The following is a 72,089-nucleotide window of genomic DNA, read 5'->3' on the forward strand; positions in this document are numbered from 1 at the left end:
AGTGGCAATTGGCATTCTTCTTTCTACTTTTTAAATTTCCTATTTGTTAATATAGCAAATAGTTATAAAAGCAATGTAAGCATACTTAAGCTTTATTCTCGTTAGTTTAAAACTGTCTTTTTATTATTTTATTATTTTATCTATAAGGTAGGATAGACTTGAAAACCATTCTAGAAACTCCTGAACCGAGATTTCTGGCCAAAAGGGGCAAAGTTTCTGAAATGGCTTCTCATTTTTTTGAAGTTGTGGCCCCATGCAGAAGTCCCTCATTGAGTTCTGAAATGTTCTCAGCACAGGAGAGAAACATTTAGAAACACATTATCATCAGCATAAGCACTTTCCAGCAAACATTTTAAGTATTTAGCCATCTTACTTTTTGAAGAAAAAAAAAAGACTTACATATTAATAAAATCTGCATGTTTGTATCTCCTCAAAATCATACTGAAATACTAACCCCCAAGGTGATTATATTAATACATAAGGCCCTTTGAGGCATGATTAGATCATGAGAGCATAACCCTTATAAATGGGAGTAGTGCAACTGTAAAAGAAGGCCTGCAGAGACTTGTTTGCTCTTACCACCATAGAAGGGAATAGCACAAAGATGCTGTCTACAAATGAGGAAACACACTTTACCTAACACTGAATCTGCCAGTGCTGTGATCTTGGACTTCCCAACCTCTAGAACTGTGAGAAATCAATTTCTTTTGTTCATAATCCAACCCACTTTATAGTATTTTGTTATAGCATCCTGAACAGATTAAGGCACAAACTACATCATATCTTCCTCCTCATCCCACCTCCACTCAAATTGTCTCTACTCACTGACTAGCAACACTACCCCAAATATGAAACTCAAGCATTGAGAGCCAGCTTTTGCCTTTGTCAATTTAGGTTATGCATTTCCCTAAGATTTGACATGGACATGTGGATCTACAGCTCTGTAAAAGAGACACTTTTATCTTTATATTATGTTGGTTTGAGGAAGAGAAGAAGATGAAAAGGGGTGTTAAATAAAGTTTGGATAGTCAAATATTTAAAGTTTTTTTTAAAGCACTCGTTCAAACCATATTTAAGCTTCCTAAAACTAAAGTACTCTGAATGCAATTCATCTTCAAATCTCATTTAACAGTATACAACCTGACCCCACTCTATCCCACCCCCTAGAAAATGAATGTGAGAAGGAACAACAGGTATATATACTGGTGTATAAACAGACATAGAAACTTCAAATAAGATTTGGTAGAATGAAACCTCTGCAGATTAGAAATGCATCTTTTTATTAATTGAGGAGAACTTTCTAATCATCCCTCTTATCTCTTCCACAAGGGAGCTGTTTCTATCTAAACTAGGACAAATTTGCATAAATTAAAATTTTGCTTTAAGTATCAAGTTTTAGAGGGAAGAAAAGGAGTATTTACTGATTATTAGATATCTAATATTAGATAATTAGCTGTCTACTGTGAGCTAGGACACTGTGGTGTTTGGTTTAAGCACAGATTTCACTTCGTTTTTGTCAAATGTTGAGTTGGGAGCAGTGAGGTGCAAAGGCCAAATGACTTGCTCAAAATCACTCAGGTTAAGAGATAGGCTCAAAGTCAAGACTTACTTGAGTCCAAAGCCACCATTTCCTTTCCCTTATCCCCTCCTTAAGGATGTTTTTACCCACTGGTTTCAATAGCTCACGTAAATTCTAAATTATGTGCATTTAGCCTTGTGGAAAAAGGAAGGTAGGAAATACAACAAAAGTAAGACCAGTGAGCATAATAAATGCATCTTTAGATTAGCCTAGTCCGATGACTAAATACAACCAATATAAGGTTTTGTTTTCAAATGCCACAAGTAATCTATTCTTATTATTAAATATTTTAGAGCATTCTAAGTTAATTTTCTTGGGACCATCAAACCTTATGAAAGGACCTTTTGGTATTGTTTAGAACAGGGACTTTCCCCTTAAGAGTTGTAAGCACTTGTATATAAACCAAATTCATTCATATGCCCCTAAATTATTCCCCTTGCTTCCCATTTTGACTCATTTAAAAGAGTCTAAAGTCAAGTTTTCAAAACGGCTTTTTGAAGTTTTTCATCTTTTGAGATTTAAATTTTAAATTTATGTCTTTGCTACTCCATGCCTCCTTCTTTCCTAATATATTTTTCACTTACTTCAAGCCATCAACATTTCCCTGCCATGCGGTTTGATTTAGATTGCCTAGGAATGTAATCCAATCATGAATATTCCTTGAGAATGCCAGCATGGCATGACAGAGACCTCACTCTCATGACGCTTTCTAGAGTAGAAAACAAAAGGCAAAAAAATTGATGAGACTTTAAAAATTCTATCAAGAAAACCCGATAAGCCTATAGCAATAAAAGAAACTTGGCTCTTCCCTGAATCAATAATTACAAGGAACAATGCTTCAGTCTACCACTCTTTGCTCTTCTTGACTTTTCACACACAGGAACTGGAATTGAGCAGCTGACGTCCTAAAGAAGATCCCAAATAACCACAACCCTTTTCCCATCTCCATCCAAGGTCTTATGTGGATCTCCAGTAAACCCAGGCATTTCCATTTTACCTAACTAGCAAAAATCTGGTCCTCTGTCCTATGTCCCACAGCTACGTGAGCATGGATACTCCTCAGCCAAAGGGTGTTGGTGTTGATCTTTCTGTTGCCAGTTACAGAAACGCATGCTAATGATTCAAATAAAGGGATATTTACTGTGAATACTGAGGTGTATGCCACAGTGAAGGTACAACGAAGCCTTAGCTAGGGCAGGAAACAAGGAGACCGCAGGGACACCAGTTGTAAGATTTTATAGACATTCTAATTATTGCTCTGTACTTAAGTCAGATTAAAAATCTCTCACATTTGGTGTCTCTTTGTTCCACTGTTAGATTCACAGGACAAAATATCTAATTACTGCAGCTGGTTCCACCATCTTGCTGAGGGTCCTCAGTACACATCTAGCCACTCAGTGTCAAACCTTGGGTCCTGGGAATTAGAACCTGAAAAGAGAAAGTTGCTGTACCTCAAGGGGTTTTCCTAAGAGGTGTCTAATACAGGGGTCTTCAACCCCTGGACCATGGACCAGTACCTCTCCTACTCCTCCACCCCCATCCATGGAAAAATTGTCTTCCATGGAACAGGTCCCTGGTGCCAAAAGGGCTAGGGGCTGCTGGTCTAATAGATACAGGCTCTACGCCAATGCGCAGTTCTCTTGAGGCTCTCTTAAAGTGTGGGCAGTCCAGGAGAGACCCTAAGTCTAATTTGCAAAGACTAAGTTAGCAGGTACAAATTGGGCTGTGTAAATGTTGATTTCATTAATAACAGTTGATACAAGTCCTATTTTTACATAGTTTAATTCAGCAAACTTCAATAAAGTGTTTACAATGTACAAAAACACTGTTATATAGCGCAGATCTGTCTATTAAAAATGAAATGACATTTGTCACAAAGCAACCTTTTTCTGAATTTGACAAGGAAGTTTTAATTAATGGTCCCTTTTAAATAAATACATAGATTTTTAATTTTGACTGTTGCTTTAGATACAGGTGGTACATGTTCAGGTTTGTTTTATGGGAATATTGCATAATGCTGAGGTTTGGGGTATGAATCCCATTAACCAGCTCATGAGCGTAATATCCAATAGGTAGTTTTTTAACCCAACTCACTTACCCTCTAGTGGTCTGCAGTGCCTGTTGTTCCATATTTATGCCCTTGTATGCTCAGTGCTTAGCTTCCACTTATAAGTAAGAACATGCAGTATTTGGTTTTCTTTACCCATGTTAATTTGCCTAAGATTATGGCTTCCAACTCTATCATGTTGCTGCAAAGGACATAATTTTATTCTTTTTTATGGCTGCATAGTATTTTATGGTGTGTATGTACTAATGTCTTTGCTATTGTGAATAGTGCTGTGAACATACAAGTGCATGTGTCTTTTGATAGAATGACTTATTTTCCTCTGGGTATATAGCCAGTAATGAGATGGCTGGGTTGAATGACAGTTCTGTTTTAAGTTCCTTGAAAAACCTTCAGACAGCTTTCCACAATGGCTGAACTAAGTTACATTCCCATCAACAGTGTATAAGTATTCCCTTTTCTCCACAGCCTTTGTCAACATCTTTTTTTTCCCCCCTTTTTATAATAGTCATTCTGACTGGTGTGAGATGATGTCTCATTGTGGTTCTGCTTTGTATTTCTCTAATGATTAGTGATGCTGAACATGTTTTCATGTTTGTTGGCTGCTTGTATGTCTGTCTTCTTTTGAGAAGTGCTGGTTCATATGCTTTGCCCATTTTTTAATAGGATTATTGGTTTTTGGCTTGTTGTTGTTTTAAGTTCTCTATAGATCCTAGATACCAGGCCTTTGTCTGATGCACACTTTGCAAATATTTTCTCACATTCTGTAGGTCATCTGTTTGCTTTGTTAATCATTTCTTTGGCTATTCAGAAGCTCTTTAGTTTAGTTAGATTCCACTTGTCAATTTTTGTTTTTGTCGCAATTGCTATTGAGAACTCAGAAAAAATTATTTGCCAAGGGTGGTGTTGAGAAGAGTATTTCCAAGGTTATCTTCCAGGATTTGCATAGCTTGAGGTTTTACATTTAAATATTTGACCCAAGATTAGAGAAAAATGGGTCAAATATTTAAGTGTAAAACCTCAAGCTATGCAAATCCTGGAAGATAACCTTGGAAATACTCTTCTCAACACCACCCTTGGCAAATAATTTTTGTCTATTATGCAGCAATCAAAAATGATGAGTTCATGTCCTTTGTAGGGACATGGATGAATCTGGACAACATTATTCTCAGCAAACTGACACAAGAACAGAAAATGAAATACCGCATATTCTCACTGATATGTGGGTGATGAAAAATGAGAACACATGGAAGCAGGGAAGGGAGTACTACACACTGGGTTCTATTGGGGGGAATAGGGGAAGGACATCAGCAGGGGGGAGCTGGGGAGGGATAGCCTAGGGAGAAATGCCAAATGGGGGTGAAGGGGAAGAAGGCAGCAAAACACACTGCCATGTGTGTACCTATGCAACTATCTTGCATGTTCTGTACATGTACCCCAAAACCTAAAATGCAATAAAAATAAAATAATAATGAATTTTTTAAAAATCCCATCACCAGCAATGCTGACATTGAAAAAAATGGACAGATCCTTCCTAAAATGGGTATTTGTCAATTCAAAAGTATTTCTCCTCTTTTAAGTTTCCTTGGCAATTAAAAAGAATAAAAGCACTAACCCATATTAAAATGATTAAGTACTAGGATGGTAGCTATTACAGAGACAATGCCTCACAACTGAATAAATGTAAAAGTGAGACTTTTACATGTTGTGAAAATGTATCATGATGTTTTCATTTTGAAATATATTCTGCAAATAAACTTCTCAAAATATAAAAAAAAAATTTTGACCCATTTTGAGTTAATTTTTTTATATGGTGAAAGGTAGGGTTCCAGCTTCAATTTTCTGTATATGGCTAGCCAGTTATCACAGCACCATTTACTGAATGTCTTTTCCCCATGTCTTGTTTTTGTTGGTCCTGTTGAAGATCAGATGGTTATAGGAATGCAGCTTTATTTCTGAGTCTTTTATTCTGTTCCATTGGTCTGTGTGTCACTTTTTTGTAAAAATACCAACCCGCTTTGGTTACTATGGCTTCATAGTACAGTTTGAAAACAGGTAGTGTGATGCCTCTAACTTCATTCTTTTTGCTTGGAATTGTTTAGGCTTTTTGGGCTTTTGTGTTTGTTTCTATATTAATTTGAGAAGAGTTTTTTTGTTTAGTTTTTTGGCTTTTGTTTTTCAGTTATATGGAGAATGGCATTGCTAGTTTGATAGGAACCGTGGTTGAATCTGTAAATTGCTTTGGGCAGTATGACCATTTTTACTATAATGATTCTTCCAATCCATGAGCATGGAATGCTTTTCCATTTATTAGTGTAGTCTCTGATTTCTTTCAGCAGTGCTTTGTAGTACTCTTGGCAGAGCTCTTTCACCTTCTTAGTTAGTTGTATTCCTAGATATTTCATTTTGTTTGTGGCTGTTGTAAGTGGGATTGTGTTCTTTATTTCAGTCTCAACCTGTATGTTGTTGGTGTATAGAAACACCATTTGTCCATTGATTTTGTATCCTGAAGCTTTACTGTCTAAAGTCATTTATTGGCTCTAGGCAGAGTTTTTAGGATTTTCTTTTCCTCTTTCTTTCTTTCTTTCTTTCTTTCTTTCTTTCTTTCTTTCTTTCTTTCTTTCTTTCTTTCTTTTTTTTCTTTTGAGATGGAGTCTTACTCTGTTGCCCAGGCTGGAGTCCAGTGGCACAATATCTGCAACATCCACCTCCTGGGTTCAAGCAATTCTTCTGCCTCAGCCTCCCAAGTAGCTGGAATTACAGGCATGTGCCACCATGCCTGGCTAATTTTTGTAGTTTTAGTAGAAATAAGGTTTTACCACATTGGTCAAGATGGTCTTGAACTTCCAACCTCAAGCGATCTGCCTGCCTCAGACTCTCAAAGTGCTGGGATTACAGGCATGAGCCACCAGGATTTTCTACATATAGAATTATATCATCAGTGAAGAAAGATAGTTTGATTTTTTTTTTTCTTATTTAAATGCCTTTTACTTCTTTCTCTTGCCTGATTGCTCTGGCTAGGACTTCCATCACTATGTTGAATAAGAGTGTTGAGAGTGGGGATCCTTGTCTTGCTCCCGTTCTGGCGGGGAATAGTTTAAGCTTTTATGTGCTCATTATGATGTTGGATTTGTGTTTGTTATTAATGGCTCTTATTATTTTTAGGTACATTCCTTGATGCTTAGTCTCTTGGAGTTTTTATCATGAGAGGATGTTGAATTTTATCAGAAGCTTTTTCTGCATCTATTGAGATGATTTTATGGTTGTGCTTTTAATTCTGTTTATGTGGTGAATCATATTTATTGATTTGCATATGTCGAACCAGCCTTGCAGCCCAGGAATAAGCCTAACACTGTATTAACTTTTTGTTGTGCTGTTGGATTTGTCTTGCTAATATTTTAATGAGGATTTTTGTATCTATGTTTATAAGGGATATTGACCTGAAGATTTTTGTTGTTTTTGTTGTTTCTCTGCCTGGGTCTGGTATCAGGCTGATGCTAGCCACATAGAATGAGTTAGGAAGGGGCCCCTCCTCCTAAATTTTTTAGAATAGTTTCAGTAGGCTGAGTATCAGTTCTTCTTTGTACATATGGTAGAATTCAGCCATGAATTCATCTGGTCCAGGGTTTTTTGTTTTTTTTTTTGGTTTTGTTTTGTTTTGGTTTTTGTTGGTAGATTCCTTGTTATGATTTAATTTCAGAAGTGGATATTGGTTTACTTAGGATTTCAATCTCTTCCTGATGCAATTTTGAGAGATTGTATACTTTCAGGAATTTGTCCATTTTCCCTAAATTTTCTAATTTGTGCACATAGAATTATTTATAGTAGTCTCTGAGGATCTTTTGTATTTCTGTGGGATCAGCTGCCATACCACCTTTGTTCATTCTGATAAAATCTATTTGGATTTTATCACTAGGTGAGAGGCACTTTTCTGAACCTCTCTGTTCTTCAGTTTTCTCATTTTTAAACTGAGAATGATACTACATGCATTAGGCCATTCTTGCATTGCTACAATGAAATACCTGAGACTGTGTAATTTATAAGAGTTGACTCATGTTCTGAGGCTTTACTAGCAGTATGGTGCCATACTCTGTTCAGCTTCTAGAGAGGCCTCAGAAAGGTTACAATTATAGAAGAAACAAATGGGGGAGCAGACAAATGACATGGTGAAAGTAGGAACATGCAAGAGAGTAGGTTGGAGGTGCCACACATTTTTAAACAAACAGATCTCACAAGATATCACTCACTATTGCAAAGACAGCACCAAGTCATAATGAATCTGCTGCCATAACACAAGCATCACCCACCAGGCCCCACCTCCAACCAGCATTGGGCTTACAACTCAACATGAGTTTCAGGCAGAGACAAATATTCAAACTATATTAGCACCTGTCTAATAGTGTTGCCATATAAGGGTATATATCACATACTAAGAGCTGCTGTCATTACTGTCGTCATCATCATCATTAGTGATTCTTCAATCTGATTTTTATCTCCTCTTACTCTAAGATCCATACCTACAGTGATTCCTCGCTTTATCCAACTCCACAACTCCATCAAGAAAGTCTCTTGAACCAGACTAATGAAGCTGAACCTGAGAGTTTTATTTACTTACCTATTGAGTGTACAAGAAAGGATGTTGGATGCTGACTTCGCCAGAAGCAGATGCTGAATTGGAGTTTGTGGTACAACATGTTCATCAGCAGAAGGAGGCCAGATTGGGCAGAAGGAGGCATGAACTGCAACTCAGGCACAGCAATTTCTCAGCCAACATACAGGGCTTTCTAAAAATAGCGTCGTCCACTAAAATGCCCTATTTAGGGCCAAAATGGCTTCGTCTTTGTACTTCCTACTGCTATCATTTCCTAGGAATCTAGAGGATCTAGTCAGGGTGTCTCTTGTGTCTACCAGAGACTGAATAATGTCTGCATAAGAAAATAAGCATAAGCTTAAGTCATATAAAGTTTACTGTTTAGTTAATGAGAGGAATCTGCATAAATAATGTTAACAGACAGAATATGTTTGAGCAAACTTACTAAGTGCTTTGAGAGTTCATTTAATAGAAAGATTACTTTTGGCTCAGATAAGAACATAAAATAATATCCATTGAGTGCTTTGAGTGTGTAAGGGACCATGTTGGATGTTGAGTTCACCAGACACTTAACTCCTAAAGCTAAGAAAATATTAAAAGATAGACTGAAATAGAAATTAATAAAGTCTTACATGATTGGTATATTCGTAGTTCTCATTTAATGGAATTTTATGTCTTCAATTAAACTGGCATGATTATATCTGTGAGTCTGTATCAACGCAAGTCAAAGTACATTCCACAGACTATGACAATCTGCGAACTGTTACCAGCCTGTAAGACAAGTACAGACAGTAAAAGTAAGCATTTAGAAAAGTTCTTCTAGCAATTTGACAAAGCAGTTTTCTGTCTATTAACTCAAAGAATAACAATGGGAGTTTGTATTTTGTACATCTGTATTTTTTCTACTATTTTGGTAATAAATTTTTATTGTGTTTTACAAAAGTGGTTGTCTGTAATGGATTATTTATTTTTCTCAGAAAAACGTGCATGTTCCCTCACTGTAGACTGTTGAAAAAGCAGTGGTCGATATTAAATGTGACTTAAATATCTCTTTAAACTTTAATCTCTTTCATGCTTATGATTATAAAGTTGGATATAAGAAAGTATTTCATTTAAAGAATAAATAAACTACAAATTGTCTATGTAAAGAATTATTTGACTCGAATCCCATTTTTTACTAACTTTCATTTAGTTACAGGAGATGTTGACACACATGTAAAATTAACAAAATGAAATAAAACCAAAAAAGAATGATAAAGGTCCTTAAATAGTGTTAGTAGAGAAATAATTTTCTGATAAAATAAGAATAATCCTCAAAAGTTATCAAGCGTGAACACAAAAATATAACTTTTGAAAAATTTTAACAGAATCCTCAAGCTATAAAAGAAAAGCATTGGGGATTAGCAGGCCAACATGCACTGAGCTGAAAAGAAGCTCTTTCCGCAAAAATATCTTCTCACGATATTTTACAATAGACTGCTCTGCCACTGAGACCTGTTTCTCTTGCTCTTATGGAAACTCCCAGCCATCATAAATTATTTTTATTGGTCTGATGTGGGCTAAGCAAAGGAAAGAACTCGAACGTTTAATACCTCAGCACACAGACAACATTAAATGAAGCAGTGGGAGCACAAAAGTAGAAAAAGGTCCTGAAATATTTTGAAAGAAAATATTTACATTGGTAATATAACAATTCAAATCCCTGATTTATAATTTCTAAAACAAGGCGTTTTAAAAACAATGATGATAAAAGCAAAGTTCTTTTTAAAGGAATAAAGATGGCCTTGGACATTTTAAAGAAACCCTAATGCAATCAAATCAGATTTTACTGAATCGATATATTATTTGTGCTACGAATGATTTCTACCTGTCTAAAAGGAACCATCAAGGTTATGTGGTTTTTGTTGGCTTTTTGTTTTGTTTTTATGAAAACAGTGGCTTCAAAGTAAGGGGTTTATTTTAATCACGTTAAAGCCCACCTGGAGATGGACAGTGGGTACAGACACTGGACGAAGTCAAGGATGTGAGCTTTTGCCATCTTTATGTTCAACCAGCCTCAAAGGACAGCTCTCATCTTCATAGTCTCAAAATCTAGGTATTTTGTCTGAGTCCAGTTCTGAAGATGGAAACTGAGAAGAGATCAAAGGCTCATTTCAGCTGAATCAGTTCCTTTTTATCAGAAAAATGCCATATTTCCTGGAAACTCCATCAACTAGACGTGTGTTTATATCTAATTGTCCAGAACTCTCCTATAACCATATCCACTATGGACCCTAGAAAATTGAGAATATTTTTTTTTATTAAAAGCTGGGTGCATTTTTCCACCAAACAAAATTGGGATACTATTAGCAAAGAAAAATGAAGAGATATTGCTTAGGAGATTAGCAGTGCCTGCACATGCAGACATTATTATCTCTATTTTCATACCAGGAGAATGAGACTTCAGGAGGTTAAATAATTTGTCAGTGTCACATAGCTAGTAGGTGGATCTCAGAGAATGAAGCCAGTCCTGCCTGGGGTCTCAAACCTTGTATGTGTTCCCTTCAGGAGACAGCCTCTGTGGGTGAAGAACAGAGGCAACCAGGAAACGTCATTTAAACGTAGCTGTCTTATAAAAGACCCACGGAATGTAGACAGGGAATGTCTGTAGATTCCTCTCATGAAAGGAAAGGAGAGCAAAGGTCTAAAGCGCTTGTTTATGCAATGTATGCAGCCAACAAAATAAGCTGTAAGGTGGCAAATAAGCATCATTTGTCTTTGCTTCTTAGAATAAACATTTGGATTGCAAGGAGAACAGGTACTTCTAAAAGTCTTCTCGTTCCTCTGTCATTTTTATTAAGATGCCTTTCTCTAACCCCTTTATGTCATTTCCCTTTCTCTCCTCTCCTGTTTTCCTCATCTCCCTCTCCAAATATACCCACACCCCAACTCCACCACTGATTTTCCCACTGCCACCCAAAATACACGTTTTTCAATACATCTTCTGTTCTGGGAATTTTCCAGACAAATTTCTCCTCACAGAGTCCAAGAGAAAATGAAGAGAAGATGCAAAAGTGACCCTGCGTCCTAGCTGCAGGAAAGCTTTGTGTTGCTAGGGAACCAACGGTAGGTGCTAACCATCCCTCACTAAATGAGGGCAGCTCCCAGCAGAACAATCCTTTGTGTGGAAGAACCTAGACCATAATTTCACTTCCTACCTCCAACTGGCTCTGTCCACATGTATGCTTTTATTCTCCAATAACAAGCAGTAGAAATGATTAAAAATAATGTTAGGGATGTGCAATTGTACCTACAAGGAAGGTCAGAGAAGTGGTGTAGCATAACATAGAGCTACAAGCTTGAATGATTTCTTATCCTTCAAATGTTTAGACCGTTGTTGAGAGAAGGAGAAGAGAAAAGAGGGAAGAAGGAATGGATTTCGTTCTGCATGGGAACAAACTAGAAAAATACTTAAATTAGATTTGGATTAAATATACGAATGAAAGACTCCCGCTGGAAGTTTTTACATTTCAACAGAGATAGACAGATAGCAGGAGTTAAATATGATGTCTTCCGTATATAACATATTGCTTCATCATTCACAAGACATGTCTGCTGAATTGATTTTTTCTTATTTTTCTTATGGTGTTTTTGTCACAGACATAAGTCGCGGGTTGTTTATTCACATCTTGCCTGAAGGTAGCTAAACTTAGAGGTCTAGGATTGTATCATTTGAGGGTAAAGGAAGAGATAATAAAAAAATCATACAATACAGAGGAGTGATTTATTCACTGAACAAACATTTATATGCCACTTATATACCAGGCTCATTTTAGATATTGTAACAAAAAAAACTGACCTCATGGAGCTTATATTCTGGTGGAAGAGATGCTTAATAAACAATATAAGTAAGAAAAATGTATATGTTGGATAATACCATGCTAATGAAGGGGGTCATAATACCATTAAGGATGAGAAATACAAAATGCAGGGCCAGATACTGGACACACCTGAGGCATTCCGATGTTTGCATGAAGAACCAGGTACAGTGAAAAGCAGGTGAGAGGCTCTGTAGCAGGAGTGCTCCTGATGTGGGCAAAGAGGTCAGTGAGCTAGAATATTGGGAATGAAGAGGAGTCTGGTGGGAACGTAGTCAGAAGGCTCACAGGGCAGAGGGGGCAGATACGAGAAGAGGGAAAAATCCTGGAAAACCTTGTAGTTCATAAAAGGGACGTTTGTTTTCCTCTGTGAGAAGCAGTTGGAATCATCATGTACTCTTCCACTTACCCCAGTCTCCTTTGCAGCTGGGTTCATGCCATATACCTAGCTGTCAGCAATGAATCATGAGCAAAAGTACTATGTATCACTTCTGGGCCAAGGCAGCAAAGAGACCTTGTGCTTCCTCCATATCTTTCTTCCCTACTGCCCATAACCTTCAAATTCAACTGTCCCACATAGAAATGGATGCAAACCATCTGGTCTACATCAGATTTTACTTGACTGAAAAATATAAGTTTTGCTGCCTTAAGCTGCTGAGATTGTTTGCGTACATTTGGCTCTGCAGCAGAACCTGACCTGCCTGGTGAATATGGAGGTAGAGCCATCAGGAGAGTTTTGAATAGCTGAGTGGTGTTATTTGCCTTACAGTTTATTTATCTATTTTTATTTATTTATTTATTTTTGAGATGGAGTCTCACTCCGTTGCCTAGGCTGGAGTGCAGTGGCACAATCTCGGCTCACTGCAACCTCCACCTCCCTGGTTCAAGCCATTCTCCTGTCTCAGCCCTCCGAGTAGCTGGGACCACAGGCATGTGCCACCATGCCCGGCTAATTTCTCTATTTTTAGTAGAGACAGAGTTTTACTATGTTGGCCAGGCTGCTCTCAAACTCCTGATTCAGGTGATCCACCTGCCTCAGCCTCCCACAGTGCTGGGATATAAGGCATGAGACACTGCTCCTGGCCTATCTGCCTTACATTTAAACAAGAGGACTCCAGCTCCCGTGGGATAGTCTATAGGAGGGAGTGGCAAATGGAGAAGGAAAGATGCTTAGTAGGAGTCTATTGCACTGGGTCAGGTGAAAAATAGTGGTGGCTGGGCAAAGGTTATGGTAATAACAGTGATAAGAAATGGTCCAATTCCAGACACATTGCAGAGAGTGAAAGTAAGGTGAGAGAGAGAGGAAAGAGACAGGTGTTGTTGTTGTTGTTGTTGTTGTTGTTGTTGTTGTTTGAGACAGAGTTTTGCTCTTGTTACCCAGGCTGGAGTGCAATGGCTCAATCTCAGCTCACCGCAACCTCCACCTCCTGGGTTCAGGCAATTCTCCTGTCTCAGCCTCCCGAATAGCTGGGACTACAGGCTGCACCACCATACCCAGCTAATTTTTGTATTCTTAGTAGAGACGGGGTTTCACCATGTTGACCAGGATGGTCTCGATCTCTTAACCTCATGATCCACCCACCTGGGCCTCCCAAAGTGCTGTGATTATAGGCGTGAGCCACCGCACCCAACCTGAGACACAGGTTTTTGACCTGAGGAAGTAAACTAGAAAGATGGAGTTGCCATTGAATGTCTGGGAGAGAGGAATGATCAGAATCCCGGTTTTATCAGAGGTGCCTATTATACATTCAAAGGTTATTAGGCAGGCAAGTGAATGTACGCATCTGGAGTTCAGGAGAAAGGACTGAGCTTCTCATGTGTAGTTAAGAGTCATCACCACATAGATTATTTTAGTTACAAGACTGAGATAAGAGTCCCAAGGAAATAAGTACATATGGAGAAAAAAGAAAACTGTAAGTATGGTACTTGGTGAAAAAAGAACACCAATTCTAGAAACTACTTCTAGGTCAATTTATCCTGACAAAGTTCATCTAAGAAAAAGTAGACAAATGCTGTGCAGAAGAATATTTTGGCAAATCATTTTTAATATTCAGGAACCTAAAAGGGGGCTGTATGTGACAGTGAACTCAGAGTCACGAATTTTCACTTGTGAATTAGGACTCGTCTAAAAAGAAGTTATGCAAAGATGTTTATACAGGAGCAAAATGTGTAGAGAGGATTGAAAGCAGTTTCTATACATAAAGAGCATCCATTACTGATTGGAAGAGAAAGCACTTATTAAATTACAATCAGGCATTTTGGCACCTGAATAAGTGCTTCCAGCTGCCTTGCCTACATGCTGGTCACACAGCAAGGTGGTGAGAAAGACCAACAGACTTTTTCCTAGTGCTTTCCCCTACCTCTGGAGGGGAACAGGTGATGTCTCACTCTGACTTGGTTCTATTTGCACATGTACATACCACACTTTTTGTTTTCTGGTAAAGGATCCAAGTGGTCATTAGATTAAATAACATGAGTATGTGTATATATGTTTGCAAGTATGTATTTTCAGGTTAAGCTAGCTGCCGCAACAACCTTATTACTCTTGTGACTGAACACAATAAAGGGTTTATTTCTTAATCCTGCTAAAATCCAACTGGATATTTGGTGAGTGGTCTTCCATGTAGTGGTTCTGATATCTAATCCCACTATTTTCTAGGTACTCACAGTTTTCCATTAAGCCCTCTGCATCCAGGCAGGGAATAAGAGAAGAGAGTGAGTATGAAACATTTCATAGGAGTTTTTAAGGTATTAGACCTGGAAGTTACATTCACTTCCATTCATATTTCTTGGGTCTAAACTCAGTCTACAGTTTCACCTAACTTCAAGGTCAGCTGAGAGAAGCTGGCCAGCTGTGTGCAGGGAGAAGAATAATGGGTTGGGTCACCACCTGACCATTCTCTGCCACTGCGTGAAGTCTGCCATATTATCCGCAGTCTTACCCAAATCTTGGGTAGATTCACATATCTAAACTTACAAATTCAACCTAGATTTGTGACAAAACATCCTCAGACAGATGGCTAATTGAATTCGAAGTTATTCATTTCCATTTCCACCAGCCATAAGACTATTGTAATTTCTTTTTAGAACATATCTTGGAACTGGCTCAGAACCTTTATTAACTAATTATTATTACATAATTAAGCTTGTTGGGATGATGACCCCATGCAGTTCCAAGAATTGAATATCTAAAAATGGGAGTATCACACACTGGGGGGAACGAGGGGAGGGACAGTGGGGACTGGGAAGTTGGGGAGAGATAACACGGGAGAAATGCCAGATATAGGTGATGGGGAGGAAGGCAGCAAACCACATTGCCATGTATGTACCACCTATGCAACAATCTCGCATGTTCTTCACATGTACACCCAAACCTAAAACACAATAAAATATATATTTTTTAAAAAAAGTTTTTTCTTCAATGGGCTATTGTTGAGTAGGAGTAATAAGCACACAGAACAGTATCACAGGCATCAGAAGTTATAAAAATTAATTCTAATTGGCATGGCAGAGTTTGGGGTACCATCCTAGAAAATATCAAAGAGGAGATGGTGCATAAAATGAAAGAAGATGAGAGAGAATTTTTCAGGTAGAGAAGAAAAAGAAGAGAATTACAGAAGAGGAAGTTATACAGACCATCAGAGCTGAGCTTGGAAGGAAAATGGACATTGTTCCACGAGTCAAGAGGAGCCATAAAGAAATGAGCGAGGGACAAGATTCAATTTATATCACAGAAAGATCACTTAAGCAAAGAGAGGCTATAGATTGGATTTGGGAGGAACAGCAGACAGGCAAGCAATTAGGAAGCTCTTGAAATCACATATAAAGGATGGAGAGAAGATAGGCTTAATAAGCTTTCTACTTGGAAACATAAAATCAATAGGCCTTGATAACTTTGAAGGGAGGGAGGCAGGGGAGAAAAAAAGAAATGTAAAAAAGAAAGCATTTACCTTTTTATCCCTAATCCTTGGCATGGTGCCTGGAATGTAGCAAGTGTTGCTTTGTTGCTTCTGCCCAAGGGAAGTGGTTTAAGAAGACTGAGAAGTTTTTAGCTATAAAACAAATTTCTTTCTCAAAAGCTCTCTAATCTTGGACATTTGGTTAATAAGGATTAAAACCCTTTCATTATAATACTTTGTTGTTGAGGCTATGGGGAAACGGGCACTCTCGTACATCACCTGTGGGATAGTGAATGGGTACAAGTTCGATCGAAGGTGATTTGACAATATCTGTTGAGATTATATATGCACATACCTTGAGTGCAGTGAGACTATTTCTGGGAAAATTTCCTACAGATATATTTACACATGTTCAAAATGACTTCTGAAAGTGCTCTTTACTGTATACTTTTTTAACAGCAAAGATTAAAATAACTCCAATGTTCCTAAGCAGAAAACTAAGTATATAATTTATATATATATCTGTAAAATGGAATTCTGTGTAGATGTAAAAATATGAAAAGAATAAATACGTTTCTGTGTATTGATAAAGATCTGGACACAGAGGGGGGAGTGCTGAACACTGGGGTCTGTTGGGGGGAGGGGGGGGCCAGTGGGAGGGGGAGGTGGGGAGGGATAGCCTGGGGAGAGGTGCCAGGTGTGGGTGAAGGGGAGAGGAGGGGCGGAGCACACTGCCATGTGTGTGCCTGCGCAGCTGTCTTGCATGCTCTGCTCATGTGCCCCAAAGCCTATAGTCCAGTGGAAAATTAAAAAAATAAAATAAAATAAAAAATAAAATAAAAAAAAAAAAAAAAAAGATCTTCAAGACATTTAAAGAAAGTAAAATGGGAACAGTTCATCTGATATGCTACTTTTTGAGAAAAGAGGATATAATAATTTATGTTTATTTTTTCTTTTACATGCATAAAAATTCTTGAATAATACAAAACAAACAAGAAATTAAACCATATGGATGTATTACCTATTCAAAAAATCAAATTCAAAATACTGTCTCTTTCCACAGTTGTTTAAAATGTATGGCACTCCCGTCACTCCTAACTTTGTTTCTTGTGCCCTAGTTCCAGGTAACACACTAACAAATTTGCCTCCAGAGACTCATAACATCAGCTCCTTGTATAAGAGCAATCTTTGAGAGGAGGAAGTGTAGGCAGAGGGAGCAGAGAAGGCAAGTCTTGAGAATTCTGAATGCCTAAGAGGCAAGAGGAGGGGGGTCACATCTGAAAGAAAGCTGCGTACGGCACCAACGAAGAATCTTGCCAGCTTCGTGATAGTGCAACATATTCAGAATACATGTGTAATTTCTTTGGCTGTGTGTCCAAAAGAAAATGCTATTTTATTAGGGCCTTTTCGCTGGCCACATGGCCATTAGTTAATCAGAAGTAAAGGCAGAGTTTTCTGGAATTGAAATATTAATAAACCTGAGGTTTATGGTTCCTTGAAATTTTCCTTTAGGTACTTCATAAAAATTGTATCGCTCTTAAATGTCGAGGTAAATTTGCCTGGATGCTCTGGTAATTTGCCAACCTACGAGATCTTCATTTCAAGAATTTTGGTAAATTTGACTATTTGAAGGTTGGTGTTTGGTCAACATCTATGGACCCAAAATAATTAACCATCACTACCTGATCAGCACTTATTCCTACAGAAAAGCATGATCCCGTCAGAGCAATCAACTCTTCTATTATCCAGTTTACACCACCGACATTCTTGAAGATTCCTTCATGATCATAGAAGATATTCTAAAATAACTTCTCAAACTCAGATAGGCTCTATATCAGCACCTCAAAAAATGTTTATTCTCAATAAAAGCTAAATTGCTCCCTTAGTTCACCAACAAAACTTTGTAACTGAGTGGCTGAGAATTAAGAAGGGAATTACAACCGTAAGTAAAGGGAGAGTCTCCATTTGCCTCCTTACTATACTCAGAGATCTTTGGAGAGTCACATGGAAGATATTTGTCAATAATCTGGAATCAAATTCAACATCACAGTCAAGCTCCTAGTTTCAATCACACCACCCAACTTCTTCATCATCACCAGCATTCACTCTGAAATTACGAAGACAGCTTCTGCCATTTTAATCCAGCCTAAATTCTTCCTTTCCTATTGTTCAACAGGACCTCTTGCTGTATTCATTTTTCCTCCATCACACACCTCCCTGACATTTTTAAGTGAAATTCTGGAAGAAACACTGTCATCTCACAGAAGGGTAGAAGCTGGTATTATCTGTCCCCAACACACGCCCTCAGACCATGGGGAAGGAGGTATAGTGAATGTCATTTCCACAGATGGCCTGGAAAAACCCACGGGCCTCAAGAAATGACTATGCTCATAAAGTTATGGCAGATTTTGAAGCCACCAGTTTCTCATTTGCTGTTTCTACATAAAAGCCTCCTACCACCCATCTGTCCACGCTTTAGCCATTACTACTAATCAGGGGGATCTGCTGACCTTTGGAGCAGAATTTTATTTTCTTGGTATTATTATTTTATTTTTCTTTTTTCTTTTTTTTTGAGATGAAGTCTCCCTCTGTGGCCCAGGCTGGAGCGTAGTGGCATGATATTGGCTCACTGCAACCTCCATCTCCCAGGTTCAGGCAATTCCTCTGCCTCAACCTCCTGAGTAGCTGGGATTACAGGCGTGTGCCACCATGTCCAGCTAATTTTTATATTTTTAGTAGAGACGAGGTTTCACCATGTTGGCCAGGCTGGTCTCGAACTCCTGACCTCGTGATCCACCTGCCTCTGCCTCCCAACGTGCTGGGATTATAGGAGTGAGCCACTGTGCCCGGCTGATATTATTGTTTTCTTTACTAAGAGAAATTAGACTCCAGGCTTGATAAAGGGCAGGGATAGAAGGAGAAACAGAGCTTCCAAGTTGTTGGGTTTTCTCTTTCCTATGTCTTAGACAACTGTTCCCACCCAAGCCAACATCTCTAGGCAATATTCCAAAACAGGTTAAGTGTGCCTTCTTCTGTTAGTAACCATTGTATAGCTTCAGAAATCTCTTTCTTTAAACTCTCAAGTAGAATAGAATCTCTCTTTTTCAATGCTCCTTCATTGTAGTATTTTTTTTTCACTCTGCCTTGTAATTTTAGCCAGTCAGATCTACTGGATGATATTTTTTTTCAAAGAAATGGACCATGCCTTACTCATCTGCAGCCATCGTAGCCCTCAACACTGCCCAGGCATTTGGGAAGCAGTGGGTTCACATAAAATATTTGCTTATATTTTCACACATGCACATCAGGAATCATTCCTCTGGTATCAGTATTTAGAGATACATAAGAACTTAGAGATGATCAAGCCTTATAAAATCCCTCTAGTTTTGATTCAGGTTTGATTTCTAGTTCTATTATAAATATCTACCTCCCACATTAATATTTTTATGGCTTTAAATGTGATTACATTTTTGTTTGCCACATTATGCTGTGGTTGTTAGTATGAGGGACACTTGATACTTTTGTTAAAAATGAAAATCTCTGGGTTGACAGACCATCCTTAACTATTAGTCTTCTTAGTGGAGAAAGAAAAGCTAAAATTTCTTGACTAAACTTGAAGCTGTCACAGCTGCTCCTGTGGTTCTGGATCTTATCAATGAATCAGTCATTCAAATGGTAAAGTTGGTTTTGAAAAACTGTTGAGGGCAGGAAATGAATGATGAAAATGATCAGCCAAAGCACAAGCAGAGAGTGAACTTTGCACTTAGGAGACCTTTCATTCACCCGACAAGTGATTACTGGGCACTTCCTGATATGGTTTGGATTTGTGTCCCTGCTCAAATCTCATGAGAATTGGAGGAGGGGCCTGATGGGAAGTGATTGGATCATGGAGGCGGTTTCCCCCTTGCTGTTCTCATGACAGTGAGTGAGTTCTCACAAAATCTGATGATTTAAAAGTGTGTGGCACTTCCCTTTTCTCTCTATCTCTCTTCCCTGACACCATGGGAAGAGGTGCTTCCTTCCCTTTTGCCTTCTGCCATGATCTTAAGTTTCCTGAGTCCTCCAAGTAATGCTTCCTGTACAGCCTGTGGAACTGTGAGTCAATTAAACCTCTTTTCTTCATAAATTACCCAGTCTCAGGTAGTTCTTTACAGCAGTGTCAGAACAGACTAATACATCTTCTATACATAGGAGCTGTTCTTGCCTCCATGGAACTCTTTCTATCTGGCAGGGGAGACTCATGTTAATCAAATATTAAACACATTTAGACACAGAAGAACTTCTTTGAACCGCTGCTTAACACTTTGAGAGATTAAACAACACTCTGCCTGCGTTCTGTAAACTTTCTGAGCCACTGAACACTCTGCCAAGACCCCCACTCCTGTGCCTCTTCCCCGCTTTCCAAGACTCACTTGTGTTTACTCCCAAACCCATCGGTGCCAGTTGTATAATTTATTGTAATTAAATAATTTAAACATATTATGCAAATTATGAAATATGAGTGTAAAAAGAGTTGTTTCCATGAAAACTATATGAATGCTACTGAAAGACGCAATCAAGACAAGCAAGTAAAAGAGGCCATGAAATTCAGTGTGGGCGAGGCAACTGTAAAAGACTGGAGAGACAAACACAAAATAGAATTCTGCCTTCAGAATGACTCTCAAATGTCTTTTAGTTCTCTTTAAAAAAAAAACAGCTGGAAAACAGGCTGGGCATAGTGGCTCATGCCTATAATCCCAGCACTTTGGGAGGCTGAGGCAGGCAGATCACTAGGTCAAGAGATCAAGACCATCCTGGCCAACATGATGAAACCCTATCCTGACTAAAATACAAAAAGCTGGGCATGGTGGCACACACCTGTAATCCCAGTTACTCAGGAGGCTGAGGCAGGGGAATCTTGAACTCGGGAGGCAAAGGTTGCAGTGAGCCGAAATAGTGCCACTGCACTCCAGCCTGATGACAGAGCAAGACTCTGTCAAAACAAAAATAAAACAAAACAAAACCCTGGAAACGGCAGATACTGCATTTTGAGTGTGATTGATACAAGAAAGATCATGGCTGACTTTAGTCGGGGAATACCAAACAGAAAGTCAGGAACCAGGGCTGAGCGCAGTGGTTCACACCTGTAGTCCCAGCACTTTGGGAGGCCGAAGCCAGTGGATCACGTGAGGTCAGGAGTTTGAGACCAGCCCAACCAATATGGTGAAACCCCATCTGTACCACAAATAAAAAAAATTAGCCAGGCGTAGTGGCGCGCCCCTGTAATCCCAGCTAAGGTAGGAGAATTGCTTGAACCCAGGTGGCGGAGGTTGCAGTGAACTGAGATCACACCACTGTACTCCACCCTGGCTGACAGAGTGAAACTCCATAGAAAGGAAGAAAGAAAGAAAGAAAGAAAGAAAGAAAGAAAGAAAGAAAGAAAGAAAGAAAGAAAGAAGGAAGGAAGGAAGGAAGGAAGGAAGGAAGGAAGGAAGGAAGGAAGGAAGGAAGGAAGGAGGGAAGGAAGGAGGGAAGGAAGGAAAGAGGGAAGGAAGGGATGGGGTCTACATCATAAGAGTGGAAAATAGATGTTTATTTATGTTCTGACTTAGAACATTTAAATATATGTTTTATCCACCCCCTCCCCTCCCAATTTACCGCTTTAAAAGACTTGATTAACCAACAACCAGTCTTAGACTATTCAGATAAAACATTTTCCTCTGAACATAAAGTGTTTATCATGACTCTGAGGTTCAACTGGTCATGGTTTTTCTCTGGTCACTCCATCTGAAGAACAAACAAACTTTCAGTGACGGGGAAATTTGCCTGCTGATTTAGAAGTAACAAGTGACAAAATAAAATAAGAATTAGCAAAGATTTTAAGCACATGCTCATTTAAACCTTCTGAAATATTTCTTCAAATATTTACCATATGTACTGTTAAACACGCACCATCTATTTGGAACTTGGAGTGATGTAGTTTGCAGAACTCTATGAGCTTCTGAATCTGTCACAAGGACAAATATCTGATGGATAAACTTTTCTAATACTTTCCGGAATCAGGCAGGGAGTACTCTATGCTGCTGTGTCAATAATCACAAGTATTGAAAACACTATTATCTCTAAAAATGTTGTCATCATTTCATAATGAAATATATAAATAAAAACATACAATTTGTTAAATTTTTAAATTAATACCTATCAAAGATCTGCCGGAAACATTCATATCATGCTGAGTACCACAAGTAATTATGTAATCACAGTTGCAATACTTGCCACAAAAGAAAAGTACCCTGTGTAAAGAATCCCTAACAGGGCCACCCAGGCTGGTCAGGGTATTCTCAGAAGGCTTCCTTGAAGAGATACTGTTAAGCTGTGGCTTGAAGGATGAGTAGAGTCAGCTAGGCTCATGTGGAGAGAAGCAGGGGCTTGGCGAAGGGCACTCAGGTGAAAGGAATAGCATGTGCTAAGGTCCTGAGGCAGGAGGAAACTGACTCTTTAAACAAACTGAATAACCTGAGTCCAGATTGACTGGAACAGAAGGTAGACACGGTGTGTGTTGGGAGGGGGGCACTGGGGGGCGGTGGTAAGGAACACAAAGATAGAAGAAAAGGAAGATGAGTGGTTATAACAGCCTGAGTCAGGGAGCATGAATGGAGGATGAGAAAGCAGAATATGCTCCCTTAGTTTACATATGACATAGCCAAGTGTCCTTCCAAATCCTCGAGACATATTGCAAAGAGGCTGAAGTCCGAAGAATTATATCCTCTCTTCTGTCATAAAATAATTCATTTCAGCCCCATTTCCTGGACTTTCAAGATAATCATGTTCTATGCCAAGTATGGCTACTCTGCACTCAGACTATTCCAGCAGTTTCCACACTGTCATGCAGCTCTCCCACCTCCCACCCACACGTACAAAGCCATTCTTGTCAGCTACTTCAGGGAATATCTCAGTGCTATGCAGCTCTTGCCTTCCCTCAAACACTCCCCCACTTCACTGCTCCCTACTCCGCTCCTTGCCCCCACCACTTCCTGGCCCTCCTACCATTCCACCAGAAAAAAAAAAAAAAAAAAAATTACCCAGGCCTCCAGCCAGGAAAAGTTGTTAAACCCTGTCCTCTGCAACTTCACAGCACATTTGCTTTAATACCAAAAGAGGATTCATCTTGGCCAATGAGAAACAAATGAATATGCAGTGATTCGCCACATGCTATAAAGCCTTGCCAACAATTCCCACTGTTATGTTCTTCTCTGTTTTTATAATCAATTAAAAAGGTTTGGTTCATTAGGAACATTTCTTTCCCCTCCTGAAAATGGAAAGAAAAAGCAAGCAGCTCTCAGAAGCGGCACAAAGCTCTTCTGAGAACTGTCTAGCAGGCAGAGCTTCTTACAGTAACACTTTATTTTCATGCTTCTTTAATGCAGAATTGACAATGGGACTCCCACTGAAGCCCTCACAGCAGCCTCCTTCACCCTAAGTAAAAATGACGATGCTGCCAAATATAGGTCACAACTCAGATATCAACCTCCAAGCCTGCCCCGAAGGAGGGAGAGTGGAAAGAGGTCCTCTTCCCTTTGTTTCCAGGATAAATCCTCTCTTTATTCCTGCACCCTCTAATCCAACTCTCCATTTCCTTATTTAGATGAGCATCCCTTATGCATTTAGGGAATTATTCCTCAGCAGAGACACCATAGGTATCAGCTTTCTGAGAGTTGGATTGTTCTTCCCGGAAACCAGAGGGAGCCTCATTGCTTTGAATGCTCGCTTGTGGGTGAGCCCGGGAGACGTGGAAGGCCGCTCATGACTAAGCAGCATGACATCGTTCACAGAAGTACTCAACATCCACTCATCACCAGCAGCAGATTGAAACTAATGTTTTAAGAGATTTTCAAGCTGCTGGGAAATTGCGGGTTTGAGAAATGTTCTTTAAAGCTTTTGCATTTCAAATTTCATTTCAGCCAAGATGTTGAAATGGTAACTAGAGGCAGGGACAAAGGACTGATCGTTCACACATTCTTTGCAGCTGCTCTTCACTACCCTCGCCCCTGGGTCCTTCCGAAGGGCCTTCAGTCTCTTACAGTGCTAAAGCCCCACCCTGGTGTGGTGTGGGAAGAAGTCACAAAGAGCTCTTTCTACCCCTTGTGACTTCCTCCCACACCACACCAGGGTGGGGCTTTAGCACCATAACAGCCCGGCAGCAGACAGTCTGCTGTGCTGTGCCTGGGGGTTGGTGCAGGCAGCTTGGTAGTGAAAGTCAAAAGCAAAGGTGAGTAATGTTAATGCTGTTTTATTAAGCAAGAGAAGTGTCAGGAGTCACAGCAGGGCAGGGAGCACAGAGAGCAATGTTGAGGCAGTCTGCTGGCTTGCTCTCTGGAAATTCATGCCGAACCACGTTCATTCATACCTGACCATGTTACGTAGGCAGGGCTGGTATCCAGATCATGAGATTACTAGGAAATAAGAAGGTGTTATTATCAAGTGTAACCAGGCTGGAATTTGAGAAGGTCCCAAGGTAAAAAATGTTCATCTAGCCCAAATCAACAGATAGACAGAATAAGGTCAAGCTGCTAAAGGAAAAAGGCATATTAAAGTAGTCATCCTATAGGGAAGAGGTAGTGCATCATCATGGTCAAGGTAATGGGCCATGGAATCACACAGAGACGTGGTCACAAGTCTTCCTCCACCATGTTTTATTCTGTGGTGCCATCAGTGAGTGGAGCCAATGGTAGCGACTAGCTCGTAAGGTAGCCTATATTAAATAAGATAAATCGGGAAAATACTTAACCCACTTTTTATTAGAGAGTATTTTGAAAAGAGTATTAATTCTTGTTTTGTGCATTAAGAGCAACCAGATCCCACCTCCTGCCAAATGCAGAGTTCAACACCACCACCACCCCAAAATGCCAGGTTTCCGTAGGGTCCTAGTGTCACATGCTTGGGATGCTCTGAATATACCCCTTACCATTCCCACGCACCTGTATGATTATTACATTGCTTCCTGATTCCCTCTCTTCACTGATTTTTCCGTTTAATTTATCATCCTCCAAATCCTTCTCAAGCTAGCTGTCACTTGATATTAGATGTTGGCTGGGGAGAACATGGCTTCTCTAGATAAACTGGTATTACCCCCAGATAGGCAATAAAGCCATCTGGAATGACTGATGGATCATCTGTGTGTGAGTCTAGTCAAATATGCAGAGTTCTAAGATAGGACAGAAAGGAAACACACCAGCTCCAGTCTTATCCTGTCCCTGATTAAGCAGTATAAAGGGAAAGGTCTGTAATTGATGGAGAAATATGGCACCTCTTATTAGAAAGAAGGAAGAAATGGAGACGCAGTCTCCAACCCTCACTGGCATTGCAGTTCTGTTCCAGAAGGAGTATTGCTATAGAGCCCAGGAGAACTAGCAATGTACCACACAAGTCTGGTTTTCCCACATGAAAAATTACAAAAATAAAAGTCACACTCTTTAATACCAACCTAAGAGAAGTGTCAATATAAAACTGAAGTATTTAGTAACTGCATAATTATTTAACACATTTCTCCAAGTAACTCAAGTGTTTATAAACTGGCTAAAAAACACCAGAGAGAATATTTTACTTAAATAAACCCAAGTGTTTCATTGCTAACTTTTAACTCACTTCTCAGATTTTGCCTAGCAGCATCTAGAGTAAGTCAATACTAGATGTCTTCATGGGCCTTATAGAATCCTTTGCCAAAGTCCTAACAAGTTTACCATTTGGATTTCCCACTCAATGAGTAGAGTATTTAAATCTCTTTTGAGTAGCCGTTTTGGAAATGGTTACCAATCATTCATTGGCACAAACTATATTCTCTGAAGAGCAAGTTAAAAAGGAAGGCAGAGAGGGAAGCAAATGTGACCGAATGTCAGATCTTAATATAAAGCTCCAGCTGATCGAGCTATGTGGAATGATGGTTACCTCTCATCCACCAGATACCTCAATTGTCCCCATGGAGAAGTGAATAAGGGATAGAGCATTCCCTGGAATGCTAGGGAACTTTCTTCACATGGAATTGCGAAGAGCTGAGGATCCACATCAAACTCATTTCTATAAACTAAGCCCTGAGAAGTTCATTTACCTCTCCAACTTTATCTCTTTCTACTCCCTCCTTCCCAGTCTCTCAACACTCTACCACAATAGACAGAACTTGTTCAGTGACTCTTCATGCCCATTCTCCTCTCCAGTTCACATCTGCCTTTCCCTCTACTCAGAGAATCTTATTTCTTCTCCTTACCTGGGCAATTCCTGCTGATCCTTTCAATCTCATCTTAGACCTTGCTTCCTCCAAGGTTCGTCCCTGTCCTACCAATTAAGTGCATTATATGTCCTTCCCATGTGATTCTCTGCCAAAGTATACATTCCCCATCTTAGCATTCATCATCAACTTATTAGCTGAGACTCTTTCGCTGCAAGATCTGAAAGTCAGCTTGGGGGAATGTAAGCAATATACAGATACGGTGTCATCTTACAGAGGAAAGAACTAGAACCAGGAATTGAAAGTTGTTAGGATTCTCTCTCCCCCATATTTTTGCTAACTTCTGCATATCTACTTCCTGTCTGCCAGTCTGTGGGTTAGCTTTCTCTGCTTCCTTAGCCATATGGAAAAATGCAGCAGGCCACAGATCTAGCTATATGTAGAAAATGAAATGTCCTTGAATGATGTTCCCACATTTCTGCCGTAATCTTATTGGCTTCAGTTAGATTAGGCATCTAATGGAAGGCCCGCTTTAGAGAAGAGTGCAGTAACTAATGAATCAGTTGTTACACAAGAAGATGTGCAGCCCCATCTTCTTTATAATTGCCTACTTATTTGTCTGTATCTTTCACCATCAGTAAGCTTTCTAAAAGTAGGTCAACATAACATATCTATCTCATTCACCACTGCATCCTCATGAAATTGTGCCAGACACATAAAAATGCTCAATTTGTGATGTAAAAGAAAGAGATGCCTGTATAGTCCCCTCGATATCAGTGACTTCTTTCTAACTCCCACACTCACTCTCATGCCTCTCTCCCTTTCACACACACGCACACACTCACACTACTCCTTTTACCAGCTCCTTCAGTTGGTGATCTCCTACATCCCTTCTATATTTCAATCACTGTAAAATCTTTCTTTATCCTCCACAAAGAGTTCCAGGGACTTTGCACTTTATACGTCTCTCCACCTGGGCTAACAAAAAATATAAATTATTTATTTCTTATGATGTTGCAGGTATAGCAATAGGCATGTTACATACTTGGTGTTTGATCTTCATAGCACTCAATATTTCCCTCAGCTAAAGCTCAGGAATATATGAATAACTTGTTCAAGGTCACAACTAATAAATAACCCTAGTTCATCTGAGTATAAAACCTGCTATCTGTCTACTTTCTAATCTCTTCACTCATGCAGTCCACTAGGCTGTACATTTCTCAAATTCAAGAAGCATAGCTAAATTTATTTCTATATTCTCAGAATCTAGTATATTTCACATGTCATATAAACATATTAACTAGGCTTAATAAATATTTGTTGTGCAATGAGTACATGAATAAATGAATGAGTAGATGTACTCTACCTGGGGAAAAAGGATGCATTCACCACAGTAAAGTTTCTTTTTTCTGTCCCAACAACTTTGTAGACTTTATATGTCAATAAAAGACTCAATTCAAATAAAAATAATTATGTATTGGTTCTATAAAGGTCATATGGATGGAGAACTGGAGAACTAGCTTCTCTCATATAAAACCCCTCTTTAAGAAAAACTGTAAAAGCTGCATGTGATAAAAATAAAATAAAATAATATAGCAGCTATTTCAGGCTTTGAAAAAACAACCAAGGTAACTAGGAGTTAGGCAGCAGAGGCAGAAAGGAAAGAGATTTTCAGGGAAGTGGGGCTAGCACAGTGTGCAGCTACTGCTGTTTCAGCATTTGATAAATCCCAAGATTTGTGAAGCAAGAAGCTAAAAACTAAGCCAAACGTAGCTACCAAGAGACTAACATGCTAAGTAGAGCTTTCAGCTCTCCTACAGAGCTGAGGAGACAAAAATTGGCATTCAGGGTCTGCCAAAAACAAAGGGCCCTGGTTAACACTCCATGTTTTTAGTTGAAATTCGTGAATATCAGCACTCAGGGACTCAGAAAGAACTGAATATAGACCAACTTCCTGCAAGAAATACAATCAATTAACCAGTTAATTAAATCCTTTCTGGAAAAATAGAAATTGTCCAAGCATTTAAAAATTAAATGTAAAGTCTAGAACTCAAATGTAAAACTGAGACTACGATGAGTGTGTTCATTAGCTTGAGATAATCATTTCACAATGTAGATATATATCAAAGCATTACATCAAACACCATACATACATATAATTTATTGTCAATTATAATAAATTAATAAAGCTGAAATTTTTAATTGGATTAAATTTTTTAGATAACATTAGTAACTCAGTAAATGGGCTATTAGTAATAGCAGGTTAAACACAAAAGAGGAGAGAATTCGTAAACTGGAAGATAGTTCAGTACAGATTATCGAGATAGAAGCATAGAGAAAAAGATTTGATGGAAAACACCAAAAAGAATGTAAGAGACGTACAGACCATGGAGAAAACATCTAGCACACATGTGGTTGGCGTCTCAAGAGAAGAGAAAAGAGAAAATGGGTATAATTGTTATTTAGAAATATTGACCAAAAAAATATGTTAAAACTGACAAGTCATCACGCTAAAGACTCGTGAATCTCTACAAATCTCAAGTAGGTTAAATACAAAGGAAACTACAATTAGGTGTATTGTAGTAAGCCTGCTGAAACTAAAAACAAAGAGAATATCTCAAAAGACCCAAACCAACAGAAACAGGCAAATCCATAGTTATAGTTTGGAAGGTTTTCGCTTTTTGCAGTGTTTTTTAAATTTTTTTTAATTTTTTTTCTTTATTTCTTCTTTAAAAAACAGAATAGATGTGCAGAACATGCAAGTTTGTTACATAGGTATACACGTGTCATGGTGGTTTGCTGCACCTATTGACCCATCCTCTAAGTTCCCTCCCCTCACCCATACCCCTCAACAGGCCCTGGTGTGTGCTGTTCCCCTCTCTGTGTCCATATGTTCTCAATGTTTAAGTCCCACAACTCCCACTTATGAGTGAGAACATTAGGAGTTTGTTTTCTGTTCCTATGGTAGTTTGCTGAGGATGATGGCTTCTAGCTTCATCTTACAAAGGACACGATCACATTTCTTTTTATGGCTGCATATTATTCCATAGTGTATACGTACCACATTTTCTTTATTCAACCTATTACTGATGGGCATTTGGGTTGGTTCCATGTCTTTGTCATTGTAAATAGTGCTGCAGTAGACATAGTTGTGCATGTGTCTTTATAGAATAATGATTTATATTCCTTTGGGTATATACCCAGTAATGGGATTGCTGGGTCAAATGGTATTTCTGGTTCTAGATCCGTGCGGAATCACAGTGGATCCTCTTCCACAATGGAGGTTTTAAACATACCTCCTTCAGTAATTAAAAGTTACTCTTAGAGTTACTGATAAAGGAGAGAACCAGCAAACAAAAATGCAGTGACATACGAAAGATTTGTCCATCTCACTTAAGAATTTGACTGCAAAGAACAACTATAGAATATGCATTTTGAAATGCACATACATTATTTACTCAAATGACCATATTAAAGGACTTAGAGTGACACTTAACATATTTCAATGTACTGGATACATATACAGCAAGGAAAAAATTGTTTAGCCCAATATAATTAAGCTAGGAAACAATATAAAACAGCTAATTTAAGAACTGCCCAACTATTTGGAAATTTTAAAATATGCTTTTAAATAATCAACAGGCCAAAGAAGAAATCAAATGAACACCAGAATATATTTTAATATGAATAAGGAATATACAACCTATGTAAATTTGTAGGTGAAGGAAAAGCAATTCTTAGCAAGTGATAATTTAAATACACACACATATACATCCATAATATATGAAATATACACATGTAATATACATATATGTGTGTGAAAACAATGATTTAAGGCTCCCACTCAGGAAAAAGAACATAAACATAATGGATTCTCAAAGTAAATACAGGGAAGGAGGATAAGAGCAGAAGTCAGTAAGAAAGCAAACATACAATAAGACGAAACAGAGGGGGGTTCTTTCAAAAATGTCAATAAAATTGATAAGTCACTAACAATCTAAAACAAGGGGAAAAAAAAGAAAGAGAAGGCACAAATAGCCAACACCAAGGCATAAAAGGGAACATCACTGCAGTTTCTGTGAAAATTTAAAAAAAAAAAAAAAAACAGAAAAAGGGTACCGCTATCCACTTCATGACAAAAATGTGACATCTTAGATGTCAAAATGTAAACATATGGTAAAAACTTTTGTTTGCTTAATAAAACTAATACAAAAAAATTAAAAACCTGAATAGCCTATATAGAATAAGGAAGTTTATTTTATAATGTAAATTCTATACATAAAGACTATTACAGGCCTTGACGGCTTCATTGGTGAAACCTTCCACATATTTGAAGAACAAATATTAAACAAACTCTTTCAGAGAACATAAAAAGATTAACAAATAAGGCCAGGCATGGTGGCTCACACCTGTAACCCCAGAACTTTGGGAGGCTGAGGCAGGCAGACTGCTTGAGAACAGGAGTTCGAGATCAGCCTGGCCAACATGGGGAAGCCTCATCTCTACTAAAAATACAAGCACTATTCAGGTGTGGCAGCACATCCTGTTATTCCAGCTACTTGGGAGGCTGAGACACAAGAACTGCTTGAACCCCGGAGGCAAGGTTGCAGTGAGGGGAAATCGTACCACTGGACTCCAGCCTCGGTGACAGAGCTGAGACTCTCTCTCAAAAAAATTAATTAATTAACAAATTAAAAACCTTACAATTTATTCCATGAGGTAGGAATAACCTTAGTACAAAAATCTGATAGGGCATTATGAAAAAAGAAAAATTATAGGCAAATTTGGACACAGCAATTTTGAACAAATATTAGTCAACTGTACTCAGCAAAAATATAGGAATAACACATCATTAGTAAGTGGAATTTACTCCAGGGAAAGAAAAAGAGGATAAGTTAACATTTAAAAAATAAATCAATTCACCATATGAGCAAGATAAAAAAGAAAGCCTCTCAATAGATGCAGAAAAGCATTTGATAAATTTAATATATATTCATAATAAAAAACTTTCAGTAAATGACAAAGGTACATACTTTTAATCTAAAAAGGAATATTTACCTAAAAACCAAAAGCTTGTGGTAAAACATTAGCCCACCGCTTGTAATTCTCAAGATCAAGAATGACACAAGAATCCCCTGGAGTCGCCACTTTTATTCAGCATTGTAATGAATGTTTTTGCTAATGCAATAAAATAAGGCAAGAAGTATAAAGATCTGAAATAAAACAGTAAGAGGTCTATTATTTGCAGATAACATAAATATATACATAGAAAAATCATAAAAAATCTAACTTAATGTATCGTTAGTAAACTTGTTGCACACAAGATCAATGTCAAAATTAAGTTCATTTCTGTACACCAGGAACAAGTAACTAGGAAATTAAAAGTGACAAATAAAACTTATAATGCTATCAAAAATAGCTAGATAGGAATAAATCAAACATATCCTGTGGAAACAGTCTAAATAGAAATTACAAAACATTATTGACATAATTAAAGAGTCTCTAAATTAATGAAGGGTCATCTATACTCATGAATTAGAGAATTCAATGGAGCTTTTCCAACCTGGGAAACATAGGAAGACTCCCTCTTCACAAACATTTTTTTTTTTAATTAGCCAGGTGTGGTCGTGTACATCTATAGTCCCAGCTACTCAGGAGACTGGAGTGGAAGAGTCACTTGAGCCCAGGAGCTCAAAGCTACAGTTAGCTATGATCACTCCACTGCATTCCAGCCTGGGCAACAGAATGAGACCCTGTCTCAAAAGAAAAAGAAAAAGCAGAAGATGAATAAATTACAATTGTGTAATGTGTATCTTTTCATATCCTCTGGCAACCAAATGATAGAAAGAGTTAAGAGTATAAGAGATTTATTGAGAGTAATGTCTATGAAGTAAATGGGGCAGCAGAGGTCATGGTAAGCCTTCAAACTGCAATGCAGATCTGACATTTGTGAAAGAGAGGGGAGGAAAGGAGGGTAGGGAGGAGCCTCAGATGATGACGTGGCTCTGACAATGTCTCAGCCAGTTCAAAGGGGAGCCCCAGTGCAAATATCCATGGAAGGAGTGCCACATTGAGCAGAAATACTCAGACTTAACGCTCTAGTCACTGGCCGGATGCTGCCCACAGACAGTATATCCACAACTTGCTGCTTCAGTGAATCCCAAAGGCTCTGTAGCTAGGGGCTGTCAGCCCACACTTCCAGGTTGACCCTTACATCTCTGTGTCTGCCATACAATGGAACACCGTAAAACCAACACAAATAAACAAACTGTGAAAACATACAACAATGTGGAAAGATCTTACACCCATAATTATGAACAAAAGTACAAGGCAGGAAACAGCGCTTACTGCATGATTCCATTTATACAGAGCTCCAAAACAGTGAAAAATGATTTATGGAGTTAGACATCAGAATAACGACAAACTTTGACCAGGGTCTACTGAATGGGAAGGGTACTAGGTAGGCTGCTGTGACCTACACATGATAGCCTGGGTGGCAGTTACACATATGGTCACTTTTTAAAAATTTATTGAGCTATATAATAAAATGTATGCCCTTATATATACACATATGTATGTATGTCTTACTTCAGTCAAAAACAAGTAGTTACTTTAGAAAATAAACATAGCCAAAAAAAGGTATTAGCAGGAATAGAAGCCACAGCAAACCTAGAGAACAAAAGCCCAAGAGAATAATGGCTTTGTGGATGGTAATAAAATCAGAAGAGAATAAAATACATTTATTTTGATGTAGAAGATTCAAATAATTCTACCAAAATATTTCTATGATGATTAAATCTGCATTATTAATGGGAAACAGGTGACATGCTGCTGTTTTATTTTCATAAACAACTCTTTAATGGGTTAATAGCTAATTAAATTTTATCCTGAAAAACCTTGTGCAGGCTATTAGCTTAATACAGTACTTCTTAACATTTTCCAGGCTGACATAAGGGAAAACTTAGAAAAACTACCATTATCATGCTCTCTTTCATTGAATTTGCATTATGCTTTGCATAATAATTAATGTCTGTATTACTTAAATATCATCTTTATAAAGTGCTTCCCCACACAAGACATGCTGTTTTCTTTTTCCCTTGCCTAATCCATATCTATGTAGAGTCTCAAAATGATGACAGAATGGGAAGAGAACTGAGGAATGTATAGACCATAGGTCTGCATTTACAGGAAGAATTTTGTAACTAATGGGAATACTTACTCAATTAACAAATAAATATGAGAACTTGCTATCTGCTAGGCACTGCTGTAGGAGCTTTTCATTTGCATAATTACACACAGGGTAGATATAAATTCGCACGAATGGAACCACAGTGTAGTAATGGAAAGAATACAGGACTGAGATGCAGCTGAACTGAGTTCAGTCATACTTCTGCTACTAATTAGATCTCTGTGATATTGAGCAAGTGATAAAACATTCTGGCCCACAGGTTCCCAAGTTGTGAACTAAGGAGGAGGAACCAAATGATCTCTAAGATTCATTCTGGCAATTTTGCATGCTAGATTTGGATCCCACTGACCAGCCTTGTGACCTTGAGCAAATTACCTCCTTTTATGTTTAATTTTCTCATTTAATGAAATGGCTGTGGCAGATACTTTTGGTATCTTCCTACTTCTGGTATCCTCCTACTTCCTTCATCAAGCATCCAACGTTGTTCCCTTGTCAACCCTTCCCTGAAGAAGTCAAGAGACAGTCCCCCCATCTCAGCTCTAAGCATGTTGCCTAATTAATTTAAGCCATGGCAATAATAGCATTATTCCCCTCTCCAGAGTTTGCTTTAGACATGGGTACCTGATGAAATGCAGGTCAACAAGGCAGGATGTCTGCTGGGAGGCACATAATGAATAATGGTCTTTTCTCCTCTTGGCTTTGTCATATCTGAGTATGATGACTGGTACTGCTATAGCCATCCTGGAACCCCATGGGAATCCAGCCTGAGGTGAGAGCAAAGCTAGCACAGTGTGGAAAACAGTAGGGTGCTTGGTACTAAGTACCTCTTGGTACAAAGAGTGCTGAGTATCTGGTAACATTCCTGAGCCAAAGATTGCACTGTTCCATGAGCCTTCCCTACCTCTCGACCATAGCTATCTACTGGCTAGTAAGGAAACCAAACAATTATTCACGCAACAAATATTTCATAATCTGTTCTGGACATTGAAAGAAGCTAGAGTAATGCAAGAAATAGTCACTTTATTCAGAAACTCAAAATGCATATGCAATAATAAGGAGCGATTATTGGAAACAATTAACAATGAAAGGCCAGTATCCCTGAAAGAATATTTCAGGCAATATACATTCTACCAGTTGAGAAAATGGGGAGATTGTCATGGATTGGAAGGATTAGTATACCAATTGGCAGGAAACAGACCACCAGAGGGAAGACGACTCTCCAACACAGCTTCAGATCCCTTAGGCCTGAGACACGGGCCTTCTTCCTAACATCTCTGTTGAATGTATAAGCCGTTACTGGCTTAAATCAAGGGTGAACCTTCAATTGGTAGGCGGGTGGAACTACATGGCCAAGAGGACTTATGTTTGTGTGGAAAAATGTTCAAAGCCAAAGAGAACGTAACAGTCAGTTTGAGATGGAGGATTTTTTTCCTCCAGTAGCCATCACCTGGTTTATTATGGAAAAATAAACAGGCAAACATTTAAAAATCGGTGGTTCTCCAATCAGCCATGAGACAAGTGAGCCACAGTGAATAGACAGAGCGGTCTAAACAGAGAAATGCGGCTTCTTTCCAACAAGTTTATCTGTTGATTTTATGTGAATCCAGAGGCTTTTCGGCCGCAATTAGAAGCTGGAGTACGAAAATTTTCAGACCAGCAGATTCTTTGTGATGAGAAGTGTTTTGGTGCCACGGAGATTATACAAGAGACTAGGCAATTCTTCAGAGAGATACTTATCATCGCTAAAGTTTTACTTTCTCTTGAGAAAAAATAATAGGATATTTCTTTCTTATCTTTGCCTCTTTATGGTAAGGTGGAACTTAACTGATTCATACCTTTTTGAAATAAGACACTATAGTAAATACTGAAAACACGTAAGGAAATACTTGGTTTACCAGACTCTTTTATTTTGATCTCAAAGTCATAAAAGACAGAACCTTCCATGTACTGATGAGCACCAGGTTATCTCCAAGTCATACTCTCTTCCATAGTTGGGAAAATGACTTGCTTGATGAATACTCATATACCATTTGTATAATTTCAGAGAGAAATAAAATTAATGCAGTTGTGGAAATGTAAGCTATTTGATTTCAGTGAAAACAAAGCCCACTAATCTATAGCTATTTTAATCACCAGAGATTCAAAAAATAGTCTTAAATGTTATTCCCAGGAACACTGTTTCCCAGTGTGGTACATGAGCCCTGGGGAGGCAAGATAATTTTAAAAGATATGCTAATAAATATTTTTTATTTTATTGGTTATATTTTTATTTTAGTGTGTTTGTCTTTAAAGGAAAAGCCATGGCCAGGCACGGTGGCTCATGCCTGTAATCCCAGAACGTTGGGAGTTTGAAGCAAGGGGATTACTTGAGGCCAGGAGTTCAAGACCAGCCTGGCTAACATGGCAAAACCCTGTCTCTGCTAAAAGCACAATAAATTAGCTGGGTGTGGTGGTGCATGCCTGTAATCCCATCTACTTAGGAGGCTGAGGCATGAGAATCTTGAGTCTGGGAGATGGAGGTTGTAGTGAGCCAAGATTGCACCACTGCACTCAGCCTCGGCAACAAAATGAGACTCTGTCACTAAATCAATCAATCAATCAATCAATCAATGAAAAAGACATATATAAATACAAACACACACACTCCCAGCACATCAAATCCATTATGTATACTTTTCACAAATGTATTTAAGTTTTAAAAGTGAGTTGATTTAAAGAAACATATTTAAATGTGTTAGGCAGAATTCTAAGATGGCCCCAAAGATTTCCACCCCCTGGTGCACATGCCCTGTATAAATGTCCTCCCTCAAGTATGGGAGGAAACTGAATATAATGGAATAGTCACTCCCATGATTCAATTATGTCCTATAAAACAATGTCAGAGTAGATTAGGGGGACTTGCTGTTAGTTGACAGCTAGCAAGAAAGCAGAATCCTCAGTCTTGCAACTGCAAAAAAACCCTGAATTCTTCCAACATAATTGAGCTTAGACGAGAACAACCGCCTCCAGATCTGACATCTCATGACTTCTTGATTTCAGCTCTGTGAGAAATATGTATGTATACACACACACCAATTCATTATATTGGCAACTAATTGGATGTTGGATGCTAAACCTGCAAATACTTATAATTTTGCAAGATATTAGACAAAGTTTAATTAAGTATTTAAAATGTCAAATAACACAATAGGGATGTAATAAACAAAAGAGCCTGGAGAAAATTCTATAGGACAAACAATGTGGTTCCTTTAACAAACAAGTTGCAAAGAAGAGCAAGAGACAGAGAGGGACTAAGAGAAAAATCTAAAGATTAAAAGAGATTTAGATGATCCAACGAATTGCAGTAAGGGACCTTGTGGTAGTTAATTGTGTGTGTCAATTTAAGTAGGTCACAGGGGACCCAGATTACACATTGTTTCTGGATGTGTCTGTGAGGGTGTTTCTGAATGAGATTAGCATTTGAATCAGTAGAATCAGTAAAATAGAGTCTCCTCCCCAGGGTGGGCGGGCACCATTTAATATGTTCAGGGCCTGAATAGAAAAAAAAAGGCAGAGGAAGGGGAAATTAGCCCTATTTTCCTGTCTAGCTGCTGGAGCTGGGACAACTCATTCCAGTTTTTTCCTACCTGTGGAATGGGATTTAGGCCTTCACCTCCCGGGAGGTGGAGGTTGCAGTGAGCTGAGAATGAGCCACTGCACTCCAGCCTGGAGATCTCAAATAAATAAATAAATCATAAAACATAAATAAATCAGCCAGGTGTTGTGGTGCACACCTGTAGTCCTAGCTATTGGGCAAGCTGAGGCAGGAGGATTGCTTGAGCCCAGGATTATTATTCAAGTCTTTAATGTGCTATGATTGCACCACTGCACTCCAGTCTGGGCTCCCAGTCAGACCTAATCTCTCTTTGACTTGCTTTAGGTATATTAATGATAGTATGATTTTGTTAAAAATCTACTATTTAGAGACATATAGTGACATATTTGCAGGTCAAATCATATGATAGATGGGATTTGCTTCAAAATAATGGCAGGCAGGGGGCAGACAAAATAATATTCGCCATGAGTTAATCAATTATTGAAGCCAGACAACAGGTATGTGGGGGTCATTATACTATTTTGTTTCCTTTTGTATATTTGAAATTGTCCATGGTATGCTTTTTAAAAATAAAATGATTTTTAAGTAAAATTTTAAGATTCATTTTAACATAATTTTATTTAGATTTTTATATTATTACTAATGTTTTCCCTTCGAATCATATTTTTAAAATAGTTTAGAGAATAGTTAATTCTTTTTAAAGTAATCATTTTAATTGGGAAAAACTGTCATTTACTTGAATTCACATTTTTGATAAAAATATTTTCAAGTGTTGTATGCTTTGAGTACAATGCATTTTCTTTTTTTAATCCTTCAGATTCTTGAAAATTAGAACAAATTGAGAAAATGGTAGGAATGGAAAATATTAAAGGGGGAGTTCAGAAAAGAATAAAAGGCTAAAAAGAAAAACAGAGAAATTTTCCAAAGAGGTGATTTGTTTAATGTTTGAAAACTGAAAACAATGAAAAGGAATAAGATTGTGGTAAACACGACCCACATCAAACTCATAAACTATGCATTGTATATTTGGTGTTTGGACCTCAACACAATAAAAATGAGCAAAACAATTATTGTCATCAGGACCTCACTTTGAATTTGTTACGTAAAATCCCTAGATCTTCACATCTTTTCCTACATGAAGACTGATTTACCAACAAAGACAATGAGATAATGTGAGGACCTCAGTTTGAGTCTCGCCCTGACCCCATGCTAGGAAAAGCTGGGGAATGAGGCTCTCCAGAGGTATGCAATGCCAACTGTCCATAAGTGATCCCTTTTTAGAAAACAAACAATTACCTAAAAAAAGTTCAAAACATTATATTTCATTTCGTAAGAGTTCAGAGAATAAAGAGAATTGTGTAGCGCTAATAATTTTAAAAATTGGAGAAGATTCACGAAAGGAAGCAGAACTTGATCTGAGCTTTGATGGAAGAAAGAGTTTCATTAGATGGAATGGAGAAGTGTTATAGGAAAAACCAGGTTTTTGCCACACAACCAGGAAAGATTAGGCTGGCAGACACTTTGAAGGGTAAGGAGTTATGGGATTTATTGGGTGCAAAGGCAAAAGGTAAAACAACACAACAAAGTGAGAAGGATTCCCGTTATCAGGACCCCATCTCACTGATAGTATCCCAAGGTACCACATAGGAACAGGAGGAGCCAGGCTCCTCCCCCTGCAAAGGGCTTGAACTTCCATGGCTCCACCCTGTTCTCCCAGTGGGCAGGCAAGCCAGTTGGAGATTCTCTGGGGACCCTCTCCCTTATCTGCCTCTTGCAACTATCAGAAGGACGGTCATTCCAGGCACAAGAATACATAAAAGTATAAATATAAGAATAAGAAGCCCAAGTAGTCTGTAGGACTCTGTTTAACGGAGACAGGCCTCGATCAATTTCACACCATGGGGTGAAAATTTAAGGTGGATTTTTAGTCTAGACCTGCTAAGTAAATATCTTGTTCAAGAACTGAAATATTATAACTACAACATGGCTTGCAGAAAAAAAAAATGGAAACCTATAAATTGAAAAATGTGTAACAAGAATGCAAATTCAGAGAACTAAGCATAGTTTTATTTTGGGGCTATGCCATAAAGGTGACTTAGGTAGACCTAAGGGCTAGGGATCTGTGTGTGTATGTGTGCTAGCCGACTGTGATCATTAACTTTTGAGGGGAAAAAATAGAAAGTTACATGACCCTGCAAGTAAAAATGATTAAGGTATTTCTTGCAGCTATTTCTGTGTGTCATAGAAACAGCAGGATTTGTTTAGAATGGGCTGATGCTCTTTATCCCAGTCCTCCCTAAAGGGAATTAAAGAGCTGAAACCAGTATAATGTATGGGTCTGATGGGATGAAAACACAGCACCAAAAGGAGCACACACATTCCCAGTGACTTATTTGTGTCTCTATCTAAATGCAAAGCCTGGTCTTATTTTTCGAAACCAGCTTTCTGGTAGACGGTTTAAGAGTTAAGGGATTACAAGAATAAGTCATTGATCTCTCATCTCTAAGGCTAACAAAGAATTCCATATTACTAAACCAGGCATTGCCTTTAAATCCATAGATTTCAGCCACAGCGGTGGAGAGAGGATGTTTTTGTTTGCTCTGTGATGATTTGAGAGCTGCATGATATTCTTGGTAGGAAAGGAATGAGAAAACATTAAATATTATAATGGCACTTCCCCCATGCTGTCTCTGAAAAGAACAAATTAGAAATCACTTTGGACAGAGTATGCAAAATGAAATGACCCAAAGCTCTTTGAAGGGTGGGCTATCTCTTAAAATCAAGAAGCATAATTCATTGCATACTTCGGAAAAAAAAAAAAAACCACATTGTTTTTAGTCAGAACAATTCCAGGTGAAAGATGAGGTACTTATAAATGAGATACTTCCATTGCTGTATCAATAAAATCAGGCTAAGTAAATATTTTACAGCCCCTGTGACAAAAGTTTTTTAATTAAAGGAATTATAGGTAGAGTTCACCTACTGCTAATGAAGATGAGGTACCTAGATAACATAAAGCAACTGAGGTTTTAAACAAATATACCCGCTTTACACATCTCAGTGAGTATTTTCTCTCCCACAGGGGTTACCTTGGGAAGCTATAAGATTAAATAAGGCTGCAGCAATTTCTTAGAAGAGTTTCCAACTCTTTGATTCAAGCCTTCAGGGACTGCAAGCTATTGTTTTGACTATCTTCAAAAATAAAAACCTTCAACGCATGAAAATAGAGTTTTATTTTTGAAAAATAATCAAAAGTCCATAGAAACCGAGTCCAGAGGACAGGGTAAGCAATTAAGCTGAGTAATACTATTCTTATTTAAAAATAAGTTTTACTGAATGTAACGGGGTGACTTTTAAGTGCCTTTGAAATGGAATCTAAAGACAATTTTCAAAGAATTACATAAATGATTTGTTGAAATAAGTGTATAAAACCCTAATCATTTTGAAGGGAAAAAAGATCAATCTCAGCATACAATAGACATATTTCCTACTTAAACATTCTAATATTCATACAACCATTCTGAGAGGGTAATATATATTAAAATATACAATGCGTATATTCTTTTACCTAGGAATTCTACTTCAAAGACATTGTCCTAAGACACTTGAGGAAATAAACAACGACCCATATGCAAGGCTGTTCGTTAATGAATTGGTGAAAAATTTTAAACGTATTGTCATTAATGAGGGATTAGTTAAATAAAATGCACTTTAGCTACGGTAGAAAACATTCTGTTTAAAAGGATGGTAAAGTAGAGAGGCCATGAAGATTTTATGTCATGTTTCAACTGAAATTAAGCACTGTGTTGAGAAGGATTCTGATGCTGAGTTTAGTCAACCTCAGAAAAAGGAACAAAACCGTTACCAAGTAGTAATGGATGCAATGATAGCAGGATCGAGGAAATGGCAGCATGATGACCAGGTTCTTGCCATCCCTAATGTTGCTATCAGTGAGGGTCAAGACAGGGAGTTCGGCAGAAGAAATTTAACAGGGAGAGCTAGTTACACACATGCTGGAAAAGCTGAAAGAGAAAGCAGGGCAAGTGGGAAAACCCACAGATTTACAACTGCAGGAAGACACACCACCCGTCGTGCTGAAGACAACTGGAGAGAGGCTGTCCAAGCAGTCACCGGAGAGCTCTGTGGCAAGGCCATCCGGCATGAATCAGAATCACAGAAGAGATGGCGCCCCTGCCAGAGACCTGAGCTGTCTTCTGGGAGTGAAATCTGTGCAGCTGCAGCAAGCTTCCCACTCCGAAGGGCCCCAAGTACCAAAGTGTGCTTGGTTTAATGCTTTACTGTCACCATCTTGAAATTTTTACTAATTTTTGAATGACACCTTTGTTTTCATTTTACACAGGGCCCGTGAAATTATATAGCCTGTCCTGCCAGAGACTTCAACCAAAACACAGACAAAGAGAAATACCCAGGCTGTTCCCCCTTCTCACCCTTCATTCTCCCACTGCTTCCCATTGGACTAACTTAAAAGTAAAAGTAAACTCTAGTGAAAAAAAGAAATGCAGTTTACAGGTTCTGCTCCTAAGAACCAAAGCAGAGCAGGGGGGTCTGAGTGCTGAAAACTCAGCCCGCACACTCAAGGTAAGCAGGTATGTTTTGTGTTATGTGTTATGTCTTAGCATTGGCAGATACTTAAATGTCTTAAAGATTTTCAAAATTTTGGTCATGGAACAGTGTGTGATTCCAAATGTGTATATATTTACATTTATTTTTAACAGTCAGAGGTATATACACCAAGGTGTTTAAAAGATAGGAGGAACATAAACCAAGGTGTTTAAAATAGTGGTAAGCAAGTAAGCCATTTTCTATACTTTTTGTTTAATTCTATTCTCTGACATTTCATACACACAGATGAACTAAATAGACCTATCTATGTATTTATACATACTATCTATATTATAATATAATAGGATAATTTTTAAATTTTAAAATATACAAACAAGACCTGATTATCTTTTTATCATCAAAGGAGGCTAGAACAGAAATTTAGCCACTAACCCAATATTGTCAAATATGGCCGGGAGACAGCACAGGATAAGAATTGAGGAAACAGACCTTGCTTTGCTGACTTGGCAGGCCTTTCTGAAATACAGGCAGTAAATTGGTGAAGTCCCAAGCTTGATTCCAAGTTGTGGTCGGGAAACGTAAGCAGCAAATGAAGGAAACTCCTTTCAAAGTAGGGCAGGCAAAGGAAGCAAAGGAATGATGTTTTTGCAGGATACTACAGCTGGTAACCAGGGCTGATCTCCCCATCTCTCAGACCCAGAGTCCCTTCAGGGGTGGGACTAGGGAGATGGGCCATTCTCTTATAACTTGTTCCTGTTATTGTGGTTTCTTCTGAAAGTCCTGCTAGCAATGGTGGTGGAAGACGGCACCTGGCGTGGACATGTGATCTGTGGTGCAGTCTAAGCCAGACTTCCACCTCCTGCTGCTTTTCCCTTAGTGTCTACATCAGGCTACGGTTCAGTTTGTTATTTGAATTCAAGGCATTTGCAAATATCTTGATTCCTGGTGCATACCCAGTAGGAAAATAGAATAGAACTTCCATTTTGAAAAGTGTTGAATTAGTACATAAAAAGTAGGTGATTTATATCTAATTGGTCATTTTTTGAAAGAAAGGCTACAGATGCTTTCCTGCTGAAGAAGTGACCATTTTAAAATTTAGCTTAGGCTTAAATATATTCATTTAAGAAATTATTTACTAAGATGCTAAGTTTGAAGACAGCCACTCTCAGCTTTTTAAAGGGTTTGAATTTTTGCAAATTATCTAAGCTGTGTTCATAATGTTTCAAACACTCATTTGGGGGGCAATCACACTTTTATCTTTCCGTCATTTCTTAAAAAAAATGCCCTGAGAAATATTGCCATATAGAAAACAAATGATATTCAATGCTAAATACTGTAAAAGCAATCTTAAAATGAGCGTCTTTACATTGAATTTCCTTCACTCTTAGCAAAGAAGCTAAGAACCTATGAAAGAAAACTCTTCATGGTTTTCTGTGTAATAAATCCATCAAATGGAAACTTGTAAAATTCGACAAGGAAATTCTTGGAATTGGGATCAGACAGTATACTCCTACCTTGGTTAATTTTGCATTGTTGATTCCAGAAACACTCCTAATCAGTGTTTACTTATTCTTCTCATAGGGAATCATTAACCCTGCTATCCTGCTTTCTGTTCATGCACATGAAAGTCCCACCAGTACAAGCAGCTTTTCCCCCAATCACAGGAGCATCACATAGAAAACTGCCTTCCTCTGTTTACCCACTCTTATCTCCTATCCACAGTCTGCTCAGCTGCCAAGGCAGGAGACTGTGCAGCAAAGGGCCATGAATGTGACACTTTCCTTGAAAGATATCAGTAAAATTTTACATTATTGCCCTGATTGAGAGAGAAAAAGGAAGATTCTTGAAAAGGTGTCAGATTATCTTCTTTTGTCAGAGGTTAAATGGATAATTAATTTGCATCTCTGCTTTTTTACAGCCATTTTACACCTGTCTGATTGAATAAATTAGAAACCATGAAATGTGATCAGTCGCATTATTTGGATTTTACTGAATAAAGGTCTTTAAAAATGTTTACCTTTTAAAATGATTTCAGAATTATAAACAGCTGGTTCTTGTTTCTATCACAATCAGCCTTAACTTCGGTTTAATCAATGAAGCATTCAGTAGTTCCTCAAGGGGACAGTAACAAAAGACAGAGAAGAAAGTTCTGGAGAAGACAAGCAAAAGTAGCTAGAAGGAAATAAAAGAGGTTACTACTAACAGCGTATGCTGAGAAGGCTTTGTACAAGAAATGTCTATTGAGTCTTAACTAGCCTTCGAATAATGGGTCTGATGTCAACAGATAGAAGTGGCAAGGAGAAGAAACACTGATCATAGGATGAGTAACGGGAAGTTGTAGGAAACAGAAGGAAAAAGGCCAGTTCCAGGGTGTAGAAGACTTTAAATGATACAAAATGTGTTTTGAACTTGACTGTTTAGGCAGAAGAGTACAGAATGCTTTTTTTTTTTTTTCTGAGACTGAGTCTCACTCTGTCACCAGACTAGAGTACAGTGATGTGATCTCAGCTCACTGCAACCTCCATCTCCTGGGTTCAGGTGATTCTCCTGCCTCAGCCTCCCAAGTAGCTGGGACTATAGGCACATATCACCACGCCCAGCTAATTTTTGTATTTTTAGTAGAGACAAAGTTTCACCATATTGGCCAGGATGGTCTCGATCTGTTGACCTCATGATCCATTCGCCTTGGCCTCCCAAAGTGCTGGGATTACAGGCATGAGCCACCACGCCCGGTTCGAAACATTCTTAAACATGAAGACAAAGCGAGATGATAGCTGAGTCTGAGAGAGAAAATTCCAAGAGCGATGTGGAAGACAGGTTGTAGGGAAAGATGCCCATGGTCAGAAAACCAGTGAGGGAACTCTACGGGCACAGGTAAGATAAGGGGACACCTGGCCTAAGACAGAAGGATGGAAATGGGAAGGCAGTAAGAGAGACTTAGGCTCTTTAGAGCATGGTAATCAATTGCAGGTAGCACAAGAGAAAGGGAGGAAGGGAAGATAACACAGATTTTGATGGTGATTTTGTTACTATGTCATTAACAGAATTAGGAAAGACAAGAGAAGGGGGAGTTGAAGAGGAAATAATGTGCAAAGTTGAAAAACATGAGGTCAGAGCATTAATGGATATACAGGTAGAAGTTATCAATAGAGTTAGGGAAAGGTAATTGGAGCTCTGGAGAACGGATCTGATAGGGATATAGATTCTGGGGTTACTAGCATAGGATATTTATTGAAATATAGAAATAAAATAATTCTCCAAGATTGCCTAATGCTGAATCATATGGAATGCCCACTATCTGTAAGGACTGGGAGAAGGCGGAAGCACATGAGGATCCACCAGAAAAGAAGAAAAACGCAGTTCCCCAAAAGTCAAAGGAATTTTTTCTTCCAGAGTGTAAGGGGATGATAAAGCAGAGGGAATCCATGTAAAAATGTGTTTCAGAAGTTTAACAGTGAAAGAACAGAGACAGTAGCTGGAAAAAAATACCAGGTTTGAGTATTTTGGCAGTAGGTATTGTGGAAAAGGAAAATTCCCTGAAGTAGACAGCACTGACGATGCAGAAAGATAAGGACTATGCACTGCAGTGAGAGGATAGGATAGGCTCTGAAATGTTCTTGCAAGAGGCAGAGTCAAATCCTGCTATGGTGGTCATCAAACCCAGTGGTCCCACTTGATATTAAAGGACTGCCTTGAGCCTGTCTCAGGCTTTTGCAAGAAAGTCTGTGGAGCTCAGAGAAGAGAGAACTTTAGCCAGCCTAAATTCTAGCAACAAAGAAGGAAAGGAGAGCGGGCACTTGCAAAGCTCAAAAGATAAGGCTGGAGGACTGAACGAGAAGATTTGAGGTCCTAAGACAATATAAAAATGCAAATGAATGAAAGCAAAGCCAAACATGAAAGGTGTTGCTTGGAAGAAGAGGAAAATAAAGGGATCCTCTGGGGAAGAAGCCATCAGCTAGAGTGCGTGGGAGTGGAGCCAGTCAGTTACAAAGGTTTATACTGGGAGAGTGTGATAGGAAGTGAGATGAATAACGGGGTTTCTGAGCAGTATTCAGGGCACAGCTGAGATTAAAGAGCATCGATTTGTAGTGCATCCATTTATATATAAAAATTATACCATGGACATGAGTTTTGACTATCTAGCCAAGAGCTAATGCACACATACAATATTTTGTCTCCAGTAATGGTACTTAAATTTTTTTAGTAAACTCCAACAGTCAAACAGAATTTTAACTTGACTTCCTTCCTGACGCTGGTGCATTTAATGAACATTGCTGCCTCATTGCCTTTGACTCACTCAGCATTTCTTGTTCATTTTTAAAAACTGGAAGAAATTGATTTGTTTTCCTTGGCAGTTCTGAAAACATCCTACTTATAAAGTTGTACTCAGAAGAAAAGGAAGGCAAAAATGGGGTTTCATCTTAAACACGTTTTTTTTTTTGAAAGAAACATCATCTTTTAGAGCTATATTCTTGGACACCTTGGGTGGAAGGTGACTAGTGCTATCATTGCAAGTGATCCACATTGAACAAGTGGGACCATGTTGGCTCTAAGCATTGGAGAGCACCTTCATATGTCCTGGTATGTGACAGCTGTCAAACACCTACCTAGCTCTGAGCCCTCTGCCCTACTGTTGGATTTGAAGAGTAGCAAACACAGAGTGGCAGATAAGCAGATGGTGATTTGAAAAGCATTTTCCCCTGAGGGAGACGGTTTGAACAATTGGATTTTGCACTTACCTAAATTAATTTACTAGAAATCTTGCGATCTACTGTACCCAAGACAAATGAGTTGGGTTGGAAACAATTATTTGAGAGACAGAAGACATTTTCTTGAACATTTTCCATTTCTGTATCTCTCTTTGTAGAATGATTAAGAAGCATTTGCCTGTGAACCTTTGCTGTAGACCCCAAGCAACAAGCACTCCTTTGTATTGATGAGCCATTAGGGAAGGACCATTGGTTCCCAGAACCAAGATATTTGTTCAGTCCACTGATAGTAAACACTGAGGTTCCAGCCGAAAAGGTTGTAGAAGTCAATGGTAAGGCTAGTAATGCCTTTGATTCTAGTTCCCAAAAAGCATCTAATATTTGGTTCTGCATTTTCAGTCTTCATAATACCAGCAACCACAATTTGTATTGCTGATCTCCAGCTCTGACCTCATTGCACTTTTCTCATTCAACAGCTCCTCCTGGCATTTACTAGGAGGAGATATTATTGCGGTTTTCATGTGAGACCGTGAAACCACACAAGCATTAAATCAGAAAGCATAACAGTGGCGTCAAGGAGACAACCCAGATCTCACACCTAATTGGGGCCAGAATTCAAAGCAGACAAAGCAATGCCCCTTCTGCTCCTTTTGTTTAGTCCATTCCAAGGCATTCATTTTCCCACCTCTGCCCTATGGGTCCCAATTTCTGAGTAATGTTTTTATTATTACACTTTTTTTAACATGATTTTGACCAGAAGCAGTTCCCAATGGGATGTTGTATTTAGTGCCTCAAAGGTGATGTCTTAATTCTCACATACCCCATGAACATGCGAATGTACGTAGTAGCCTACTGATGTATTTCAAATGCATTACAAGTGCATACACATCCATCCACATAAATCAAGGACCATATAATCACTGACTTCCTACCCTTCACCCTGGTGGATTGGTGTTTAGAACACAAAAATGCTTTTGGCTTTCAGACAAGAAATATTGAGGAACACCTTAGATAGTGACAAACAAAAAACATGTAACAGGCTTCTAAGCCTAGTCTGTCTTTTTGGACACATCTTAATTTCCCCCTTACCTTATTCATCATGATGCCAACCAATATTAAAAATGGAGCAGCCAATCCCAGACACTTGCTGCCATCCACACAGTAGGAAGAACAAGTGTGCCATCTACTTTCACTGACCAATGTGTAATTCATGTTGAATGCGAGCCTATAAATAGTACATAAACATAACCACCCCCCAAAAAGACTCAAAACATTGAAGTGATAGGAGTCATTAGACGCTATAGAACCGTATTCAACCCAACATAGTCTAGTCCTGATTCCTCTTTCAGCTTCACTCTGAACGTTAGATTCTGAACCAATGCTGAGTAACCACAATAGGCGATGGCTAAAGAGGGTGCAAGCTCTCAAACTGAGACTTTATCATTTCTGGCATCAATGTACCTCAGATGTTTAAAGACATACTTGCTTAATTGGCAAATGGTTGTGACCTCTGCTTTGGCAACTCTGAAAATGAGAAACTGATTTTATTGGAAAGGGAAGGAGTAGATCAATTGCTAGAAGAAGAACTTAATTCCATTACGGTTGGGTAGGAAACAAGAAGAAATGCCTATAGTAGAGAGAGATTCCTTGTAAAGGGGTCCTGAAAGGGTACAAGCGGGACCTTTCAGTATTCTAACATTAGTAGGTAAGCAAGAAGTAGAATTTTGTCTTACTCCAGAACTTGTATTTTTAACTGGTATTTTATATTGCTACCTTTTATGCGCTCACTCTTTCTTCTATCAAAGAGTGATTATTGGTTAATAAAAACATCTGTGATTTCAGAAGACAGCTAAAATGTGTCCACCAATGATGTCTAACACTGCATAGTATGGAATTATGTAAATAGCACTAGGCCTGAAGCCAGGAGAACTGAATCTGTGCCTCACACAGATGGTCTATGGCAAAGCTGCATAGTATTTCATACTGTGTGGTTTCTGACATGTACTGTTTGTCTGAGGCACATATTCTCGGCCTCTTAGAACAGGTTTCCACATCTGCAACCAAACATAATAGAACCTAGCTAGACTTTTGTTGGAAGAGTGCCATGAAATACGAACTAGCAAACCATGAATTTCTACACAAATATTAGGGGCTCCTTATCATTATGGTAATCCCTCCTCTATTAATACTATCCTTTCCCAGTCATTCTTTCTCAAATGAACATTTTTAGTATAAAGATTAGGTATCCACATGCACAGGTATGTTCACTGCAGCAGTGTTTACAATGGCAAAGACCTAGAACCAACCCAAATGCCCATAGATGATAGACTGGACAAGGAAAATGTGGTACATATCCACCATGGAATACTATGCAGCCATAAAAAGTGATGAATTTGTGTCCTTTGTAGGGACATGGATGAATCTGGAAACCATCATTCTCAGCAAACTGACACAAGAACACAAAATCAAACACTGCATGTTCTCACTCATAGGCGGGTGTTGAACAATGAGAACGCATAGACACAGGGAGGTGAGCATCACACACTGGGGTCTGTTGGGGGGGCTATGAAAGGGACAATGGGGGGTAGGGAGGTTGGGGAGAGATAACATGGGGAGAAATGTCAGATATAGGTGACAGGAGGATGGAGGCTGCAAACCACATTGCCATGTAGGTACCTATGCAACAATCCTGCATGTTCTGCACATGTACCCCAGAGCCTAAAGTGCAATAAATATACATATACATATATGTATATATACATATTCACTTAAAAATTATTTTTGTTTTATATATGTATATATTATTTTTGCTATATATATATATATGTATAAAACAAAAATAATTTTTTTTAAAGTGAATAAGTTAGAATGGGGTTGTTAAGGTGGGCCCTAATCCAATTTGACTGGTGTTATGAGAGCAGGCGATCAGGCCTCCCAGAGAGACACCAGGGGCCACCTGCACAAGAGGGAACACCTTAGGAAGAGGTAACTAAATGGTGGCCAAAAGCAAGCCAAGGAGAGAGAGCCTCAGAAGGAACCAAACCAGCTGACGCCTTGGTCAAGAAGTTTTGACCTCTAGAAAGTTAAAAAAGTAAATACCTTCTGTAAAGCGAAAAAGAAAAAAAAGATTAGATATCTATCCCAATGTCCCAAAATAATGTTAGGGCCACTCAATCAATGCTGGTTGTGATACTCTCCTACAAGATTATGGGGGCATGTGGCATAATGCACAGCAACATGAAGTAAGAATCAGAAGCCAGGGATTGGTTCTTCATCAATCTGAGTCTATCTCTCATAATACAGCTTCAATTTTCTCATCTAACAGAAAAAAATGATACTCTTTCTTGAGGGTCAAATAAGACTTTTAAAAATGCAACTGTTTTATAAACTTGGCACACTACATAAATCCAAATTATTGCTATCAATCCTGTAATGATACTGGAATCTATGCTTTCTGGTACAAAATGCGTGAACAATGTGTTTATGATCATTCTCATTAGCATCTGGCTGAAAGAAGCTACATATTTTCCATTAATGAGCCCATTTATTTATTCTTTTCTTTTGTAGTGACAAGTGAAAGTTGTTGGATAGATGATCTGTGAGCCTTTTGTCCTGCCAAAATGGCTTCTAGGATGAACATATTTGAAAACTACAAGATTAGAAATCAATCTTCCACTCTTGACTGAAAAAAATAGAGTTATTCTTTCATAAAGAATATAGATAAAGATCTCAATGAAGCATTCTCATACATTTTTACCTAAGGCATCATATCATAACCTACTAGAGCTAGAACACACCCGAACATGCTTGATTAAAAAACAGAAATAGCACAGAAACAAAACCTCAAAGCCCCACTACAGCTATGGAAAATTAAATTCCCGCTCAAGGTCATGTTGACAGCTTCGTCAGAGCAGAGCAGGGACCAGAATTCTCTTTCCAGAATGTCTATCTAGTATGTTTCTCATTGCTGCTGACTATTTCTAAACCACTGCACAAGATACCTTTGGTGGTTATTATAGCTATTCATTTCTTGAAAAATAGTGAAAACCATGTGATCCAAAAAACTCTTTGCTAGTAAACAAAGTCATTCATTGTATCTATGAAACAGGCTGTTTTTTAACTTAAAAAAGTTTTGGCTGTAGAACCATGCAGAATAAAAACAAATCTTATTTCAGCTTTTTTTTTTTTAACCCCCTCATTGAAAGCAATTGCTGGGAAGGGGTTGGAAACCAAACTGATTAATAAAATAGACGCTTATCCAAGGAAATAGGTCTCAGGGAAATTAGCATGTCTTGAATGATGTTATTCCTGAAATGTCAATCAGTCACTACAGGATTTGCTTTGCTTGTGGTATTCTCAAAATGGATTATTGTCTCTGAATTTTTAATCACAATTTAGCGGTTCAAAATACTGACAGTGATGTATGACGACAGCTTTAAAAAAGTGCTCTGGCTTTCTATATTACGTAAACAGAATACAGTTGTATCTCTCTAGCCAGTGTCCGAATCATTCTCAATGAAAATAATAATGTTGAATCCATCCGCCAAGAGAAGGTCAAAAACATATAGGAAATAAATCATGGCAAACATGAAATTGGCTAAAGGTTAAGGAGCTAAAGGACAAATACATATTTAAAAGCACAAATCACCCCTCATAGAGTCATAACTTAAACGACCTCACCTCTGCACTCCTAAATAGCTGGCCTACATAGCTACATATATTTCCAGAAGTATTGCAATACTGGATGGAACAACTTATGAAAAATAAAATTGGAAACGATGTTGGAAATTTTTAGCTCCATTATAACTTTTATTATTTTGTATGATGCCTCAAGACTATCTATTAACCTGCTTCTTTGCAGTGGAGAAATTCAATAAATAAATGAGCTAATTCCAGAAATGTCATGCCAGTGACATTCTAAGAATCAGTAGATAACTTGGTCATAACTTTGTGGGTAGCACACAGGAAACGAATTAGCCTGTAAGCAGTAGATGCAGACCAAGAGACCTAGAGGCCGTGCGGGAGTCTCAAAGCTCATTGAGCTGTTGCATTGCCTGGTTCTCTCAGCGTCCATCCAGAGTCTCAGCAGCTTGCCAGTACTGTAAGTAAGCAAGCTCTGCTTTCATGTAAACAGAAGGAGATCTCAGGAATACTATTCAGAGGAAGTATTGCATAAACACAGTTGAGCTACATCTTAATCAAGAAAGACAAAAGCTAAAACCGAGGTGTTCTTTTCATTGCATTCTGCAGCTTTGTCAAAATTAATAATTATAAAATCCATATTCCCCAAAGAAAAGCTCTACAAAAATACAAAGTTCACACAAAGAATGTATTTAAAGAATTTTTGCACTCCAGCTCTTGACCTGTAACTATTATAAGCCCTAATCACACACAACCTAAAATGATAATGTTTAGGTCCAAATTTTACCATTAACTCATTGAGGATACGACACCTCTGTTCATCTGCATACCACACCCAGAACTGCTCATTGCTTTGCCATGAGATGTGCTCATGAAGGTAGAAACTGTGTCTTGTTCTCTGAACCCATTGCCAACACAGTGCCAAGCACATAGTAGGTACTCCACAAATATTTATTGAATGAATTAAGGAATGAGTCAATCCCCAAGCCACTTCAGGCCACTCAAATGATTCCTGTTTATTAAATTCAGTGGGATTGCTAAATTTAACATATTTTCATGAGGCTCCTCTCCAGAGATCCTCTCCTGGAGGGCTTCTTTGCTGCAAATACAACTTCTCCATCAAGGGTGAGGAAAAACTCTCACTCCTACAGTGGTGTTTATTTTTCTCCATTTCTTAAATATCCAAATGCAAGCTAGTATTTACTTATTTTAAACAAATAAAAGAAGCATTTAACATAAAAGGGAAAGTGCTGTCTTCATCCACACCCTCACCCTATTCTTCCGAGCTACCTTTATATGTACAAAGTAGGTAGGCAAAATAAGATGCTATTTGGATATAATTCAACTGTAATGTGTCTATCATGAAAGACACACATTTTTATTTATTTATTTATTTGTTTGTTTGTTTGTTTTTATTTATTTATTTCTGAGACAGAGTTTCACTCTTTTTACCCAGGCTTGAGTGCAATGTCGCGATCTCGGCTCACCGCAACCTCCGCCTCCTGGGTTCAGGCAATTCTCCTGCCTCAGCCTCCTGAGTAGCTGGGATTACAGGCACATGCCACCATGCCCAGCTAATTTTTTGTATTTTTAGTAGAGACGGGGTTTCACCATGTTGACCAGGATGGTCTCGATTTCTTGACCTCGTGATCCACCCGCCTCGGCCTCCCAAAGAAAGACACACATTTTTGAGGGAGGGAGACATAAGGAGATAACTTTCTCTTCACTTACAGTCCCACTCAAAAATCTGATAGTAAATGCTCTATTTTATAATCATACATTCACATGTCTCAATTCCCAGGCCAAAGTATTTTACATGAATTTTAAACTAAGATAAAGCACAAGCAACAACCACATGGTATATATTCATTACCGAAAGTACCACAACCTCAGAGGACCCACAGGATGCTGAAATTGCACAAGAGTTGCTGATGGATCTCTCCCTTCTGGGATTTGTAGCAACTCTGCTGGTCACACTAGCTCACCCAGTTCCACAGGAATGAACTATCTGTAAATGGGGCACCCTCTCTGGGCCACCAGTATGGTCTTCTCAGCAGCATTTTCCAACTGAGGCAGCAACTAAGCATGTCTTTCTAGCTCATGGTGCCCTCTCCCAGAAGCCAAGGCTTTCCAATGCCTCTTGGGCAGAATAGGTATCCTTAGGGAGAAGAAAAAGCAGCATCCCTTGTCTTTGGTATGACTGATGACTTTTGCTCTTATCCTTGGTTCTCTCAGCTGCCATAGCCAAGTCTAAACAAATCTTCCTAGCAGATAGCAAGGTCTTGATGTCTTCTCTGAGTAGAAGCCAGTTTTCGTTCTGAGCTCCTTAATTCCGAAATGGTTCAGATAGTTGATGACCAAGGCCTCCTCCTCTGTATAAAACAGCATCTTACTCCAGTGCTTATACTTATTGGACTAAGCATGCAGATTAAAAACAGGTGCTGAGAAATGGCTTCTCCTAATCACCTTTGGTTTTTCCACAATTTTGTTATGAATTTGAAACTCCACACTCACTGTTTCAAGCTTTATGTGTATTGAGATGGAGGGGTTAGAAGTGGGTTGGTGTGTGTGCATGACAATCACTTCTAGAAAACCAGGGCTATGACCTTTATATGTTTGAATAATGCTGATCACACTGACTATTAACTGGGTGCGCATAATCAATCAAATTCTAAAACACATGAATTCTCTTCTAGTCAGCAATACTTTCTTCTTAAGATCTCAGGCTATGACAGACACAGCATCTGGAGATGATAAACTGTATGTGAGCCTGTCTCTGGAATATCACCATTTCAGGGTCTGCTAACAATACCTGCCAAGTTAGATGGGGTAGGATAGCATATGAAAGCAAGTTGTACATTATTCTAATAGATTAAGAAAATATAATCCCATTTGGATCATTTTCTGGGCCTCCATCCAAACCATGAGGTAGCTTTGCTGATCATTAAAATGTACAGGGAGAGGGTGGGCTTCTTTTTTCATAACCATATTACATTTCTAAAGAACACTGTATCCATTTCTTTATGAGTATAATCTAATCAGAAAATAACTGATTTATGAGATGATTATTCCACAAACAAACTTGCCACTGTTTTAGACTGAAATACCCTCATCCCCATTTCACGTTTTCAGTTTATACCTGTACTCTGACAAACAATTACTTTCAGTAAATATCTTTAAATATTTTCAATTGCTTATTTCCTGTTTCAGAAAATTTTGGCCACCTTGCAGTTAGAGTCAGGCCCATAAAAACAAGGGCAAGTAGGAGTAACTATAATTTGAAATGACTAGAAATACAACTTAAAGTCAAATGAACACTTTATACATGCCCAGGATCGATAGAAGATAACAATGATTATCCATTAACATAACATTAATTTATCATGTGTGCCCATTAAATAATAATAATATGGGGTGATTCACTAAGATGCCCTTTGGGTTACTACATTATTTTCATTTTTTATTTATGTGCCAACCAGTCCTGGGGTCAGTGATAAATGGATTTATTGGTTATATTACCAATGTGATATGGAGACTGCTATAATTAAGCCCATAATCGGAACATCCAGGCCTTCAGGAAAAATAATTTTTAATACTACATAAATTTTCACTGTTGTTTAAATTTCTTGTCATCCTCTTCATTCTGTGTAAGTGTTAGTTACAGGCAACGAATATCAATCCCTGCCTATTAGCTCCCTTAAAATGTACCAACCTCTGGGCTAACCATTAGATTATGTTGTTTAAATGTGTTTGTGAATTTTTTTGCCCTGCATAAATGATTATTATTTTAAGATGTAGCTTGAAAACTATTTTATGTCACTGTTTCAAGGGGGAAAAAAGCTTTCCTTTGCTTAGATGTGTTTTAAAAAATTTTGCAATAGTTCTATTTTTTAAGATGGAGGATGTTTCTACATAGAAAAAAGATATGAGATATTTCACTATGATATATTAGGCACTGAGTTGTCTGAATTATTTCATTTCATCTTCAAAACAACCCATTACCTAAATAATATTACCCCTATTTTATAGTTGAAAAAAAAGTATGGGGCTCTGAACATGAAGAAAAAATATCCAAAGTAGTGCAGCTAATTAATATTTGGTAGAGCATTCAGGGCCATCAGACACCAAAACAACGTGAGAGGCTGTGTTTTGAAACTGCAGAGTCTCTGAAATGGTGTGTTGGTTAAGAAACGGATTGGTAAAGTAGACAACCAAAGCATTTTCCTCATATAGAAAAGGGTGATTGCAAAGCTGGCTTTCTTATTTCTTATTTTATTCTTGTTATTTTTGCATTGTGACCATAAACTGCTCTATGAACTCTCTGCAAGTATGGACTTACACTTTGTTTACTTCAAAGTATCTATAACAAAACATTCAGTAAATGTTTGTGTGTGGCTTCTGATTAATAGAAGGCACTGAAACTCAACATAAATGAAAATGGCCAGGCACGGTGATTCATGCCTGTAATCCCAGCAGTTTGGGAGGCCGAGACAGGTGGATCATTTGAGGTCAAGAGTTCAAGACCAGCTTGGCCAATATGGTGAGACCCTGTATCTACTAAAAATACAAAAATTAGCCAGGCATGGTGGTACATGTCTGTAATTGCAGCTACTCAGGTGGCTGAGGCAGGAGAATTGCTTGAACTGGGACACGGAGGTTGCAGTGAGCTGAGATCATGCCACTGCAGGACTGAAAAACAGAGGAGTAGGTCTGGTTTCAGGCCCAGTTGGAACCAGGAGTTCAGGCAATGCTGTCTATCTCACTATTTCTAAGACAGGTCCTTTCTCTGTGATGGGCGTAATAGCCATTAGCTGCTAATAAGATTTAAATTTCTTTAGCATAGTAGCACCAACAGCAGATGGTATCTTCCCTGATAGCTGTAGCTGAGAAATCACAAGAAAGATCCTGATTTTTCCAGCGTGAGTCATGTACCTATCCTTGAACTGATCATTCTGCCCAGGAGGAAGAGGTATTTCAGTTGATTCCACCTTTGGAGTGGGAGATGTTAACTCTGAGATTTACATCAAGATCAGTTGCCACAGATGAATAACAATTCCCAAAAGCAAGCAGTATAGAGATTTAAAAAAAAAAGTTATCTAGTACTGCTTGCATTGAACTTTAAAAAATAAAAGTAAACTTTGAAAGTGTTTTTTCTAATAATTTATTGAACATGACTTATTCAATATACAGACAAAATACCTAAGGTCCACAGAGAAGAAGTGACTTACTTATGACCACAAAACTTGATAGTTGTTACAGCTACACATTATATTATGTTGAAACACCTCTGATTTTCTTGGACTTGAAAATGGGACTGCCAAGGAAAATTAAGGCAATCACAGCTTTTATATAAGTCAACAATGTCAGCTGCTTTATGAAGTTTTTTTTCTGTATTGATGCAACATGAGAGCATACTCAAGAAAAAACAAATTGCTAGATAAAAAGGAATGCTGAGAGGTTCTCCAAAGACCATTCTTCTCAAATGAAATTGAATCTGACACTCAGATGGATATAATGAAAAGGAAGATGATAACAAATGGTGAGAGTGTAGAACGACTGGAACCTTTATCTATTGCTGATGGGAATGTGAAATGGTGCATCTGTGTGTACATGAATATTCATAGCAGCATTACTCATAATAGCCAAAAAGTGGAAGCAACCCAAGCGTCCATCAACTGATACATAGGTACACAAAATGTTTCATATCCACACAAGGGAATATTATTCAACTGTAAAAAGAAAAGAAATACTAACACATGCTACACCTTGAAAACATGCTAAGCGAAAGAAACCAGACACAAGAGGCCACATATTGTATCATTCTACTTATATAAAATTATCTAGAATAAGTAAATCCATAGAAACAGAAAGTACATTTGTGATTGGCAGTGGGTTGGGGGAGAGTTGTGAAGTACAGGGTTTCTTTTTAGGGTGATAGAAATGTTCTGGAATTAAATAGCAGTGATGGTAGTGTAACTTTGTGAATACAATAAAATCCACTAAATTGTACACTAGTAGATAAATGGATGAATAGATATGGATGGATAAATAGTTGATAGATAGATAAATGATTGATAGATAAAATTCCATTTAGAACTTTTATTAAGCGCCTGCCATGTACTAAGTCTAGTGTTACCTGCTGAAGGTACAGACACAAACAAAACAGGTGTGGCTCCTGCCCTCATGAGCCATATAGTACTAAACACAAGGTGTGTTTGGTTTTCCAAAGGAGAATACAAAGAGTAATGACAATAAAGAGCAAAGTGGTTGCATAGGTAAGAGACAATTACAAGAGTTTCCCTTACAAATAGACCAAAATCTGTATCAGGCATTGTGTTATCTCTATTCAAGAGAGAGAAGCCAAGGAAGGGTATATTAGTGAGATGCAGCAGATACAGAAAACTGAGGCTCAATGCTCCAGGACACACTGAGATATCATGCATTTCACACTGCAGAATTATCCCCCAATGGAGCACTGACTTCCATCTTTACTCTTGTTGTTGGCCATGTGAGGACTGGACTGGTCTCGTGGTGCTGGAAAGAGCTTCTGGCAGAGGAAAGGAGACCTACTAGCACTTGGAGGTGAAAGCAGTCAGTATGCACAGGAACCATCCACCACAGTGGCAAAATTAACACAGAAATGTGCCCAGGGGGTATGAGCCAGGCCTTGACAATAGTTGTTCCAGAAAACGTTATCAAAAATCTGGGTATAATGTCTTTCACCCCTAGTTCAGCCGACAGAATATCTCGTGGTTTGCACCAGGAACTTCCATCCAGGTAACGGCAACATAGTAAAATAGCATACCTGCTATCTAGAGGGAGATTAAGTTTATCCACATACTTGCCTCACAAACTCCATATCTCTTCAGTGAAGCAAATAAGCCCGGTCACATTAATATTCTAGACTAGATGTCAGTCTACAGGTAGTAGAAAATTTTCCTTTCTATCCATACTCCCAAGCTTTCATGAAGATGAGTATGTGCCATCCTCAAATTTTCTTGACATAGTAAACCTCCCCCTTTTGAGATTGCTTTGCACACTTCTGGCATATCTTTCAAAGACTCACTTTACTTATCAGAATCAAGTCATGGACATATTTACTTAAAAGCCTAATAAATTAAAGAAATAGATGCATTTGACCTTTGAAGATGGAGAGCCTTGAACAAGGCAATGCCTATGGGGACCTGTATTCTGATTAGGAGTGAAGAAATGAGGAGAAAGGGTCACTTAGAAAGTGTGAGCTGATAAAATAGGTGGTAAAAACAGGATGCTAAACTAGATCTTTGTGGATACAGATATTTTTAAAGACTTGAAATTTATTTATTGTAATTTTAGCAAATTCATAGTATTTTTGATGCTACACAGAAATAGATATAAGGCACTTTGGTTTAAATTGCTTATTTCTTACTTATAGTTTGCCTGCAGAAACACAGGAAAGTCAGTATAAAATAGTAAGTGTTGACATTATTGGGCTGAGCTACAGACCAGGGAGAAGGGATGAATGCAATGAGCAGTTTACAAGTTAATCCTGACTCTCTTACCACATACCTAAGGTAGTGAGCTCTCACATTAATAGGATTCAACCAGCATCTATTAGCACTAACTATACACCTGACATGGCTTCATGCTAAGGACAATCCTGAAGAAGTTCATCATTTCCAGGTCTTAAACAACTCATGTCTTTAAGCTCATGTCTTCATGGTCTGTCCAGTTGAGACACATCATGAGTGTGAGTGAAGCAGGCTCATGAACATAAATGCAGCAGACTCCAAGCATTGCAATTTTGGAAGCTGATTTGAGCAGTACCAAGAGTGGATTCATCAGTCAGAGGAAGCCCCAGAATGAACTATGCCAGCTTTGGTGTCTGTAAAATTCATTGTCTGTGCTTCATTGCTGATACCACATTTCTGACAGTCACACTCTTCTTCCCTTCGATATTAGGTGCAGTCAGTTGAATTGCAGTGTGGACAAGGTCATGAAGCACTTGGGATTTGGGGTTAGACAGCCCAAGTTTGAAACCCTTTATCTCTGCATGAGCTTGAGCATTACTAAGCTGCCTGATACTCTGACTACATATAAAAGGCACAAATAAAAAGAGAGACATATTAATAGAGCTGTCAAATGATTAAATGCTTGTAAAGTGCCTGGCTCATCATTAGGACAAATACTTAATGCATGTGGGGCTTAAAACCTATTTGATGGGTTGATAGGTGCAGCAAACCACCATAGTACATGCATGCCTATGTAACAAACATGCACATTCTGCACATTTATCCTGGAACTTAAAGTAAAATAAAAACATAAAAATAAATTATAAAGAAAATACAATTTAAAAATGCTATGAAAACTTGAGAATGGCAAGCATAGGTACTGTCAAATTCATCTAGGTTATATATTTTTGATAAATAGAAATTTACCTAGTCTAAAATGATATATTGTAAGAGATCTTTTTTGACATTATAAATCTTATTTTATTTAAGAAGTTATGTATTTGCTTACTCGAGGTTTATTCCCCCAATCCTGTTCACTCCTAGGGTTTTGATACTGGCAATATTATTTAGATATTACTGTTCTGAAAAAAAAAGGCAGATTTGGAGTTAAAGAAGAGTGGCAATAAAACACCAGATGAAAAATATGCCACTTCATGTAGGCAGATCTTGGAGAAAGGATAGCAAAGGACACCCTCCACATTTTTAAGTGAAATATAATCCTTGAGATTTTCACTAGACAATGGTCACTGCTTTTGATGAATAAGTGATTCATTGATCATTATAAATGTCTAATGATACAATAAATGACGTATGCATAAAAGAAAGTGCCTGGCTCATGCCTGGCATATAGTAGGTACTAAATAAATAGAATAGCGACATCAATACTGTTGTCGATGTTCTTTCAGTTCAGTGTTGCTGGTCTTGGAGACACAGACAGAGTCTTGTTTCCATCACCTCAAAGTTCTTGAGGACCCCTCATTTCAGTCCTTAATTATTAGCAGTAGCAGACTACAGAAGTCAGCTAACAAAATACCACAACTTAGATGGCCTAAACAACATAAATCTACTTTCTCACAGCTCTGAAAGCTGAAAAGTCCAAGACCACATTTCCCACAGGATTCAGTTTTGGGGGAGGTCTCTATTTCACCATCTCATTGTGTCCTCACCTGGCCTTTCCTCTGGGTGCACAGGGAAAAGTGTGAAGAAGCAGCCAGTGCTCTCTGGTATCTCTTACAAGGACACTAATTTTACAGGATCAGTGTTCCACCCTTATGACCTAATTTAACCTTAATTACTTCTTTAGAAGCCCATCTCCAATTATAGACACACTGCAGGTTCAAGTTTCAATGTGAATCTGGAGGAGGTACAATATTTAGTTTATAACACAGACTCTCAGCAGTCTCACCCTCTCAGACTGAATTCCTTTCTATGCAACATTTCTTTCAGGGCCTCAGAACTGCAGAAATCATCTGAAGGAAAACAGGATGCATTGACTGATTTGCTGGTTGACTTTACTGAGCAACCTAAATGAAACATTTTCTAACATGGTAGCCCCCTAACAAGCAAAAACATAGAAAAGAATTCACTCCCAAAGCAGCTTCGATAATGCTTTTTATAATGCTCACTTGACCAATTAGAAGATGCCTTGACTTTCTGAAAATGAAAACTGAAAGTTCAGCAATTGTAAAGAAATATGATACAGTTTTATAAGAAAATATTACTTTTCTTTTGTCACTATTATCTAAGGATATTCGCTTATTTTTCTAAAAACCACAAATGTTTTTTTCTTTTTCAATCACATTGACAATGAGCACATTGCCATCATCATCATCATCATCGCTTTGCACTTTCATGACTCCTCCTTCAGAAGACCTACAGGCATTTTAGAAACATTATTATTTTTGACACTTTTCTTCTAGTCATGTGGAGTATGAAAGAACATGATCACATAAATCCGAAGCAGAATATAGGCCTTTTATTATGTTGCATACCTGGGACAAACTGACTTTTCTTTTTTTAATGAGGCAATGGTCAAACGGAAAACATGAAAGCAGCTTATGAGCAAAATAGTGAATAAAACAAAAAGACATATGATATGTACACTATGAATGTGATATGCATATTATTTAAGGAGTCTACAAATTATACAGCCAGAACCATTTTCTGGGTCCAGCACCTCCTAGACAAATGGCTTTAAATGAAGAGCTGGCCTTTTGCACCCAGGGTTAAAAAGATACTTATATAGGGCTACTGAGAATCTCTCAGCAGATCTTTTCAAAAATGACATCAGTCAGATTTGACTTTACTTTTGTTCTTGAGAACTAAGGTTGAGAGATACCTAAGAGAGTATTTCCATTTAGAGGTTGCTCTGATAGTAGGAGTCAAAAGGAGAAGAAGATAGCACAAAACAATATAAACAAATATCAATCCAATTAAAAATTTTGTTTTTTAGAGATGATCTCTTTTTTTTATTCTTTTTTCTTTTTTTTTACGATGGAGTCTCACTCTGTCTCTAGGCTGGAGTGCAGTGGCGCGATCTCAGCTCACAGCAACCTCCACCCACTGGGTTCAAGTGATCCTGCCTCAGTCTCCCTAGTAGCTGGGACTACAGGCTAGCGCCACCACACCCAGCTAATTTTTCTATTTTTAATAGAGACAGGGTTTCACCATGTTGGCCAGCATGGTCTCAATATCTTGACCTCATGATCCATCCACCTTGGCCTCCCAAAGTGCTGGGATTACAGGCGTGAGCCACCGCACCCAGCCTTTTGTCTTTTTTTTTTTTTAAGATGGGGTCTCATTTTTGTTGCCCAGTCTGTAGTGCAATGGTGCAATCTCAGCTCACTGCAACCTCCACCTCCTGAGTTCAAGCTATTCTCCTGCCTTAGCCTCCTGAGTAGCTGGGATTACAGTCACCCGCCACCACACCTGGCTAATATTTTTGTATTTTTAGTAGAAATGGGGTTTCGCCATATTGGCCAGGCTAGTCTCGAACCCCTGATCTCAGGTGATCTGCCTGCCTCGGCCTCCCAAAGTGCTGGCATTACAGGCATGAGCCACTGTGCCCAGCAACGATTTCTTTTTTTTTTTTTTTTTTTTAACCAATCCAATGATTTTGGAAGCTCCTCTACAAGGATGAACAAGCACAACGAAGAAACTGGTTGAATACTAAAGGGATAAAAAATAAATAAACACTACAATTTGAATCATATTTGTCCCATTAAATAATTTTAGGCAATTGTTTGTGTGTTTTAAAAATAAAACACATCTAGAGATACAAGAAAACTGTATCATCTAAGTCAAAATCTCCCAACAACTTCATCCTGTGAGGGCTATTTTTGAAATGAAAGCAGTGTGTTAAAATAAATAAATAAATAAAAATAACAGACAAGGAGAAAAAAAATCTGTGTTCTGATTCTTGAGCATATCGTGTGACTTTAGAAGAGCTGATCCTTTCTGGGCCTCAGTTTCTTCAGCCGTCAAATAGGATAACAACACAACATAGGGTTTGTGAACACAAAATGAAAGTGACAGTTACAGACACACTTTAAGTATAACATAGAAAAGCAACCCACAGTACATTTCTAGCCATTTTTTATATTAACTCCATGACAAGGTTTTTTTTCCTTCTCACTTGCAAAATGTGAGGGCATCTATGGTTGTTTCTCTCAACTGTAGACATAGGTTTGCTATTAAAAATCTGTACCCCTCTTATTTCAGAAAGCCAGGGCAGATCAAGTCTGTAAATTATATAGTCCACTGTCATCTTCTTCCGAGAAAACCAGGAAATCCTACCACGTGCCTTTGTTAGTAGGATCAAGGATTGAAGCCTGGGCCAGAAGCAGCCCAATAAAGAAATCCTTTATCAGATGGTGGCTGCATGGGCCAGTCCAATCTCTCCTTGCTTGAGGAGCTGTGGTAGGAGGCAGAGACCATCTTGGAGAGACACCTTGGCGATCCAGAGAGACCAGATCATTGGTGGCACTAGCAGACCTAGCTCAGCTTCCCCTAGCCATAAGCACCTTTTCTAGTTTGCACAAAGGCTCCTCAAGTATCACCTATGTCCTGGGAGATAAAACAGAATGGCTGAGCACTGGAACAAAAGAGTTGGGATTCTTTTGATGCTTCTGTTACCCAAGACTTCCCTGACTAGTTTACTTACAACCTTGGGGATATAAAGGGAAGTGTGGCAAGAATATACAAGCCAAAGATTATTCATGTGTTCAATAAATGTGTATTAAACTCCCACTCTCGTTACAGCAATAAATACAATGAAGAGTCCCTCTTTTTCTGGATCTTCATACTATCTGGGAAGATAGTCAATAAATAGGTTAAAATATGTACTTTTAAAGCTGGGAGGAGAATATAGAGTAGACTTGGATACCGGGGGTGGAGAATTTTCTTAAGAGTGTTGGTTTTATCCATAAATATTGTGTGTAGAAATTTCAGTGTAAGAACTAAACAGTGGATTATATTGTGTTATACAAATACCTAATGACTGTTTAAGATTTTTTTCTAATGAGCCTTCAAAGACTTGATGGAGAAGTGTGGGGGGAACCCCAACACTCGACAAGAGATTGAGTTCCAGGCTCCTGAGAAAAAACATTTACTCTTCTCTGTAATTAATGGTAATTAGAAGAAATTTCTGAAAAAACACAGACTTATGATTTCCTGGGTACATCTTTGTTGCATTCCATCAAATGAACTTAAGATACAGTGTACGCCCAATTTATTGCCTCATTGCCTCTACGTCACCTATTTTGTCCCATATTGCTAATGAGACTTGGCATTTATTTCAATGAGTGTCCTGAGATCTCCTTTAGCTTACAACAATTCAACCAAGGTGTCATCTTGGTTCACCCTGCCACTTAAAATCTGTATAAGATGATTTGATTTCCAACTCTGAACTTACAGACTGCAGGAAATTCGAAGGTTTCTATGAGCATATTTAGAATTTCTTGGGGTTTCTATTATTCTTTTGTTAACCCTGGCTCCAATTTCCAGCTCCATTGCTCCATTCAATACTCTCCTGCATTTTGTGTCTTGTGACTGTGCCCTCTATTCTTTTTTTGGTGCCTTCTATTTATACATTGCCAACCCCTCAATACCAACACACACTCCTCCATCTCACCCATACAAGGCAGCTTTTAGAGATAAACATTTGCTGAAGAAAATGAGAAAAGGCTAGAGATCCTTTTTTTTTTTTTTGAAAGAATCTTGTCACCTACTCCACACTGAAATGCAGGGGCACGATCACAGCTCACTGCATCCTTGATCTCCCAGACTCAAGCCATCCTCCTGCCTCAGCTTCCCAAGTAGCCGGGAACACAGGCATGCACTGCCATGGCCAGCTAATTTTTTAATTATTTATAGAGACATGATCTCCCTAAATTGCCCAGGCTAGTCTTGAACTCATGGGTTCAAGTGATCCTCCCACTTCAATCTTGAAAAGTGCTTGGGATTGCAGGTGTGAGCCACTGTGCCCCACCTTAGAGAAACTGTCAATGGACAACTGAAAATTGGACATTACCCTTCTCTATTCTTAACCTTAATGATTATTGTCAACCTGAGATCTGAATTTTTATAAGTTGAACCAGCACCTCCTACGTTTCCTTCTACCTCATTAAATTTCCTCTCTTCTCCATTGCCAGTTCTCCCTATCAATTATATTTTTTTGAAAAAGAAATTGGGTGATTTATTTCTTCCTTCTGATATATTTCTAGTTTCCTTACCTTTCACTTTCAAAAAGTTTATTAAGGTTTTTTCCCCATATATAATTCCTTCCCTCAGGGGGAATAAATTGCTAGTCAGTAAAATATCTTTCTAACTTCTCTATGTAAAGAAACTTTAAAATATCTCATTTATTTTAGATACAATTGTGATCATCTCAGTGTAACCTCTCATTTTCCTGCTCAAGTGGAAATGCATCATGGGTCTCACCATCACCATTGCCACCATCACCATTATGGCATTTTAATAACAGACAACTATTTTGTATTATATTCCTTCTGTTAACAAAGAAAAATGGAAGGGCAATGCATTTTTTACAAATTGATTTGGGCTAACTTAAAACAAGGGCAATTTTAAAGTTGGGCATTTGTGTCCTAAGAAGATTCCTCACTGGGCAAATGGCTGAGTAATGGCCACAATCTTTTAGCCAGTCTTACACTCACAAGCCTGGCTGCACAGTGTGAAATTGAAAAGAAAAAGTAATGATGTCTATTCTGCATGGTATGTAAACATTTGGCATTCTTTGTGGGAAGAGCCGCACTAAGGAACAGCTAGAAAAATGCCATTTCCACATATGTTTAGATTTCACTATCTCTGAGAGTTCAGTTGTCCTTGATATGTATATGAGTGTGTGTTGGGGGAAAGGGGGTTTGATTACTTAATGATTACCTACTTGGACACCAAAAGAATTAGGAGACCTATCTGTAGCTCACACTGGTGGGAATCTATGGAAGAGACTAAACCTAAATATCCACACCCACCTGGACTGAAGGTGAGACTCAGAGTCACAAATGCACTACTAAAGCCTTAAGGATATTAGCTTAGACTTATTAGTTCTAATTTGAGAAAATAGGCTGATGGGATAAGATGACTCCATGGTGAGCAGGAAGCATTTTCAAAGGATAGATGAAGCTGAAGGGAGACCTCTTTCAATAGAAAACAATTCTGCACACTGGGGGAGAAAGGAAAGCTAGGAACTGCAGGGGACCCACAGCTGACTTTGGTTTGCTAGGGGCTCAGTTTCCCTCACATATTCTCCCTACCTTCATTTTCATTCCTTCTGGCCCCCAATCCTCACACAACAGCATTTGAGAAGATCATATAGTCACTTGTGCACAGTGCACAGTGCAGAGGACAAAGAACAAGACGATGAAAGCAAACGGGTTCTGCCCCATAGTCTTCCTTTGCGGGGCCCAAGAAGGATGCAACCCGACAGTAAAGGACACTGCCAGGAGTTGCAGGTCATCAAAGGCAGTGGACAGGACTGAGCCGTCGCCCCTGCAGAGCCAAAGTCAGCGAGATAGAGCATGAGATGTGGGTGAGCAGATTCCAAGAGATGACTTGGAAGGACAGGAGTCCAACTCTACGCCCTAATACATAGCAAAGGAGGTGACCCTTGAAGCGGGTGGAAGGCAGAGGCTTGGCTTATTCCTGGTGGAAGAATCGAATGGCATCAGGCACCTCAGATGCACCAGCAATGTCAACTCAACAATAAAGGACATTGCATTATAGTAATGTTAAATAAAAGAAATATCCTTTTTCTAATGCATATTTATAGGCATATCCAATTCAGGGAAAGGAAATGTGAGTTCTTTGGGAGATACAGTTTTGAAATTGAACTCTGGAAGATATTTTGGATGTGAGTGCTAACTGCAACTTTTAATAATATTAATATCTCACAGTAGTTGGGTGTTTTCCAATTTAAAAAGGGCTAACATTTACAAAAATGTATTTCTTTAGAAAGGTATGAATCTGATAAAAGAGAAAATGATGGCTTAGCCCACTTGAAGGAGACTTCTGGACTCCATATATGTGGGACTTCCTCTGTCTCGTGTCACCTGCGGCCTTTTCTGGACTCCAAACATGGGAGGGCATCTAGCACACTAATCCATTTCACACCCTCCTCCTTTTGGCTCTTCAGAGAAAACTGGTAAACAGTTTGGTTTTGGATGGTAAGTTCATGCCTTTAGTAACAAGTAAAGCTTATTTCTGACTTCTCTGAAAAGGATATAACAATGCCTTTAATAATAAGCAGAGCTTATTTCTGACTTCTCTGTAAAAGAAATAACCATAATGCTTTTGTTAAAATGACATCACTGAACTATAATTATTTTCTAACACAGAGGGGCACATAAGAAGGAATTTTGTAGAATATGTAATGCAGAGTAGTAAATCAGCAAGTAGTCCAGAGTAGAGGTTTTTCAAGATATTGTGATAGTTAATTTTATGTGTCACCTTTGCTAGGCTGCAGTCCCCAGATATTTGGTCCAACATTATTCTAGATGTTTCTGTGAAGGCATTTTTTTAAGATGAGATTAATATTTAAATCAGTAGACTTAGAGTAAAGCAGTAAAACTGCCTTCATAATGTAGGCAGGCCTGATCCAGCTAGTTGAAGGCCTTAATAATAATAGTTTTTAAATGCCTGATGTCCCCAGAAGTGGGAATTCTGCCAGCAGACGGCCTTTGTTCTCCAGATGCAACGTCACCTCTTTCCTGGGTCTCCAGCTTGCCAGCCTACCTTGAAGACTTTTGATATGACAGCCTCCACAATCGTGTAAGCCAATTGCTTAAAACCTCTCTCTCTCTCTGTGTACACAACACACACACACACACACACACACACACACAGAGAGAGAGAGAGAGAGAGAGAGAGACTGGTGCAAAGCATTGCATTGTTCTATTTCTCTGGAGAACCCAAGCTAATACAGATACTAAGAATATCTTGTATCAAACTTATTCCATTAATAAAATTCCATTCTGATTTTTTATTTCACGGAGAAAAAGTCATTTTATAACTCAAGAGGATGTGCCAGTTTACAGCAGTTTTGTCCAAATGCCAACTTACCCTTCCTTAAAAAGGTACTCTTGAAAGAAGATAGAAATCTCCACCCCTTCCATGAGCCACAGAATTAGTAGGGAATCCCTTGATCAAAACCAAATGTCACATTGCTATTCAATAACTTTTCCATTATTACACACAAATTCAATAAGAATAACCCACCTGCTTCAGGATGTGGGAGGGGAACTGACAGAGAATCACAGTTGAAGAGCACCTCTTCCATTTCTGGAAAGACAGAGCTGGTGGTACCAAATGGCCCCAGTCTATTTGGTAAAAGGGATGGACACTGGAGAGAGGGTAAATTCCACGGTATTCCTAACAGCACAATGGCAAGAAAAGCTTCAAGTAGCTCATCCTACTAAAGTCACTTTACTACCAATAAATCACAGAAATCCCCAAAGCATTGCATTCAAATCATAAGAAGAAAGTCTCTTACCTTCAAAACTCTCCCCACATGCAAATCCCTGAAGGCTTAGCTTAAAAGCCAGAAGCATTTGAAAAGAATACTATCTATCTATAATCATGGATTTTTCTACCGACTTTTCCAGACGACAGAATTTTTCTAATATGTAAGAAATTCAGAAAAAAACGCTGGAATTGCTTTTTAAAACATAAGATTTCTTTATAAAAAGATTACATTTTATTGTACAAATTAAATTAAGAGTTATTTTTCTCAAAAGCAATGATTTCTAAATTTTTTGATTATTGCGTTTCTACAAGTGTCATTTAAACTACTAATCAAAATGTTCAGAATAACTGAGTCAAAGTAAAATTTAACAAATACATATTTCAAGAATTAAAATGTCTACCTATGCAACCCTAACCACGAGTGTATATTTATAAATTACATTCTTTTAATATTTACTAATGTGTCATGAGTGGTATAAAACAAATACAAAGGTAGAACATTTCAGAGAACAGTATAAAAAATAAATTTTAAAAGATCTAGTATTCTTTCTTTTTCCACAATAGGTGGTCTTGTTTAGAAGACTGCCGTAGACAGCACCTCTTCAATTTCTGGCCATCTGAACTCCTATTGAGTATTAATCTACTGGAAATATAAAAGTAATAACTTTATTCTCACTCGATAAATACATATTAGTCCACTGTGGCCTATCATTATAAAAATTGTTCTAGAAATTCCTTTATCATAATGATATTATACAAATCTAGTGACCTTTCTCCCTGGTGTGTTTCTGGGGAAAGTGCTTTCCTAAAGTCCTCAAGAAGCCTTTTTGAGTATTTCCTCAGAAGATGGTTTCATATCTCTTTGTTCAGTACATTTATCTTTGCTGCTTTTTTAAATGGCACATCGTATTCTACATTTGTGATTTATCTTTTTATCCATTCTGTCTCTCACAATACAAATCCGAACTTCCAAGGGCAGGGACAGCCTCTTCTATGCCTCTCATTCCTCTGCAAGTAATGGGTGATGCTTAGAGTCGTGTTTACTCAGTTCTTCAGAGAAGGAGAGTAATTGATGATCTCACTCTGGTCAGAGAAAGCAAAATAACTTTAATGGTGTCAAACAAATCGTGATGGCCTTTATTCATAATGCATTCTCTTGAAAGGCCAGCCTGCTGCAAATATATGCCCTGGACCAGTTGAACAATAAAAAGCACAAGGGTTTGTGACACAGTGTTCTGGGAAGTCTGCCAGCCACGTTTCTGGGCCCTCTGTAGGGTAGGAAAAGGGCAGCTATCTTCAAATGCAAGCAGCCCAGGAGAGAATGAGAAGAGCACAGTGTACCCTCAATACTTGTCAACTCTAACATGGGGACAAACTTTGTTACCATTGTCCAAAAGGAAGGTCAGAACCTCTGAACCTTCCTTGTGCAGAAGTTTTGAAGGTCTGAAGGTGCTGGTGGTCCACAGATTCCCATTTAAGATACTCAGAACAAAAAAAAGTCAGAACTAAATTGAACATTATGATACGACTTGTTAATCATTGCTCCAATAAAGTGACAAGTTATTTACTATAAAATGTGAAGAACATGGGAGAAAGTATGATGCTGCAAAGGACCATGAAATTTATTTTGTTTCAACAGAAAACACAGTATCTCAGAACTTGAAGAAAATTTCTCTGCCTAATCCCTTTGTTTATGTCAATTTTTAAATTTATTTTGTAAGTGAGGAAGCTGAGCGTTGAAACTTGTGTATTTTCTGAAATACACAAATAGCTAGTGGAAGTGTCAGGATTAGATTCAGGGCAATATAACACAAGAGCTAACACCAAGAACTAATTTATGTTATATTTAGTCCTTAGGTCTTTGAAGTATTCATATAACCATGTCAAGTAGCTGGAGATGTGGAAAAGGGGAGAGGACCAGAAGAAATGTATTGATTTGCCAAGTCATTTCAAGACCTAGACTCATATTTAAATTTCATTTCTTGACTGCAAATGTATTACATTTGTGATAATAAGTTACACCACTATAGAACTGCATCATAAAGCCAAAAACCGCTAACCTCAAGAGTGCTCACTGTAATCAGCTAAGCAAGTATTATTTCAAATATGTTTCTATGTTAGCCTAATACGCATACACACACACTCATTTGTAGGATCCATTTATGCACATATATAAATGAAAATGTCTTTTGCTTCAAAATGGGCACATACTATGCATATTGTTCAATAATTTGCTGTTTTTCGCCTAACAATAAATCAGAGATGTCTTCCTATGATGGCAGTATGTATAGATTTGCCTTGTTCTTTTTAATGACGATATCATATTTCATAGTATGGTATGTACTGTTATTTATTCTCCTACTGAGGGAAAAGTAGGCCAGTTCCAATTAGTTACTCTTAGAGAAAATGCTGCATTAAACATATGAACCCCAATTGTGATGCTATTTCTTCATGTCAAATATCTAAAAGTGGGGTTGCTGGGCCTTATTGTTGAGTTATTTTAACAAAGTTTGTAACAGAGGTGTTTGGAGTTTTTGTTTGTTTTCAGAGGGTTTTTTTTCCCCACATATTTAAGTAAAACTTTTCAGAAATTACTTCAGCTAGATGCTATATTACACCCCTAGTGTGTATTCCATTGTTTTCTGAGGCCACTTTTAAGATCCCTTAATTATGAGGTTTTTTTAATCTTGAAAACCAATATAATGAATGAAAAATGAGTACAAGTCAATGAATATTCGTGTCCCACAGTACACATTATAAAATAACTTTCATTTTCAAACTCTGACCTAGTTATGACCTTCCAAGCTATACTACTACATTGTGATAGAAAACAGCTTGACATCATAGACTCTAAAACAAAAGGTAAAGTATCAAAGATAACATATTTGGTGATATCATCTGGCCCTGTCTTTCTTCAACTCTCACTCCTCTCTTGATATTTGCTAGGCATCCCTAGCATTAAATTTTAAAATCCTTCACATGTGCCAGATGTCACATATACCTCTGAGACAGCAGCAGTTACAAACCTATTCAAACACACTGCAGGAAAACCTGATCTTAGTCCATTAGAACTTTGTAGAATTTAAAATTGGAAAAGACTTTAGAATAAAGAGGAAGAAAACTAACTTTTACCACAACACCTACATATGCAGACACTCTTTGGAGATCACCAATTCTGTTCTTCACAGCCTTCTCACAGGGGAACTATCCATGTATCCTAAATGAAGGTTGTTCAAGGACACTTACACAACTGGTAAACAATGAATCACGAATGAAAATACAAATCTTCTGACTCTGAAATCTATGTGCATTCTGTTCCTGGAACCGCCTTTGTAATTGTCCATTCGGAATAAATCTTCTCTTTTCTAGACCAGCAGTCTCCAAACTTTTTAACCCAGGGATTGGTTTTGTGGAAGAAAATTTCTTCATGAACTGGGGGTGGGGGATGATTTCAGGGTGATTTAGGCACATTACATTTATTGTGCACATTATTTCTTTTGTTATTACACTGCAATATATAATCAATTAATTATTCAACTCACCATAAGGTAGAATCAGTGGGAGCCCTGAGCTTGTTTTCCTGCAACTAGATGGTCCATCTGGGGGTGAGGGCAGACAGTGACAGATCATAAGGCATTAGATTCTCATAAGGAGCACGTAACCTAGATCCCTTGCATGCAGTTTACAACAGGGTTCATGCTCTTATGAGACTCTAATGCTACTGCTGAACTGACAAGAGGCAGAACTCAGGTGGTGACACAAGTGATGAGGAGCAACTATAAACACAGATGAAGCTTTGCTTGCCCACCACTCACCTCCTGCTGTGCAGCCCAGTTTCTAACAGTCCATGGACCAGTATTGGTCCATGGCCCAGAGGTTGGGGACCCATGATCTATACCATATAGATGAGAAAATATAAGTGATTTTTCAGAAGTCTACATAGCTAGCAACAGCTCTAACTTCTGATCCAACATGACATTTAGTGAGATTGATGGGTTTAGTGTGATTTTTGCAATTGGCATTAAGTCTGCCTAACACTCGATATGAAAATAGGTTTGTGCCTCCTCCTGCTGCTGCAGGGTCACTATGTTCCTACTAGTCTCCAGGGCCTGGGTTTCTAAAGTGAACATCATGAACATTCCTTCCATCTAGCTGCATTCTCTCTAAAGGCTCTCCATCTCTCTAAAGGTATGAGAATAAAACACAATT

General features: G+C 38.3%; 1 long non-coding RNA gene across 2 annotated transcripts; it reads left to right on the forward strand.

Moving 5' to 3' along the window:
* Positions 1-24,176: 24,176 nt before the first annotated feature.
* On the forward strand, positions 24,177-43,581 carry LOC118154676 (uncharacterized). Of its 2 annotated transcripts, XR_013519402.1 has the most exons (4): positions 24,177-24,239; positions 40,059-40,259; positions 41,337-41,575; positions 43,479-43,581. It is a non-coding gene; the product is annotated as an uncharacterized LOC118154676 (long non-coding RNA). The 2 variants fall into 2 exon arrangements; XR_004744880.2 differs by lacking the exon at positions 40,059-40,259.
* Positions 43,582-72,089: the final 28,508 nt, after the last annotated feature.

This window comes from Callithrix jacchus, chromosome 6 (genome assembly GCF_049354715.1).
Source record: "Callithrix jacchus isolate 240 chromosome 6, calJac240_pri, whole genome shotgun sequence".
Taxonomy (NCBI): domain Eukaryota; kingdom Metazoa; phylum Chordata; class Mammalia; order Primates; family Cebidae; genus Callithrix; species Callithrix jacchus.